Source organism: Vigna umbellata, chromosome 11, assembly GCF_029865625.1.
Source record: "Vigna umbellata cultivar VRB3 chromosome 11, Vumbellata_1.0, whole genome shotgun sequence".
Classification (NCBI taxonomy): Eukaryota; Viridiplantae; Streptophyta; class Magnoliopsida; order Fabales; family Fabaceae; genus Vigna; species Vigna umbellata.
In genome coordinates this window covers 10365296-10437384 of record NC_142175.1, presented here as the reverse complement: position 1 = coordinate 10437384, position 72089 = coordinate 10365296, and the positions used below count along the sequence as shown (strand labels likewise).

The following is a 72089-nucleotide window of genomic DNA, read 5'->3' as shown; positions in this document are numbered from 1 at the left end:
ATTTCGTTGAAAAGATGTTTTTAAATGTTTATCTAAACACAAACTACTTGGATCGAAATCTGATTGAGATATTCCAGTATGGTGGAAATGAGCCTAATTTTCACTGATTGGTAATGAAGATTTATTACAAACTTTATTAGATGACTCAATTTTCCATCATTTATAGTTTTGCTACGTTTGCTAAAGTAGACACAATCTTCACCATTTGTTTATACATATTTAGAAAAAGAAAATAACCTAGCAATTGGAATTACGTAAGAATTAACCAGACACAAACAGAAAAGTACAATGAATTCATTATTTGGTACACACAAGTTTTAATAATAGGTTGGTCTGCTAACACCCCTCCAAAAAATTAGGTTTCTTTGCACTTTAAACAAGTTACAAATACCATTTTACTACTTAACTTGTTCATTTAGCTTTATCTCTGTTTGAAATTTTCTTTCTTTATTTCTAAAATAAGTTATTCAATTATTCTTTTCATGTTAAGTGCAACTTTAAGGTCAAGATTAAGACCATATACAGGAAAGTTGACGGGGAGTATGAGATTTTAAGTAGGATAAATACTCGATAATTACTTTAAAATAATCAAACTTTAATTAGCTATGAAAAACAGTTAGTACTATTAAGAAAATATATTAAAATAAATTTCTAAATCACGAGTTAGTTCTCTCCAAAATCTATTAAAATATATTCTTCACTCTTGTTTGAAATTGTAGCTTCAAAGTTTAACAGATTTCAGATTTATCTAACTCATTTTTAAAATAAAAAACTATTAAAAAAAATGTCGTGTATGGTATTGGATTAAGATTTTAAAACATTTCAACTTGAAAAAATCTTAAAATATTCTAAAATATTTTAAATGGTACCAGTAGAAACGCATGTGCTTAATATGTGTTTTTTTATTGCAAGTAATTAATTTAATTCAAAAAATAAGTAAATTTAAATAAACTATCAAATGAAATAATTAATTTAGTTTTAAAAATAGTTAAATTTGAATAAAAGGACAGTTAAAATATAAAATATTAAAATAATTATTTTAGTTTATAAAATGTTAGACAATGAAATTAGAAAAAACAAAGTTTGAAAAAACTCCTTCGTTAATAATATAAATATAAAAAATAAAAAGATGGATGACGTCGCTCTGACGTTTTTCATAGTTACATTCTAACGTTTGAATGATTGTCAAGTCTGCAGTCCATAGGAACTAAAGTTTTACCCTAAGTGTGACACGTAAGTTCATTGCCACCTAACATATATATTTTATTTCTACTTAAATATATCTAGAGGTAAAAAAGCTTCAAAATAATACATTTTATTAAAACTTTTTTCACTACGGTGGTTTTATATCTGCCTTTATAATTATACCTTTTGCTTTTCTTTCACTACAACTTCTTCTTTCCCCTCCCTTATTACATTGCACCTTTTGTTTTTTTTATTCTCTCATTGTTCCACAGCAAATTTATTTGAATTTAATTAAAATAATTATCCAATGAAAACAAAAACTTGATAATAGTCCTTGTGATGGTCAACATTTGTCAAAACATCAAAAACACGTACTAGTAAAAAAACAGTTTTTTAAGGGGACTAATATGCTTCGGTTTTCATAAAACCGAAGGATATTGAAACGCAGTGACAATTTTGTAATTAAGACGAACTAATATGCCTCGGTTCAGTAGGAACCGAAGTCTATACACTCTATTGTCTCGGTTATTTTACGAACCGATGTTATTGGGCATTTATATTTTCAATCTGCTTTCTAACCGAGGCATATAGGTTTTGAAATTTTTTTTTAGCTCTTTAGACATCGGTTAGTAGATGAACCGAGTTAGTAACTCTTTCAAATTACTCAAACCTGAGAAAAAGTTTACACATTTTTCTTCTTCCCCTAGAGCGATCTTCTTCTTCCCCTATGACCTCCACCACCCCTAAGCGAAACCCTAGCCACCTTACCGTAAGCCACCTAGCATCGGCACTATCCTCCATCAACGCGTCACCAGAATCGCATTTCACCATCTTCATCGCTATAGAGAATCTTCCATGAGCATCTTCACGAAGTTCCAGCGTTAGCCTTGCAACCTCCATCTACATCGCAACTCGATCAAAGAAATCTGCACAGCGGCGCAAGCAGAACATGCCACCATTCATCTTCATCACCTACAAACCTAGAAATAAGAAAATCCCAAATTCCATGAACCCTAAATTGAGTCGTTGTTAAACCTCGTGAGATTCTGATCTCCAGTGCGACCGCAGGATTCCGATCTCCGACGACGCCAAGTCCAACTCCATCATCTACACCAACGCCAGATCTGTGGTAATCGTGAGCCTCGAAAATCCCTTTCACGTCTCTGTCTACGCGGAACATGCCTATCCGGCCACCGTCGCGCGTTTCTCCCCCAACGGCAAGTGGGTCGCCTCCGCCGTCGCCTCCGATACCGAGTTGAAGAGTTAATAAAAGGTTGTTATGATTCAACCGAGTTTCCGCAAGTTCCTATGGCACAGTCAGACACTACTGCTATATTTTACTCTTTAAGGACCACGGGAATAAGCAAAGGTGTGGTTTTAACTCATGCAAATCTCCTTTCCATAATGAGATTGATTTTCTGGTCTGCTGAAGTTAGTGGATCCCAAGATGATATTTTCTTGGCCTTCATTCCAATGTTTCACATCTATGGATTTGAATTCTTTGGATTAGGATTGTTGTGTGCTGGTATAACAACAGTTTTGATGCAGAAGTTTGACTTCCAAGATATGCTTGATGCAATCCAGAAGCACAAGGTTAACAACGTGCCAGCATTACCACCAGTGATCCTTGCGCTAGTGAAGTATTCAAGTAAAGTTAGGTGTGACTTGTCCAGCATAAGAAGAATGGGGACAGGTGTTGCACCTTTGAGCAAGGAAGTGGCACTAGATTTCAGGAAAATGTTTTCAATGGGTTGAACTAAGGCAAGGTTATAGACTAATAGAAAGTAGTGGTGGAGCAACATTTTTTGTCACAGATAAAGATGCTAAAGCTCATCCAGATTCATGTGGGAAGTTGATTCCAACATTTTCTGCAAAAGTTATAGACATTGAAACGAGGAACCCTTTTCCCCTAACAAAGAAGGAGAGTTGTGGTTAAAAAGTCCTATTATTAGGCTTTGAGTCATTTAGCTAGCTTAATTCTTGATTGTTGGAAGATCTACAAGCAAAAATTGTTTTTAATGTGTATTGGGAGATATGCCTCGGTTCAATAGGAACCAAGGCGCAAAGTTCTTCGAAAAAAAATATAAAAAAAAATTGTACTGCTTCGGTTACCGGTGAACCGAGGCAAAATCCTATCTCTTTTTGACTCGGTTCAGAACCAAGGCAAAAAGCTTACCCCTTTTTACCTCGCCTGTATATGCCTCGGTTGTAGAACCGGTGTCTATAAGCGAAAATAACTGGTGTCATTTCCCTTGACTGCACTAGTGACGTGTTCAAGTGTTACGATTTCAAAACTTCATAATATTTCAACTCTCGTTTTTATTAACTAGTTGTCTTTAGGGTTGGGCAAAAATAATTGATCTGTACTGCACTATATATACTATATTATACTAAAAAAACTAATCCATTTTTACTAAAAGTTAAACATACTATTTTATTGTTTAGTTTTTGAAAACTCAACTTATGACATTTTCGGTTCAGTTAAATGCGACAACTATACTATGTTTTTCCATCCCTCTTTCATTTTCAATTTTTCAATTATTTCTAAAACTTGCCCTAGCTCGCGTTGTCCACCATGAGAGAGCTTCAGTGAAATCTCGCGTTGTCCATCATGACCTTGTTAGCAAAGGAGAGCTTCAACGAAATCTCACAATGATCCTGCCATGACTCTGCCCTAGCTCACGTTGCCCACCGTTTTCGTCGAAAGAGAGCTCCAATGATAACACACGGTCGCTGCCACCGTGACCCTGTTGACAAAGGAGAGTTCCACTGTGGCCTCTACCTCTCTGTGTTGTGTCCCTCCCTCTCTGTGCTGTTGTACTTTCCTTAAACCTATGTTTTATGAAATTTTAACGTTGTGTGTTTCTTTTTTTCGCCATTTTTATTGTCCCTTTTCATCCTTTGTTCTTATTTTTATGCTTGATTGATGAATTTAAGGTGCTTATTTTTCATGCAGAAAGGCCAAACCCTTTCTGCATTTGTTGAAAAGCTTTACCTTTCTTCCTATATGTTTTTCTAGGTTGGTTTGTGGGCCAATGTTCCCAAGGTTTGGTGTCTCTTTCTTTCTAGCAGATAATTCTCGTGTAGACATCAGGAAGCTAATGATAGTTTGACTTAAGCTCCTCATCAATTGTAGCAAAGGATTGTCCATGGTCTTTCATTTAACCTGTTGTGCATTGTTAATGCACATTCGATACTATTCAGTTCCATGTTGTGATTTTGTTTCTTATATGATTCTCTTAAACTAGTGTTGATTGGTGTGTGAACCATTTTAATCTTTCAGATCTGTTCCAAGTGTTTTTTGAGTTGCCAAGAAGGGATATCAATTTCATATAACATAGCAGTCAACAAGGTTGGAAATTGTGAGTGACATTGCTCCTTTATTTGATTTTTCTACTTTAAGCCTTATAATTTGTTCAAAGTTATGATCTTAATGTTCTAAAAACCCCATTTTAGGAATAAGAGAAGGAAGCCAATAATAATAGATTTGGGGCTTTATAGCCTGAATAAATCAGAAATTTGGTGGGTTATTAAGCAGAGGAGTCCACCAACATCTTTTAAGCTCTACATAGGTATTCTTTTCTCCCTAATCTCTTTGTTCTAGTGTTGTTATGTTAGTTGCGTGTGCACAAGTTTAAGTTTATCCTCTGTGATTCCCTTCATCACACGCATGTGTATGTATTATTAGACATTTTCTTGTAAAAGCTAGCAACATAGGTCCACTGAGGTTTTAGAGAACGAAAATGGTTCTTTGAGTATGCTAAGAGTAAATGAATGGACTTCCTATGAATATTAAATTTATTTTAAAATGTGATACATGTACTGTGAGTTCAAATAGATTAGGTGTGAATAAATTTTATTTTAATTATGAATGTACACATTTTAATTATTTATACTGTCGTACTGGTATCTTTTTTTAAAGAAAGGCTACCTTTGTCTTTGTACTCCATCAGATACTCATATTTGTTTCTATGCAAGCTAAGACCCAAGGTTCTGAACCAATTAGTTGTAGAGTCCACTAGACTACTGTGATAGATAGAATTGAAGAGCGAAAATGTTAAAGACACCAAAAGGTGCAAAGGCATTGTATGGAAAGGGTCTAATACCTTCTTCTATGAGGTTCAGCTACTTGAATTTAAGGGTGATTATGCCTCATAGTAAAGGTGCTCTTAGCAAGTACTTGATTTAAGACATTGTATTTGGCAAAACTCAGCCATTTAAAAAACTTTCAAGTATTAATTTCAAAATGTTGGCCACCACTTGAACTAACAGGCACATTCACTCATTTTTTATATGTTTTTCTATTCTTCTATATGCATGCTTATATTTTATGTGATAGTTTAACACTTATTTATCTTTTTGGTTTAAATTTTTGTTTTACACGTGGCAAATTAATGTTATTATTATTTATTTTGTATCTCACTGTCTCACAGATGTGCATTTTTTGGTGTCTGCAAGTTCTTACTATTACCTTTTGATCCTGAACCTTATATAAAGTCAATTGAGTTTGATATTTTACATTAGTGGAAAGTCAAATCAACTAAATTTCTTATCCTTGCGAACATGGCTCAAGAGGTATTAGTCATTCTTATCTCTACCGTAGCATCAGAGTGTGCATTCAGTACAGGAGGAAGAGTGGTTAGCCCTTATCATAGTTGCCTCATGCCTAAAATAGTGGAAGTGCTTGTTTGCACACAAGATTGGTTAAAAGGAACACCTTTCTCTATACTTTTTGATGAGGATCATAAAGAACTTGATAAATTTGAGCAAGGTGAGATTATATGACAAATTTATATATCTTTTAATTTATATTTTAAGTGTTACAAAAATTATGAAATATTTTATTTTATTTTTGTAGAGATAACCTCTCAAGATGAAATGAGACCTCCAAGTGTTGCTATTAATTTCGATGATTGAAGCTTTGCCACAATTTGTTAGTTATATAAAGTACATGTGCGTAAGATTATAACCTTAATGCTTTGTTTTTCATGTTGTTTTGTCTTGGAGACGGTACACAAATTCTCAATACAGTGTATTTAAAATTACTACTTTTAATGTTAATTTCAATGTTGTGTTACAAGATGATTCATACATTGAGAGCTACATAAGCACCATCGAAGTTGATTTTGTGAGTACAATATAACACCTTTTTAACTTAAACTGATTTTAGACTCTTGCTCAATTGATCATTACATTTTATTTGATCTAAATACATTTTATTTGTTTAACAACTACACTTATATCTACACGTACCATTTTTTTAACATTTTTTAGGTTCTGATCTCAATGAGTTACTTTACTCATGGCATTTGTAAATTTACCATGCACAGATCTACTAAAAATTAATAAATAATTGGAATTCAATATAATACTAAAGTTACTTTTACTTGTGTTCTTGTATTTAGTTTTGCCCTGCCTCTCTGCTTGTGCAGTTTATGATTTACATCCAATAGGAAATGTCCATAAAAAGTTAGTGTAATCATCCAAGAAAAAATGTAATACTTATGACCTATAGAACTTAAAGTTGGTGATGTCCACAACTATGTAATATATCAAAAGGTTTGGTAGTGGAAGAATTTGAAACATAATGCGACAACTTAACATGTTTCCCAACAACATAAGACTGACATATAGAAAAGTAAGTAAAGTGTTTGCATTCTATAAATTTATTTTGCCTAAGAGAACGTAAAACAAGTGTGCTCGAATGTCCCAAACGGTTATGCTATAAAATAGAAGAAAAGGCTGTAAAAGGTGATGGAGTCATGGTTGGTGAAGTTATGGTGATAGGATATAGGTCCCTAGTGCTATCACATCTCATTAGTGGCATCCCTGTCAGAAAATCCTTCACAGAAAACCCAAAAGGATCCAATTCAATAGACATAAAATTGTCAGTTGTCAAACAACATACAAAGATCAAGTTTTTAACGAGTTTAGGGGCATGCAAAACATTGTTAAAAGTCAAAGGTGAGTGAGGATATGATAAAGTTGTTTGTCCATATTCACGAATTGGAATTTCATGTGCATTGCCAACAATAATATTTTTGTTAGTACTCAAATTAAAATGAAATGAGAGAGTACCTCGAGAAGTTGACATGTGAGATGTTTTAACGATGCCCATATACCAATTTTCATCAGGAACATTCAAAGATAAAGTGTGCATTATGACATTATTGTTGATAGGTATAGGTTTTAAAGGACGTCCATTAGTTGTGAATTCCTATTGGGGACGATTGCAGAGGATTACGAGATGACGTGTAGAAGGAGGTGGAGTCCATGAAAATGTGGGGTAAGGGCAAGAAGGAGGAGCCCATGGTTGTGGTCCCCAAGGTCTCCACGGTGGGTATGACGTCCACTAGCACTACAAAAAAACTGTTATTTAGTGGAGGTTTATTTTCCATTTTGTGGAGGTTTTTACCCTCCGCAAATTAATTTCCAGGGGTTTTTCAAACCCCCGCAATTAGAGTCGTCGTTATTAATTTGCGGGGTTTTCAATGACCCCTGGTATCCAGTTTATATTGTAGAGGTCTTTTTGTTGAGGGTTTTAACCTCTTCTATTAGTGACTATTATTTTGTAGAGGTTTGAAACCTCTTTTATTTTCAACTATTTTAGTGTAAAGATCAACCCCGTTTTTCTCAAAATTTTTTGGATTAATACCATATTCAATTTGACAATTATAATTTAAATGTTTTAAGTCGCCTCATTTGTACTATTTAGGTTGTGAGTTTACAACTTTATTTTGCTTATCTTACATATATCACCATTAAGATGCTTATATTTTTGTCAATAATATTTATTTGTAACAAAATTCAAATACTATAATGAAGACAAAAAAGCATGACAAACTTCTTTTACCAAAGTCTTGAATTATATATCATTAAAACATTCAATTCTCAAAAACACCATACTATATAAAAGTAAGTTAAATTGAATCGTAATTACAACTAAATTCATAATTACTCAAAATCCATAGGCTAAATATAGTTTCATCCTAAAGGACATCATAAACTCCCTAAATGTTGCTAGCACCAGATGATCCTATTGTATCCAAAGGAGACTCGGGCTCATTTGCATCACCACCTTCCTGAAATGATAAAACAAAAATATTCATAGTAAAGAATGCTTATAATTAAAGTATATCAGGCACAATGCTTCAACTATATTTAGTAACTTACTTGAGGTTGACGATCAAAGAATGAGATCAATTCATCAGGAATCTTTCCTTCCTTCATTATCATGTATGCTTTAAATGCTGATTCTAAATTGTTGTACTTTTGTTGCCACTGATTAGAAGATGATGATGATGGGATAGTGGTAGATGAAGCAAGACTTAAATCTGAAAGTCGAAGTCTTGTATTCCTAAATGCATTAGTAGGAGTTGCTCCCAAACCCATACATCGCACTCTCCCAGAATGCTTTAGGCCTAACATTTTACCAACAACATCATTAGGAGAAACCTCTGATTCATTGGTAGTACTTTGAGTCAAACCCACTTCAATTTGTTCCTATAGGCATATAACAATTTATAATTAAAAGTCTAAATATTAAAAAAAACATATTTGAAAATATAATATTATAATAGAACTAACCGCTATATCTTTTGACGCGTCATTTACAAATGATTCATCCTTTCTTTTATGAGTTTCAATGTATAATTTTCCATGACTAGGCAGTTGTCCAGTTTCCATAAACTAAAGAAAAAAGAAGTTAAAATAAATAGTAAACTTTAAAAAATAGTAAAAACTGTCATGTTTACTAATATCCCTACCATCTCATGCCTTTTTCTTGAGAAAGGTTTAGAACCACCTGTATGAGGAGTTAGTTGCTTGTTGCGATTTTCTCTATTTTTTTTTACACATCTCCTATGAGAGAAACAATTGTAAGTTAATATACCAATAAAATAAATTAAGTACACAAACAATTCACACCATTCAAAATAATGAAAATTATACCAGTGTTTCTGGTTTTAGACGATAAGTAACAAAATGAGCCCATTGAGTTCTTTCTATACCAGTTGGCACACTACTTATGATTTGATCTTTGGTTTTCGCTGGATCATAAAACTCATTCCATAAATTCTGCCTATGTGCAGCCCATTTTCTACCAAGAGTTAATTTACAATATCGTTGTGCATTAGCTTCAGCAATCCTAAAACAAAATCGAGGCTTTTGAAAAAAAGAAAACATAGTTAGTGTGTTAACATTTATAAAAAAATGAAAAATTTCAAAAGATAAAAGTCATACATGCATAATGATATATATACCTGCAACATTTCCTTAAAGCATTCCAAAAAATAAGTGTTAGGCATGCCTGTTTTTCCAGACCACCTTTCAAAATTAATTGGAAACAAATTGCCATCAGTTGCCAATATACCACAGTATCCTGCAAGCACGCCTTGTCCTTCACCAATAGGCATGCCTATCTCATCAAACTCCACAATGATGCGTTCCCCAGAAGGTAAATTATTTACTTCTTTGACCTTGACCTTAATTTTCTAGAAAACTCCTTCTAAGTCTTTAACAATAAAACAACTTAGTAAATCATCACTACAATTTAAAAAAATATGCATTCAGAAAATATAAATATGACATATACCTATTGCATCAATAGTCCAATACGATAAAGATTGACGTCCAACTTGTTGTGTGGATGTTTCAGTTTGTTCTGTGTTTTCAGTGGGTAATGAGGATTCACATCCAACATGCGTGGATGTTTCAGTTTGTTGTGTATTTTCAGTGGGTAATGAGGATTCAAGTTCGGCATGTTGTGATGATGGTGGTTGGTCAATCATTGGAGAAGACACTATAGGATTTGTTGGTGAAGAATTACCTGAAGGTTGAGTTGTAGTATTTTCCACACATTGAGGTTGAGGTGTTGATTTTTGTAGATTTCGAAAACGCTTGACCTTTGGCATGACTACATATTTATGAAAAATAACTAACTTAAAAGGTGAAACAATTAGAGAATTCTTTGATGGATAAGTGAGGATCATTATATCAAATTCTGGTGCAACCAAACATTGACATATTGGTGAAATTAAAAAAGTGAGGAAAATTGACTAAAATATACCAAAATGCTGCAAGCGAGAAGTAAACAATCGAGAAGTAAACAATTAGAATATGGAATGATCTTATGTAGTGGCAAGTGGCAATTTTCTCAACGGACAATGACAATTGCTTTTATAATGTCTTACTTCACCAATTGTTGCGATCACTGCCTACAATTACAATTCTAATCTCTATAGACACTTTTAAAGTTCAACAGTATATAATAATTAGCTATACAAAATACTATCACTACATTTTGCATACATTGAAGCAGCCTTAATAAAGTAAACAAACTTGCTAAAGTGGGGAACATGTATCAATCTGAATTCCCACAATAAATACACCAAATAAAAACAGAAACACACACATCATCATCCCAATGTGACCTTTTTCTGCTGCATGCATATCCATCTTTACAGAACAGTAAACTTAAAGAACATGGTTAGCATATTCAGAATAAGAACCTTAAAGACAACTAGTTAAGCCACAATTCCAATGAATCCTTAGCTCACAACAAATACAGAAAAATAAAATTCAGAACATGGTTAGCATATTCAAAATGCAGATTCATTACCTTCCCAAATGATGAAGAGTTGTAATTCAAAATACCCAACTTCTCCTTCCTAACCTGAAACTGAGAAGATGTAGTCATATAAATATGTGGTACATATATTGAAAATAGCTTTGAATATAAATAATCATTAACTTTGCAAGTCATACATTTCACTCATGGATATCATCATCTAAATGGTTTGTAGCCAATTGAACATATTCATTGTCATTACTATAAATTTCTCAAGTTGTTGATCTTCATATGGCTCATTTTCATATACCTCTTCTTCTACCTCTTCTCCCATTTCATACAAATCTCTTGGCTTTAAATGCACTACAACACTCCACCCTTTATTATCAACATCATCAACATAATATACCATTTGTGCTTGAGATGCCTCAATATAAGGTCCATGTTCTTCACGGTCTCCAATATGAATAAGTCTATCAAAGTTAACACAATTAAAATTCCATTGATCCTTTCTATATCCTCTCTCTCGTGTTGTATCTATCCATTTACACTTGAAAAGAACAACTTTGAATCGACCATAATAATTAAGCTCAATGATATCTTCTAACTTTCCATAATAGGGTAAGTCTGCTTGCCTTAAGTTCCTATCAACACTACTTGAAACACAAGATGTATTAGATGTTAAAAAAACACCACTATTTTGTGTTCTCAATCCCTCATTTCGAGTCAATGTTCGAAATTTAAATCCATTGATGTTGTATGCAGTAAATCTTCTAGCATTATCCAATGGACCTCGTGCTAGAAACTTTAAGTCCATAGACATTGTATTTACTGTTTCTGGATTCATAATCTAAATAAAGAAATTATGTTAGTCAGAATTGAAAGACAACATAATAAACAACAAAAAGTGTACTATTTGATCACCTACCCGTTGTTTAAGCCAATCAACAAACTCTTTAAACACTCTAGTTTCTATCTCAGTGGTTGAAGGTCGCCTTCCTCTTGATCTTCTTTTTATTAGTTCTTTAAATTCACTACATGAATTAATTACAATATAATAAAAAAGGATGACTAATATAGTTGAATTTGTTTAAATTCAAATCACACACTTAATGTAGATTACTCACTCAACAAACGGTGTGACTATGGCACAATTTAAAAGCACATATTGATGGGCTTGTAGTTTTTGCATCTGAGTTAAAGTAAACATAGAGGAACCTCCTACTGCCCTCCCAGCTTGTGGGAATATAGATGACTCAATAGGCTCATTATCATCTGGGTTATCACAAACACGTCCAGGTCTATTGAACCTTGTCTCTATATCTTCAATGTATCTAGAACAAAAAGGTAAGAGACTCTTCAGCTAAGTATCCCTCGGCTATAGAACCTTCTGGTCGTGCCTTGTTTCGTACAAACATCTTTAAATGACCTAATTCCCTATAATAATGACAAATAGTTACATTAAACAACTTGGATATATATATATATATATATATATATATATATATATATATATAATATGATACCTTAAACAAAAAGTACTAAGCATTACCTCTCTATAGGATACATATATCGATAATGAACAGGACCTCCAAGCTTTGCTTCTTCTACTAGATGGACAGTTAAATGAACCATAACTGTGAAGAATGATGGTGGGAATAACATCTCTAAGTGGCAAAGTGTAACCACAATGCGATCTTGAAGCATTTCAAGTTCTTGTAGATTTAAGCTTTTACTACAAAGGACTTTAAAGAATGAGCAAAACTCCACCAAGGTTGCAGTGACATGATTTGGTAACAAGTTACAAATTGCCAATGGTAGTAATTGCTCCATAATAATATGGCAATCGTGACTTTTTAGTCCTAATATTTTATGTTGCACCTCATCAACACATCTAGAAATGTTACTTGAGTAACCATCCGGTACTAATACATTTTTCAAATTTTGAGAAACAACTTTTTGGTATCACGAGTTAGTGAAAACAAAGCAAGGTGATATCTTCCATTATCATGTGGCCAAAGATCTTGTCTTATGCCCATTTCCTTTAAATTTTTCCTAGCATTAAGATTGTCTTTGGATTTAGGCTTTTCATTCAACAAAGTACATAATATTGTCAAATACATTTTTTTCAATATGCATAAAATCTAAATTGTGGCGTAACAAATTAGACTCCCAATATGGAAGTTCAAAGAAAATGCTTCTTTTTCTCCATTGTTTAACTTCTTCTCTATATCTTTTTCCTCTACCATCCAAATGAATTCCTCTCCCAAATGTGACATTAATATTTTCTACTTGCCTAAAAATGTTAGAGCCTGATAATTTCAGTGGTGGATTCCGTTCTTCAGTGCTTCCATCAAAACGAACACGATTCAATCAAAATCTATGGTTTCTACTTAAAAAGCGACGATGCCCCATAAAACACCACTTCCTACTATGAGGAAGACGACAAGGTTCGACATCAAAGTTACAAGTAGGACAAGCTAAACCTGTGTGTGTGTTCCAACCAGATAAAATAACCTAAGCCAGGAAAGTCACTAATTGTCCACATAAGAGCAGCTCGCATTCTAAAAGTTTCATTCAGTGAAGAATCAAAGGTGTCCACTCCATCACTCCATAGCTCACGTAACTCATCCACAAGGGGTTGTAAGTAGACATCGATATTATTTCCAGGCATTTGCTTGCCTGGAATGATCATGGATAGGATCAATGAAGTGTGCTTCATACATATCCAGGGTGGAAGGTTGTATGGAATTAAAAACACTGGCCAAATACTATATGTAGAACTCATAGTGCCAAAAGGATTAAAACCATCACTAGTAAGGCCTAAACGAACATTTCGAGGATCAAAAGAAAATTCTGGATGCATTAAATCAAATGTCTTCCATGCCTCACCATCCCTTGGATGCCTTATAAACCCATCCTTGTTATCTAAAGAATGCCATCTCATATGCTTTGTAGTCTTAGAACACATAAACAATCTTTGCAATCTTGGTTTCAATGGAAAGTAACGCAAAACTTTAGCAGGTTGCTTTTTCTTCTTCTTTGGGTTCCATCTAGATGTACCACAATGTTTGCATGTTTCCAAATCTTTTTCATCATCTCTTAAATATAACATACAATCATTCGGACATGCATCTATTTTGGTATAGTTAAGACCCAGTTTGTTGATGATTTTCTTAGCCTCATAAAAAGAAAGAGGCAACTTTGCTTCACTAAATGCATCTCTTAGCAAATCTAAGATCATAGTCATTGCCTTGTCACTTAATCTACATAAAACCTTGATATGATATAATTTGATTACAAATTCTAATTTTGTGTACTTTCTCCCATCACATAAGATCTGATTTCCATCATTGAGAAATTCATTAAATTCATTATGATTCTCCCTTGGCCTTTCATACAGAACATTGTTTAATCCCACAAGTTGTGAACCTATATTAGTACCTTCTTGCCTATAATGCCCAAATGCTTCATTTATCATTGTTTCCATTGGATTTTCAGAATGAAATGTCTCTTGTATATCATCTTCATTTCTTGAAATATCTTTTGTTTGTTTCTCACCGTGAAGATTCCATATAACATAATTTTTAGGAAATTGTTTTAAGATCAAGTGCTCTTCAACTTCGACTCTATTATGCCATTTCATAAATCAACATTTGGGACATGGGCATCGAATTGTATCTCCAATAGCCCCATTCTCAAAAGCAAAATTTAAGAATTTTTCTAAACCAATAGAGTATTCAATTGTATTTCGAGGTTTAGCAATCCAAGATTTATCCATTCAAAAATATTCCTAAACAAAATGAAATACACTACCAAATCAAAAGGATAACAATATTCATGGAATATACAAACAAAGATTGAATTAATAAATAAAATGTTTTCAAATGAAATTAAATGTACTAACCTTGATAACTGTGAGATTCCAAAGTTTGATGGCAGTCAAATAGTAGAACAACTCAGTAACACAGTAATAACACAATACCTCCCAAGCTTAGTTGTAACACCAGCTTATTAATAAGCACGTTTGTATCTGTGAACTACCTACAAAGTGGTTTAGGAGAAAAGCTGAAACTATAAGCTTATATTGCATTACTTGTAATTGGTGGTAAGCTTTGGAGTAATAGGTTTAGAGGGTAAAAACTCATATCCCAAAATAATCAAAATATTAAAGAGATACAGATTTTCAAGTTATAAAAAGTTAGTTTATTACTTAAAAAAAGAGATTTAAGTGTCAATTTTTCTTTTATATCATGCATAGTTTTCCAGAATTATACCTTGACTTAAAAAACTAAATAACCAATTACATATTAAAAAACAATCCATAAACATTGCACCAACTATTGTATCATGCGTTAGTTTCAATAACTTATGTATTCAATCATTTTGACCAACATAAATATGCCACTGCTCCAACACTTATTCATGCCTAGCGATAATTTTTTTTTAAAACCATATAAGAGAACTAATTTTATATGCACTAAAACACCAAATTTTCCTCACTATTCCATTATATTTTTTTCAGTAACCCAGTTTCAATACCCCCAGGTAATAACCAATACAATCATCACCATACTTAAAGCACCTAACAGGAATATAAAATTATATGGCTCCAATTAAATGAACAACATACCACATTATATCACAGTACAACAACACAAGAATTCAAGCATTACAATTTATATTAGCGAATCATAAGCCAAGTGAAAGCACAAAATTTTCAAATAGCAAATAAATATACAATAAAAAACAATGGTTCTCTGGAACAATTATAAAAGAAAGAGAGATTCCAATTTTTAAAGCACAAAATTTTCAAATAGCAAATAAATATAAATAAAAAACAATGGTTCTCTAGAACAATTATAAAAGAAAGAGAGATTCCAATTTTTTGAACTGTAGGTAAAGGGAGTTTGATCAAAGTTGTAATTAGATAAGGGAACAGGACAATTGTCCTCACAGGCTGCCATGTTGTCCATGATGGTGAAAGACGTGTTGGACCACAAAAGGAAGAAAACATCTACATTTACAAATGCAGTCAACAACTCTGTTCAAAACTAAAATCACAATTATACCTTTAATGGCTGACAAGATTGAACAACTGAATGCTGATGATGTTTCTGCACAGGTACATTCATACTTATTAATTTGATAGCACTAAACATACTTATTTATTTTCCCATTGCATATAACATCAAAACAAAGTCACTGGCCAACCAAACAAATGATCAATAGTTAATTTCCAATTCAGTCGTATATTAACCCTAAACAATATATAAATTTTGTTAGAGAATAATCCCTAAAATGATTCATTCATCTACTAAAAAAAACTCTTTAAAATTTCCCTTTCATTAACCGAATAAAGCACACACCAGACAATTATCAACAACAATTTCAAATCAAAAGGAATGTCTATAAATTGAAAGCAAGAACCTTCTAGTATATCATCGATGTCGGGGAAAAAAGAGGGTTCAGAAAAATACTAGGTTGAAGAATTAAACATGTCCGCGAGCTGGCTTCCGCACCTGGCCTGACGACCACACTTTCTGAACCTGGCCGGCGACCACACTTTGCTCAACCTAGACGACGACTACACAGAACAAAATATGAGTTGCTATGAGTGGAACGAAAGTTGCTAAACTTTAGAAGAAATTGAAGTGAAAATTAGGGGTTGAGATTTGGGGGGAAATAGGAAGAGATATTTTGGAGCAAGAGTCTGATGAAAGTTGGGAGCAAGGGTTTGGTGAATAAGTTAAACTCCCGCTTAGGTTTTAGGAAAAAGGAAAGAAAAAGGGGGAATTTTTTTGGAAAATATGATGTTAAGTGGGAAGGTTTAAATTTTTAATTAAGGAGGTTATAAACCTCTTAAAAGAAAAACTAAAACCCCTACAATTACTAGCAATCAGACAACTCATTGTAATAATTTTAAATAATGTTTATTTGTGGAGGGTTTTTATAACCTCCACAAAATAACCTCCATTAAATAATATTTTTTTTGTAATGTAGGACTGTTGATGCTGCCATGGTCGTTGTTGTGATGGTCCACCATGTTGTCCATTGTGGTGGTGAGTGTTGTTACAACCTCTGCCAAGGCCACCACCATTGCATCCTCGTCCATGATTTGGGCCACGTTTCGGGCCATTATTGCCCTGACTAGAGGAAGAATGAGTGTTGGAATTGTGAATGTGGTTAAGATTGGAGACAACATCAATGGAATGGTTGGTTGTGAGGAGAGTGGTGTCGTCATTGGTTCTAGTGGAGGTAGTCTGCTTTGCTTTGCGAGTTTCTTCAAAGATTAACCCTGATTGTGCCTCATAAAAGGTGGTAAAGGATTAGTCTGCTGAACGAAAGTAGCAACACCATCTTAGTTCTCATTTAAACCTGCAATTAATTAAAGAACTAGCCTTTGATTTGACATTGGTGCACCAAAGTTAGATAGTTAATCAGCAAGCATTTTGAGCTCTTAGTAGTATGCCAAGATGTTGGGTTTGTCATCTCTAAGACCTGAGAAATTAGTTATTAGAATATCTTTGAGATAAGGTTAAATTTTAGTATCATATGGTTAATTAATTAGAATTTATGATGGTGAGGTAAAAAGGTTTTTGTCCAAGTAATATATGATGAGTACATATGGTTAGCATTAAAATTTTATAAAATATGATATATGCGAAATAAGAATAAGTTAAAAAGATATTTAGGTACTTTTTACTATATTTTTTAAGGTTTTAAGTAGTGTGATTTTGAGTTTTAGGTACTTGAACCTTTTAGAGTTGTTTGTTAGCTTCATTTAACAAGTTTCAACTTGTTAGGATATGAAGACTACATATTCTTAGCCTACTTTAGGTCAATTTCAATTTTCTAACCTTTTTAGTACAGTTTTTAAGATTTTAAGTAATGTCATTTTGAGTTTTAGGTAATTGAACCATTGAGACTTGTTTCCTAGCTTCATTTAAGTACATTAAACTGGTTAGGATATGAAGAAAACATATTCTTAGCCTACTTTAGGTCAATTTCGAATTTAGGTACTTTTTACTATACTTTTTAAGGTTTTAAGTAGTGTGATTTTGAGTTTTAGGTACTTGAACCTTTTAGAGTTGTTTTTTTAACTCCATTTAACAAGTTTAAACATGTTAGGATATGAAAACTACATATTCTTAGCCTAAATTAGGTCAATTTCGAATTTAGGTTAGTTTTTACCTTTCTTTTACTAGTTTAGTTCCTAGTTTTAGGTCTTAGGTTTGTTCTGTTTGGAGAGTTCCTACAAGTCTTCACTTGTATTTCATGGTTGTTTCTTCAGTTTCAAAATAAAATAAAGCATCTAAAAACAAGTTGTCCCATGATTTCAAAAAAAGCTTAGTCCAAACAGTCTAGTACAGAATAAATAAAGCTAATATTAACATAATTTAGGTAATCAAATAGCTATTTAAGTATCCACTCACAAACCAAATTTGGTGAAGAACCACCTACACAATCACAATCAACAAACCAATCACTGGTCGGCTACAAGAAAATAAAATTGCAAGATGTTCAACCATGGTCTAAATGCAAAACAGATTCAGAAATGCAAAAATTTAACTCAAACAAAGACCTAAAAATTGGTGGTTTGACATTCAAAATTACACAACAGTAGATCTAGATCAAAACTAACCACTTCAGCAACTTTGTTTCATGAATTGAAACATGTTCAAACTCAAATTTAACTCAAAACCAAACTGCTACTCAAAATCACCTTTCTACTTCCCAAAATTGACTCAAAATTGGTGGTTTTGGAAGTGATTTTGTACCTAAGCCATTCTAACACTTTGATAATCATTTCAATAGTTTTAATTCATCAAAATACACTTGTTTGAACTCTAATTAGGCACAAAATAGAACTGCAACTCAGATTTACTTTGCAAGTTCCAAAAATGGCTCAAATATGATGGTTTGAAATACTAAATTGCATATAGGTCATTCTAACTTCATATCAATGGTTCTAACAGCTTTAATACATCAATTTGGACTTGTTTAAACTTCCAAATATCATAGAATCACAGGAGAACGAAAAATGATCTGTAATGACTTAAGTATGCAAAATGTTGATCAACCACACCACCAAATTTGAGTTTAAATGAATCAAAGAATGTAACAACACTAAAATGGACTCAAAGAATTTTAATTATCAAAACTAACCACTTCAACAACTTTGCTTGATCAATTGAAACATGTTCAAACTCAAATTTAACTCAAAATCAAACTGCTACTCAAAATCACCTTTCTACATGCCAAAATTGAATCAAAATTGGTGGTTTTGGAAGTGATTTTGTGCCTAAGCGTGATATGCCTAAGCTAGAATTAAAATTGGTTTGTACTCTCATTTCCATTGTTTACGTGATATGCAGGAAATCTCTATCATCCAACACTTCGTTAAACAAGTTTATAGGATAAGTTTATGGGATGGGGAGAAGTGTTGGAAAATCCCATATAGTTTGTCAAGAGTATTAGGGTGCAGTGAACACATAGGACAACTTTACTTAATATAAATTGATTTTAAGATGGAATCTAATATAGGAGAATGTTAGAAATATAAACATTAAACCATTTTGCATATTCACTTACAAGCTTAAGATTTTGGGATAGATGGTTCATGACAAGTTACTCTCACCATTGAATGGAACCAAACAAGCAACACGACTAACCATTATTGAATACACTGTAACCTCATACCAACTTAACATGTTGACATTTGGTATCTATAACAAACCATTATTGGACCGTCTATATACATTAACACCAAAGGATTCTTGTATAAGGGAATTACAAATATTAATATAAAATCCTTAATGTATTCATTCATCTTCACCTAACAGATTAGACATCTGGTATAGATTGTTCATGACAAATTCATTATTCAAAAAGTATGTACGACATAGGTAAATCAAGATATCTATACATGCACACCTATGCATACATATATACAAGTTATAAATACATGTCATTGATATACAAGTACTGTCACAACAAAACAACTTCATATAAAAACAGATGACAACAAAAGACAATGATTAAAGCCTATGAGGTCTGACCATCTCACAAAAACAAACAAACATGAGGAAATTAAAATCTCAGCACATCCACAATAACCAGTTCGTCAAATAATTTCAAAAGAGTAGGTAAACCATATTCATACACTTACCTTCACCTCGAGAACACCCTCCACAATGGCAGCCTTAGCCTTAGTAGACCAGTACCCTCGACCACTCAACGCATTATCCATAACATGTCACCACCATAATGACCTCGTCACGCTATCCACGAAGCACAACCCCTGGTGACACAACCACAACTCAATCACAAACCCGAACCCTAGTCATAGAACCCCGAAACCTACGTCAACGAACCCAGCCGCAGAACCCCCAAATCGACGTCAACCAACCCAGCCACATAACCACCAAACCGGCCTCAACGAACCTAGCCGCAGAACCTCCAAATCATCGTCTTCAATCCCAGCCAAAGAATCCCCAAACCTGTTGGAACAATAGGTACCGTTATAGAATTTTGCACAGCGGAATAACTTATAAAGCGGAAAGCGTGTTCAGTCAAACTCTTAATAAGATGGTCAGTTTTATAAATTTAATTTACTTAGAGACAAATTTCCAAACAGTTGATGTGTATAAAACAGTAAAGAGTATAGAGAGCAAGAAAATTCAACACAGAATTTTTATCCTGGTTCGATTCAAAAGAATCTACGTCCAGTTGTTAATCACTATAAAAAGTGATTAACGTTTTCACTAAAAATAGTTTCACAAGTTTACAATAGAGTGAATGAAACAGAAAACAGATAAAACCTTCCTTCGAACGAACGAACCGGAAGAACAGAAACTTTGCCAACTTGAAGAGAACCGCTCCGACCTTTGACCCACAAAGCGCGAGCTTCTCCTTTTCACAAGACCAGGCAATGTAATGAACAAGCTTTTGGAACTTCCTCAGATCACACTGTATTCTCAAAAGCTTTTTGTTCAACTGTTATTTTTCTAATTTCACCAAAACAAAATATATAGCCAAGTACACTGAATGCCAAAGGTCAACTCCCAACTGCCATGAATAATCGATTATTGTAAGTGATAATCGATTATTCAAGTCCGTTACAGGGTTTTCAAAAAGTGATAATCGATTATATGAAGTGATAATCGATTATTCCTGTATGACTCTGTGATAATCGATTATTCCTATTCTATAATCGATTATTGAAGATAAAAATGCAAGCTTACAAGGTTTACAAGAATTTCCTACTACATTTAATTTCTACAAATTGCTTTTAACTAATTTTAATATTTTCTTCAACTAAACATCTTGTAGCATCATCAAAACAAATTTCTTCAAGATTTACCAATACTCCTTATTGGTAACAATCTCCCCCTTTTTGATGATGATCAAAAATTCAATTTTAAAAGCAAGTTTGGCTTACCTGCAAAACATATAAGCTAACAAACAGCAACAGGGTTAGCAATACCTGTAATAATTTATACTTTTCCCTTTGTATTATTCTTCTCCCCCTTTTTGATCAGAAGCAAAAAGATCGAATGGTAAAGGCTCCCCCTAAATATGATCTCCCCCTCAATTAATCAAAGGATGCATATAATCAAGAGATCATTTTATTTATGAAAAGAAAAGTACATTATAAGAAGACACATAACAGACTGAATTTTAACATAGATGAAATGGCAAGTAAACAACAAAACAGTCTAACAGAGAACCTATATCTAAAACTCAGGACTAGGAGATCTCGCGGGAGGTTGAATGTTGAGATGATTCTCGATGTTAGATAGGCGAACATCAAGATCAAGAAATTGATCAACCATGTGCTCATCAACAGATCGTTGCCAATCATAAATCGCCTCAAAGTGAGTCTTTTGTGCAAGACTCATATCCTCCAATTGTTTAGATAACCTTGCAAAATGTTCTTCCATAGAAATTGAGGAAGAGGAGGGTATGTTGGATGGTCCAGCATCAGACGGAGCAGCGGCACTTACGGGGTCAGCCATATGAGTGTCCATGTCATCATCTTCATCTACATCAGGATGATAATCATCTTTGTGAATAAGGACCCTGCCTCTAGTAATGAATCCCATCTGACGAAAGGTAGTATCGCCAATTTCCGAGCCAACAACTTGAGTGGCTTGGACAAGTTCTCCTTCAATATTGACCCCTTTGTACTCCAAGATTCTAGAAATAAGAAGAGCATAAGGAAGGTGATAAGAATGGGATTTCTTAGCTTTTACCATAGTGTCAGCAATGAGAGCAGGCCAATCGATGTGGATGTGATTCAGGATCCCATACAGAAGAAGTAGATCCTGTTCAGAACATTGAGCATGATTGGTTGCTCTAGGACATAGGATCCAGACAAGTAAGTAGTGAATCATCCTTTCTTCAACCTTGAAACCTCCAACAAGCAATTGCCTTCGATTAGTCTGTTGTTCAGGGTGACGTAGGAAGGATTGGAAGGTCGATAATCGATCGAAATCTTGGAGTCCGAGATGAACTTTAACAGCATCATCCCAGATGGGCAGTTGGGCAACGTTGGTCCACACATCATCATCTAAAATTATAGGGACACCCTTGACTTTGGTGGAAATAATCCCATCTCGATATCGCAAGTTGAAGTAGAACACTCTGATGAGATCGGGATAAATGCAACCGTTTTGCTCCACCAGATTTGAGAGTCCTTGATCATTAAACAGCGCTGGAAATTGAAATCCATAGAAACGGAAAAAATCAAGGCGAATATACTTTACTGCCATGATTCGTCTCTCTTGCCAGGAAGAAACATAGTCCGCATGTCTTTCTTGATCTGAAATCCATCCATCAATCGTTGCCGGACGTGGTTGAGAGGAAGAGGATGCTCCAACAGCTCTGCGGCGATGTCTCCTTGAATCTGGCTACTGGAGCGTAAGTTTCATCATAGTCGATACCTTCCTCTTGACAGTAGCCCTTTGCAACTAACCTGGCTTTGTTCTTTGTGATGTTTCCATCTTCATCAAGCTTGTTTCTAAACACCCACTTTGTTTCAATGACTTGAAAATCATCTTGTCTAGGAATGAGTTGCCAAACATCATTCCTTTCAAATTGATTAAGTTCTTCTTGCATAGCAACACACCATTTATCATCTTGAAGAGCTTCCTTTATGTTCTTAGGTTCTACCTGAGACACAAAAGCTACTGTTAAGCAGAAATTATTAAGATTGTGTCTAGGAGTTACCCCTTTTAATATATCTCCGATGATGTTGTCCAGAGAAAGTCCTCTTGGTTGTTGATAGCTTTTAGGATCAACTACTTGATGTTCATTTTGAGTTTCTGGTGGATAGTTTTCATTTAGATACATCTCTTCAAGAGCTTCCCTCAAATAATCCTCATCACCTGCAATTGATTTATTTGACTCAAGAGGGTTCACCTCAAGGTCCACAATTTCATCAAAGACAACATGCATTGATTCTTCAATTGTCAAGGTTCTTCTATTAAACACCCTATATGCTTTGCTAGTTAAAGAATATCCTAAGAAGATTGCCTCATCAGATTTAGCATCAAATTTGCCAAAATTATCTTTACCATTATTCAAAACAAAACATTTACATCCAAAGATTTTCAAGTGAGATACATTTGGTTTTCTACCGTTAAACAGTTCATAGGGAGTTAGCTTAAGAATAGGCCTAATTAGCATTCTGTTCAACACGTAACAAGCAGTACTAACTGCATCAGCCCAAAAGTATTTTGGCACATTTGATTCATTTAAAAGAGTCCTAGCTAGTTCTTCTAATGACCTATTTTTCCTTTCAACAACACCATTTTGTTGGGGAGTTCTTGGAGCAGAGAAATTATGAGCAATTCCATGTTTTTCACAAAACTTTTCAAAAGATTCATTTTCAAACTCACCACCGTGATCACTTCTCAAGGTTTTGATTTTCAATTCCTTTTCATTTTGAACACGTTTTGCAAACGATTTGAATGCTTTAAAAGCTTCATTTTTAAGGGTTAAGAAGAATGTCCAAGTAAATCTAGTGTAATCATCAACAATCACAAGAGCATAGTAGTTTCCACCAAAACTTTTAATTCTAGATGGACCAAACAAGTCCATATGCAGAAGTTCTAAAGGTTTTGATGTTGAAATCATAGTTTTAGATGAGAATGAGGATTTGGTTTGCTTTCCCTTTTGACATGCAGAGCAAAGTTTATTTTTCTCAAATTTTAAATTTGGCAAACCAATCACAAGATTTTTTGAAATCAATTTATTCAAATGTTGCATATGTATATGTGCAGCTCTTTTATGCCATAGCCAAGGGTTTTCCTCTTTAGCAACTAAACATGTTATATTATGACTAGATGCATTTTCAATATCAATCAAGTAAATGTTATTATGCCTAACACCTTGCAAAGCAATTTCAGTAGAATCTTTAAAATATACGGTGCATCTATCACGTTCAAAAGTTACCTTGAGACCCTTGTCACATAATTGACTTATGCTTAGGAGATTATGTTTGAGACCTTCAACACATAATACATCCTTTATAGTCAATGTGTTTCCTCCTCCAATGTCTCCATTTCCAATGATTCTACCTTTGTTGTTATCTCCATAAGTCACAAAGCCTTGCTTTTTCTTCTCAAAAGAAATAAACTTTTTCTTGTCACCGGTCATGTGTCTTGAACAACCACTGTCAAGATACCACAGTGACTTCTTTGACTTAATAAGTTCCTACAAAACAAATTTGAGCAAGACTTTAGGTCCCCAATCTTATTATGGGTCCTTGGGGTTAGTTTATGCCAACATACATCATTTTACAGTTTTAACCCATGCATATTTACCATTTGGAACACCAAAATGTTTGATGCTGCATTTGTTTGAGGTGTGACCAAGTTTCATGCAGTAAAAACAACAAGCCTTATACACGTTATTTTTCACAAAAGTCCCTTTTTCTACCCAAACTCTACGGGTTCTTATCACTTTAGATTTTTTGTGTAGATGCGTGTTTCCACTTCTTGCACTGCTTTTCTCAAGGTTTGTTTTGGCATATGACTTAGACTTAGTTGCCTTTGCAAGTAAATTCTCAAGAATATCTATATCAAACAGATGACTTTTACATGATAGACATTCAATAGGTTGTACAATAGTATCAGATTCAGATAATTTAGTTTCCAAATTACTAACTTTGTTTCTTAAAACAACTTCGTCATCTAGTACTTTTTCATACCTCAATTTCAATTCATTATGCTCTTTCTTTAGCTTTTTATGAGCAACATCAAGTTTTTCAGATTCATTTAACAAATCAAGAAATGTCTTTTGTAAGTCAAACTCATTACTTGACTCTAAGCTAGAATCACTTACTTGGCTTCCTGCATCTTCTAGGTCTGCCATTAAGCACAAATTTGCTTCTTCATCTGATTCGCTTGAGCTTGAAGAACTAGAAGCATTCTCTTCCCAAGCTATGTAAGCTTTCTTCTTCTTTGGAAACTTTCTTTCTTTCTTTTCTTCACTTTTCTTATTTTTAGGACAGTCAGTCTTCACATGACCTCTTTCTCCACATCCATAACATTTAATGCTTGAAGAAGATCCATGATTTTCTTTCCTTTCTTCACGGTATTTGTCTTTTCCCTTTGCTTTCATAAATTTTGCAAACTTCTTAATCATAAGACTCATGTTTTCTTCATCATCATCGGAGTCATCATCTTCAATCCTTTTAGAGTTCTTTCCTTTGGAGATCTCGGACTTGAAGGCTAGTGTCTTTCTTTTGCCTTGATCTTCTTCAGCCGTCAATCTTCTCAAGTCAAGTTCATGCTCACGGAGTTTCCCAAACAAGATTGGCATAGACATTTGAGTAAGATTTTGAGACTCAGAGATGGCAGTCACTTTTGGTTGCCAAGACCTGTCCAATGATTTCAAGATTTTTACATTTAATTCATCAGTATCAAAAGTCTTACCCAACCCTGTCAAGTGGTTCACTATGTGAATGAATCGCTTTTGGACATCAGAAATTGTTTCTCCAGGTTGCATTCTGAACATCTCATACTCCTGAATGAGAGTGTTCTTCCTTGCACGTTTCACGTCCTCTGTTCCTTCATGTGTGACTCTGAGAACCTCCCACATTTCTTGTGTTGTCTTACAAACTGAAATTCTATAAAACTCATCAAGTACAACAGCAGATGAAATAATGTTGCGAGCCTTAATATCAAATTGAGCTCTTCTATTTTCCTCTGGAGTCCAGTTAAAGTATGGTTTTTCTACTTCTACACCATCAATAGTTCTTTTTGGAATATAGGGACCATTTAGTACAGCTTCCCAGATGCCTCTGTCAACAGACCCCATAAAAATTTCCATTCTGACTTTCCAGAATGCATAGTTATCACCAGTAAAGAGTGGTGGTCTGTTGATGGAAGCACCCTCGGCATATACTTGAGTTTGATGACCGGCCATTTTCGAAAAGATTTGAAAAAATATCAAAGCAAGCTCTGATACCAATTGTTGGAACAATAGGTACCGTTATAGAATTTTGCACAGCGGAATAACTTATAAAGCGGAAAGCGTGTTCAGTCAAACTCTTAATAAGATGGTCAGTTTTATAAATTTAATTTACTTAGAGACAAATTTCCAAACAGTTGATGTGTATAAAACAGTAAAGAGTATAGAGAGCAAGAAAATTCAACACAGAATTTTTATCCTGGTTCGATTCAAAAGAATCTACGTCCAGTTGTTAATCACTATAAAAAGTGATTAACGTTTTCACTAAAAATAGTTTCACAAGTTTACAATAGAGTGAATGAAACAGAAAACAGATAAAACCTTCCTTCGAACGAACGAACCGGAAGAACAGAAACTTTGCCAACTTGAAGAGAACCGCTCCGACCTTTGACCCACAAAGCGCGAGCTTCTCCTTTTCACAAGACCAGGCAATGTAATGAACAAGCTTTTGGAACTTCCTCAGATCACACTGTATTCTCAAAAGCTTTTTGTTCAACTGTTATTTTTCTAATTTCACCAAAACAAAATATATAGCCAAGTACACTGAATGCCAAAGGTCAACTCCCAACTGCCATGAATAATCGATTATTGTAAGTGATAATCGATTATTCAAGTCCGTTACAGGGTTTTCAAAAAGTGATAATCGATTATATGAAGTGATAATCGATTATTCCTGTATGACTCTGTGATAATCGATTATTCCTATTCTATAATCGATTATTGAAGATAAAAATGCAAGCTTACAAGGTTTACAAGAATTTCCTACTACATTTAATTTCTACAAATTGCTTTTAACTAATTTTAATATTTTCTTCAACTAAACATCTTGTAGCATCATCAAAACAAATTTCTTCAAGATTTACCAATACTCCTTATTGGTAACAAAACCAACATCAACCAACCCACCCTCGCTTGTCCCAAAATCGCTCTTCAAATCGATATTGGAGGACACAATGGAGGGCACCAGCAGAATAGGGAAGGGAAGGGGGAAGCTTCAAACGAGAACAAAGGGGAGGGATATTGGGAAATTTGGGGAAAGGTATGAACGAATACCCAATTCTCGTGATTTAAACCATCGTGGACATTACCAAAGGCCTCAAGGTCGTCGGTAATTTATGTCATCCACGCATTATCGAAGGCATTGAGGCTGTCGGTTACAGGTCATCGGTAATCAACACATTTTCTGTAGTGAAATGCAAAGAATAAAACATGTGCAAAAATAAAGTACATTCTCTAAAAGTATAAAGGATATGCATAAATAAGAAGTGTTGACTTGCTAAAAATACAATTTAGTGTATGAACATAATGATGTAATGTATATCGTTATACTTGTCTAATCAATGCATTGGCAAACTCATTCAATATTTGTTGTTGGATTCTTCTAATCGGTATATTGGACACATTCGTCTAATGTATATTATGATACTCGTTTAATTAGGATATAGACAAACTTGTGTAATGTATTTGTAAGACTCATCAAATCATAGAATGGATAGAGTTGTCTAATGTGTATTAATATATTCATATAATATGTGTATGAACAAACTCGTCTAACGTATATTGTTATTGGTTTAATCAGTGTATTGACAAACTCATCTAATGTGTGTTGCAAGACTTGTTTCATCAATGTGTGGACATACTCGTCTAATGTTTATTCTTAAACTCATCTAATTAATATATGGATTAACTTATCTGATTTTTTTTCTTCTAAACTCATTAAATCAGTATATAGACAAACTCCTATAATGTATATTGTTATATGTAATGTTTTTTGTTATATTAATTTAATCAATGCATGAACATACGGATCTAATGTGTATTTCAATATTTATATAATTTGTGAATGAACAAACTTCTCTAATGTGTATTAATAGACTTCTTTAATTTATGTGTGGAAAGACTTGTCTAATGTATATTGCTAGTCGTCTAATCAATACATGAATGACTCGTTTAATGTGTATTGTTGGACTCATTTAATCAATACATCGACAAATTCGTCTAATACTTTTTGCTTTTCTCATTTAATCAATGTATTCTTAGACTTGTCTAATAATTTTTTTATATTCATGTAATTAACGTGTGAAGTGACTTATCTAATATTTTGTGTTATTTGTCTAATTATTGCATAGATAGTCTCGTGTAAATGTTTTGCTATATTCTTTTAATCAATGCATGGAAAGACCTTCTGATATGTATTGCTAGACTCATATAATCAATACATTGACAAAATTGCCTAATATGTATTGCTAGAATTGTTTAATCAGTATAAGGACACATTCGTATAATGTGTATTGTTAACTCGTCTAATCAGTGTATATTCAGACTTGTGTAATGTGTATTGCAAGACTTGTCTTGTCAATGAGTGGACAAACGCATATAATGTGTATTAATAAACTCGTCTAGTTTGTGTATATACAAACTTGCCTAATGTATACTACTAGACTTATTTAATCAATGTATAAACATACTCGTCTAGTGTTTATTACAAGAGTCATTAATTAGTGTATAGACATAGTCGTCCAATCAATGTATGTGCATACTCATTTAATGTGTATTGTAGGACTTGTTTAACTAGTGAATGTACAAACTCGTCTAATGTGTATTAACATACTCGTATGATTTGCAAATTGACTAAAAGCACTTGTGCAATATATATTGCTAGACTTGTCTTATTAATGTATGGACAGACTCACCTAGTGTTTGTTACTAAACTTGTTTAATTAGTGTATGGACTAACTCATCTAATGGGTATTCATATACCCGTTTAATCAATGTGTGAAATGATTTATCTAATGTTTTTTTTATATTTGTCTAGTGATTGTATGAACAAACTCATCTAATATATAATGTTAAACTTGTCTAATCAGTGTATCAAAAAATCCGTTTAATATTTTTTGTTATAATCTTCTAATCAGTGTATGCTTAGACTCGTCTATTAAATGTATCGTCTAATATTTTTTTGTTATACTCATCTAATTACTGTATGAACAAACTTCTTTATTGATATATTTCTAAACTCGTCTAATGATTTTTATTATATTCGTCCAATCAATGCATGCACAAACTCGTACATTATTAGACTCATATAATGATTTTTGTTATATTTGTCTAGTGTGTATTGCTAGACTCGTCTAATTAATGTATGTTTTATATATATACATATATATATATATATATATATATATATATATATTTATAGACTCAAGTAATGCCAATATAAATACATTAGTAGTAATTTTCAAATAATTATTGTTAGGTTTTACTTTTTCTTTTGATCTTACTAAAGTCTTAAATTCTACATTTTCAAGTTGAAAATAGTAAAAATTGTATCCAAAGAATATAAAACAAAATTTATATTATTAAAAAGTATGATTTTTCTTATTACAAATATATAATTTAAACCTTTAAAATTAACTATTAAGTATAATATTTTAATTTATTCTATTACAAATATAATTATTTTAAAACCTTATGTTAATTTCTATGTATATATGATTAATGCTATCTTTTTTTTATAAAATAAATATCAATTCAATTTTTACATACTAAATATATGAAAAATATTGGTTAAAACTCTCTAATAGTCTTCATATTTGTAAAAAAATCTCAATTCAGTACTCTCGTTTTAAGTTATCTCAATTGGATCTTTAATTTCAAAAATGTGATGTAATTTGACTCTTTAAAAATAATATTTTAAACGTCTAACATTTTTATAGAAATTATTAATATATAAATATTTGAAACAAAATTTAAATAAAGTTCAATGTAAATATAAATTTAATATTGTTAAAAACATTTAATAAAAATATCATTTTTAAAGAAAATATCATTATACATCTATATAAAAGTTAAATTGGGTATTAATTTGGAGTGGGATGTAATTGCTCCAATTTTTTAAAAAACAAAATAGGACTAAAGTAAGACAAAATACAAATAAATAACTAAATTGAGATGTTTCACATGATATTTTCTCCAATAGTAACACATAACATTGTCATTATCACATCACAATATCTCTCTCCCGTGACAAGATTTTCATTTGACACGTGAAAATTTAAAAAAAAAACTAAAAAATTAAGAAAAAAACATGAGCTAACGGGACATTGAGTTAACGTCATCATTTTATACTAATGGAAATGGCCAAATTGTATCACATTTTTCAAAATTGAGGATCCAATGAAGAAAACTTAAAATAAGAAGACCGAATTGAGATTCTTTAACAAATATGATAATCATCCTAGAGTTTTAATCAAAAATATCCAAAATAAAATATTTATATTATAAAATAATATAAAAAAGATAAATGTAATTTTTTTAATGAAAAATTATTACAATATAATTTATATCTAATTACACTATAAATAAATAATTTCTATTATTAGTAAATGTATATTTTATTTTAAAGTAATATTATTTTAAGAAATAAAACTAAAGTATATTTTTTAAAATTTTATTTTATTAAATGACTAAGTAATTAGAAATCACAAAAAGGATAGAATTAAAAATTAAAAAGTTAACATAGAAAAAAAATTAATACTTTAAATATACGTTTCATTTATTTTTTTTTTATACATCTTTAATGTTTTTTTGTTAAACTTGTTTAATTAATATAAATAATATAAATAATATGTATTTGTAGACTCTTCCGTATATTTTAAGACTAATAGTTTGATACTTTTACTTTTTGTTTTATTAAAGTTAGAATAACGAATTAAAGTTTGAGTAAACAATAAATTCTGTTAATGTATAACAAAATTTATAATGTTAAAAAAATTGATTTTTTTTTGTTTTAAACCTTTGAAATTAATTTTTTTTAAAATATAATTATTTAAAACCTTATGAAATTATATGCATATATAGTTGATGTTACTTTTTTATTAAATAATATTAGTTTAATTCATATGCAGAATATTCAACAAATATTTATATAATAATTTAATAAAATAATTATAACTTTATACATAATTCACATTTTAGAGATTGATATAAAAATTTTAAATTTGATAAAGTAATAGTTTTATTTAAGAACTAAAATAATAAATTATTAGATATTAAAGGAGAGAGTTGAAATGTATTGTTATTTTTACTTTAAAAACAAATTAAACAGATAAAAAAATAAAATAATTCGTTAGAGAATCAATATTTTATGTAACCGTATAAACAATTTGTATTGTTAATATATAAAAAAGTAATTAAATCATAAAAAGATAACTTTAAATAAAAAATAGTATAAAAAATTAATAGTTATATATAACTTATTTCAAATAATTTATTAAATGACTAATTAATTAAAAGTTATAAAAAAATAAAATTAAAAATAAAAATAATATAAAAAAAATAGTTTAAAAATAAAATAAATTGATATAAGAAGTAAAATCAATTTTATACACAGCAAAATAAATATAAATAAAAATTAATCAAAATATAAAATAAATAAATAAATAGATAATAAAATAACTTTCATACACATATACCAGTAAAATTAACATAAATAAAAATATTAAAAATATCAAATATAGAAAATCGTCTTTTAAGACACATGAAAAGTCACATAGTTAATTACACAGTCGATGGTTTGCACTTTTTAATAATTAAACTAGGTGTACATTTTTTGGGCAAAATAATTCTTTTGTTCTTTTCAAAACAAAATTTTACACATTTATATATCGGTGGCTAGGGCTGGGCAAAGTATACTGCACTGCACTATACTATAAAAATTTACAGTTAACTATAAAACAGTTTTCCTAAACTAAACTGAACTAAAAATAGTTAGGGTGAACTGAACTGCACTAGTTTTTAGTCTACTCATAGTGCAGTGCAGTTCAGTGAACTAATCCTGTTGCACAGCACTACTTTTCATTCCAAATGCATGCAGTATACTTATTTATAAGTCAAATCTTGATTAAATCAGATACTTCCGAGCTATTTTAAAATTCAAAATTTTCTACATGAAAAATAAATAGGTTTCAAAAACCTGCATTATATAAAAATGCAGGGATGAAGTCGATTATGATCTCGTATCCAATAATAATACTGCGATTAAATAATTGCAAAATCAGCACTTGAAAAATCAGCAACAACAGCAGTGCAATTACAGGACTTGAACAATTGTTGTTACAGCACTTGAACAATTGCAAAATCTGAAACAGCAAAAACATTTGGATCAAAAACAGCAACAAGTATATCAATATGATCAATAGAATAAACTAAATCAAGAGCATTGGAAGTGAAATCAATAATAGCAGTGTCAACACTAGGCTTAATAAAATCAATATCTATATGATAAATTGCTGACAACATATTTTAACGTGATCTAACATATTTTAAAGACATTTTTTTTCCTGTATATTGAAACACTTTTATTACCCCCTCATAATCAATTTAAAAATCCAGCAAAATCAAGGATTACAACAGAGCTAGTTTTCTGCTACAAATTGAAATTACTAGTCAAACATTAAAATTGAAGAAAGAGAAAAGGGACACCCACATGATGAGGTACCATATGCCTCCCTTCCCAGATAATGAGAATGTGGGAAGATAATCTAAACTGGGAATATCAATGATTTCATACAACTAAAGTTTACTGTAATACAGAAAATAATCTCAGCACAAAATTCAATTTTTTTCCCGAAGTTATTGAATAACAAGTGAATACAGACATGGATATTCAAGTTGTAGTATGTTTGGTTAAAAATCACGTATTCTTCAAAAGCTCTCTCCATAACTGAATGAAATAAGCTATTATTGTGAACCAAAAAAGCCATCAATCATCTAAAAACCAAAACAGTCCTCACAAAAGTTTAATTGCCTTCAAACTCAATATACAGTAAAACAAAACGTTGCTGTAATCACTTTTACATGAAAATGAATATATCAGTATGCTGTCAAAAGTTTGAGTTGAGATGAAAAGGGTTCAACATATATTAAAATTCAACCATATTGTATGTCTCAGTCAACTGCGTTTTAAATAGGATCTAGCTTGTTCCAACAGAAGAAAAAAAACATGGGAATTACGTGGAGTGTTCTTCTATAGTATCACCATTATTTGAGCAGAGAGAATGTTTAAAATATGAACAAAGCATGAAGTTGAAGAAAGACTATAAAGGCAAGTGTTGGAACAAAAGATATAGAGAAAAAGAATATAACAACATCATTGAAACCATATTGAACTACAGGCCTAAAGTCAGAATCAACATTTTCAAAATTGGAAGCAAAAATAACATTCAAATAATCAAAAACAACATCATTAAAAGAAGAAGCATCAGCTAAAATATTAGAATCATGAACAATAATAGCTGGCATGCTATCCTGTTTTTCACTCCAATCTGCAGGTTCGAGAGGATTCTTCTGCTTGCCTCAACCAAACTTCTTAGGAACATGATTATAATGAAAGAATCGTTATGTGATGACTGAGATGATTTGGTAGCAAACAGCCACATGTAATATCTAAAAGGGTCTCACATAACTAACTAGTTGAAAATTCAAAGAACTCTTACTATTTTCCTTAGGGTTAAGAGACACAATCCATAAAGTAAGAAGTACCAACATTATATTGCACCATAAACACCTTAAATTCATCAATCAAGCAGAAAAATAAGCACAAAGAATGAAAAGGGACAATAAAAATGGCGAAAAGAAGAAACCCCACAACATTAAAATTTCATAAATCATAGGTTTAAGGAAAATACAGAGTAAGGCGACAACACATAGAGGCAGAGACAACACAGACAGGTAGAGACAACACGGAGAGGCAGAGGCAAAGAGTGACAAGCTCGAACACAATAATCGAATCACTACTTACCTCGACGGTCGGTATGGCAGTGAACAAGATAGGCCCCTCGACAGCCGATACAACACCAACGACAAGGGTCAGAGTAGGGTCACGTTGGAACTCTCCTTTGTGGACAGAGTCACGGTGGCAGCGGCCGCGCGTCACGGTAGGGCTAGGGCAGAGTTACCGTGGGTTTTCGTTGAAGCTCTCTTTCGACAACAACAGTGGGCAGCGATTGGGTCACGGTAGGATTACTGTGAGTTTTCGTTTGGAGATCTCCTTTGCCAACAAGATCATGGTGGGCAACGCCGCATCCAGCCAGGGCAGGGTCACGTTTCAGAGATAATTGGAAAGGAGAGAGGGATAGAAAAGCAAGGCAAGGTTACGTTTCAGAAATAATTAGAATGGAGAGAGGGATACAGTTCTCTTACAGTTAACTGAACTAAAAATGTGATGAGTTCAGTTTTAAAAACTAAACTATAAAACGGTATATTTAAGTTTTTAGTAAAAATGGATTAGTATTTTTTAGTATTATACAGTACAGTTAACTATAGTTAAGTATGGATTAGTTTATTTTGCCCAACCCTATCGGTGGCTTTATTAATCCTAGCCAAGTCCTTTTAAATTGGATATTTTATTCATAGTATGCAAGAAATTGAATCAATCTAACACCATGCAAATTGTGTTTGGATTTCATTTTTCCTAATATGCCTGTCAAGATATTAAGTAAATTAGGCTATTTAAATATTAATTAATCTTTAGCGTCCTAATCATTACTACTACCTTGTATAGTGATGATAAATTTATAAACACCGAAAAACGGTGCCACAAACTTGTTTAATAATCGGCAAGTGTGACCGAATCGTATCAAGTAATAAACTCGGTAAGACCAAGTATCGTTCTCCCAAAGGACTCACGGCCTAGTTTAGCTATATGATTTGTTGATTATTTAAGACTTAAGAACAAATTGATTGTAGGTTTTAATGCAAGAGACAGTAATTAAATATGTATGCATGAATTTGATCAATGGAGAAAAACGGAATACAAACACTTCAATGAATTAGATGGATGAGTATGTTGTTGGGGTTATCAATTTCATCTTATCCACTCTCATATTTTTAGGAATTCATCATTCTTATCATCAATGCTAATGCCACTCTCTAAATCACCTTGCAAGAAGGCCTATCCTTAATTACGAGTTCATACAATTCCTAGCATTCCTAGTAATTAGTTCTTAAAGTGCAGGAGCTTAAAGGCAACCAATATGCTATTGGGAGAAATTCCCCGGATCTAGACTTCCCCGTACGTTCCCGTATCGACAAAATCAATAATCATGGCAATGAATGAGTTAAACAAAGCAAACAATAAGCAAAGAGGAAAAACCCTAGCTAAAGATGAAAGAAAGCATATATCTTAATCTAAGACATTAAATCAAATTCCATATATGAGAGTTTCACAAGACTACATTGATTCCCCAACAACAATACAAGGTTTAGTTCACCATATTCATGGTGAAACTAGATGAACAATAATGAAAGAATGAAAGATAGAACCCTAGAAAGAGGAGAAGGTAGCTTGAGCATCCAAGATCTTCCTTCAAGGGGTGGAAAAGAGAGTGTTTGCTTCGTCTCTGCCAAAGATACAAACCCTAGGACGTCCTAAAGCTTATATATTATTCTAAAATTACAGAAAATTAGGCCCAAGCCCAAAAATAGTGCCGCTCAGCGGTAAGTGCGTGAGTTGTTTTCTTCCCCTCAGCGGCCTTTTCACCCCTCAACGGAGCCAACGTGACTGCCTGAGTGCCGCTCAGCGGTAAACTGCCGTTGAGCGGCAGTTGCGACTTCTCCTTTTGCACTTTTTGATGTCTTTTCTGATTCCATCTCTATCCTTCTTCACTTCTTTCACCAAATTCACCTTAAAACCTGCATAAAAACACTGAAATCAAGCATAAACCTGTCCAGCTCTCTTATTTCTAAAAATATAACCAAAAGCATGATTTCAAGCTAGTTTCTAAGTGTTAAAGGTTACTTTTAGTATCAATTTCAAGCATGAAAATAATTGTTTTTCAACTGTTATCATATAGTAGTAATGATTTTTTAAGAAAATAACACAGATATATTATTTTTTAAGAAATTCATTTTCTCTTGGTTGTTATGCCTTCAAAATGAATGATGAGTTGGACTAAATATTTGAGACTATTGCTTCCTACATTCCCATAATTACTTAGTGTACTCCAAAATAACCAAAATAATTCATCTTTTAAAATGTAGTTTACGTGTTTTGAAAAGTTTTTTCCATTTTGGCCGAACGGTGGGGCCTTCGGGAACTCGAGAAGTAGAGGCCTTTGGAAGCCGACTGGCAGTGGTTCTTCGGAAAGAACTCCCCGTTCACCGCCCGGGCCAAGCTGACAGTGGTTCTTCGGAAAGAACTCTCCGTTCATCAGCTTGGGCTTGTGGTCACGCCAGACGGCAGTGGTTCTTCGGAAAGAACTCCCCGTTCACCGCCCGGGCCAAGCTTACAGTGGTTCTTCGGAAGGAACTCTCCGTTCATCAGCTTGGGCTTGGTCTATGTTTGATGCCGGATGATGGAGGAGAGCTCGTTTTTGCTTCATGCAGTCGTGCAATCATTCCGGGTTACCTGTATTAGGAAGAAAACGTAATCGAATTTGAAGTTTAAAGAAAGTAGATGATTATACCCTGTAAGGTAGATCGGTCAGTTGAAGATGCTCGGATGAGAAGGATTGTTCCTAGAGAGCACTTCCGAGAATAACCGTCTGTGGCCCAGGAGAACTTCCTAGCAGACGTTTAATGACCGTGCGTGGCCCAGGAGTTCTTGAAGAACATCCTAGTAGACGAAATATGTTCGGCCATGAAGGACGGACGATAGAGGCCTGAAGGCCGAGTACCTGTGTGGCCGAACGGTCGAGTTCTTGTGAGGCCGAATGGCCGAATACCTGAATGTTGAGGCCACAGAAGGCCAAACAGTAGAGGTCGAGCGACCGGACACCTGCAAGGCCAAACGGCCGAACAAAATGCATGGGAGGCCAAACTGCCGAATGCATGTGAGGCCGAATGGCCGAAATGAATGCGTGAAAGGTTGAATGGCCAAATTAATGGGAGATCAAATGGACGAACGCACGTGGGGCCCGGGAGACCGAACGGTTGAAACCGTGAGGCCGAACCACCAAACATCTGATTAATATGGCCGAACGGTAGATGCCTCTTGAGGCCGAGTCCCTGAGACTAGAATTGGCCGACAAGTTGTAGCCTTTGGAGGCCAAATTGTTGGCTGACTCTCTGCGAAGCCCGAAAATTTGGTGCCAAATTTGGCTAAGTGCCTGCAAGGCCAGATTATGGAATTACCTAAGACCAAGGTATGGTTGAGGTGAAGCCGGACGGTTGAGAGTTGAAGCTTGATATCCGACTGTTGAGCCGAATGGCCGAGAGCTTGTTGAGGTCGGACGGCCGAGAGTTGAGCCGGATTGCCAGATGTTGGATGCCAAATTTGGGTAAGTACCTAAGGCCGAATGTTCGATTGGTAGAGGTCGAACACGTACCTTGGAGGCCAAATGGCCGGATGGCGGATGCCAAATTTGGTTGAGGCCGGACGGCCGAGAGTTGAGGCCTGATGGCCGAGAGTTTGAGGCTGGATGGCCGAGTACTTGAGGCTGAACGACCGGGAGTTGAGGTCGAACGACCTGGAGTTCAGGCCGGATGACTCGATGCTGGATGCCAAATTTGGCTAAGTACTTAAGGCCGAATGGCCGATTGGTAGAGGTCGAACACGTACCTTGGAGGCCAAATGGCAGGCTAGCGGATGCCATATTTGGTTGAGGCCGGACAGCCGAGAGCATGTTGAGGCCGGACGGCCGAGAGTTGAGGCTTGATAGCCGATAATTGAGGCCGAAATGCCGAGAGCATGTTGAGGCCGAACGACCGAGAGTTGAGGCCTGATGACCGAGAGTTGAGGCTTGATAGCCGATAGTTGAGGCCGAATGGCCGAGAGCATGTTGAGGTCGGACGGTCGAGAGTTGAGGCCTGATGGCCGAGAGTTGAGGCCGGATGGCCGAGTACTTGAGGCTGAATGACCGGGAGTTGAGGTCGAACGGCCTGGAGTTCAGGCCGGATGACCAGATGCTGGATGCCAAATTTGGCTAAGTACTTAAGGCCGAATGGCCGATTGGTAGAGGTCGAACACGTACCTTGGAGGCCAAATGGCCGGAAGGCGGATGCCATATTTGGTTGAGGCCGGACGGTCGAGAGCATGTTAAGGCCGGACGGCCGAGAGCATGTTGAGGCCGGACGGCCGAGAGTTGAGGCTTGATAGCCGATAGTTGAGGCCGAATGGCCGAGAGCATGTTGAGGTCGGACGGCCGAGAGTTGAGGCCTGATGGCCGAGAGTTGAGGCTTGATAGCCGATAGTTGAGGTCGCATGGCTGAGAGCATGTTGAGGCCGGACGACCGAGAGCATGTTGAGGCCAGACGGCCGAGAGTTGAGGCCTGATGGCCAGATGCTGGATGCCAAATTTGGCTAAGTACCTAAGGCCGAATGGCCGAATGGTAGAGGTCGAATACGTACCTTGGAGGTCGAATGGCCGGATGGTTGATGTCGGACGACCGAGTAACTTTTCACGAACAACCAAGAGGTTGAGGCCGGACGGTCGAATGTTGAATGCCAAATTTGGTTAAGTACCTAAGGCCGAATGGCCGAATGGTAGAGGTCCAACACATACCTTGGAGGCCGAATGGCCGGATGGTTGATGTCGGACGACCGAGTAACTTTGGACGAACTACCAAGAAGTTGAGGCCGGATGGTCGAATGTTGAATGCCAAATTTGGCTAAGTACCTAAGGCCGAATGGCCGAATGGTAGAGGTCCAACACGTACCTTGGAGGCTGAATGGCCGGATGGTTGATGTCGGACGACCGAGTAACTTTGGACGAACGACCAAGAGATTGAGGCCGGATGGTCGCGGATGCGCGGCCGAACGATGGAGACTGAGTTGTTGGGTTGATGAAGCCGAGTGCAAAGGGCTGAACGGTGGAAGTTGACGTTCTTTTGAGGTGCCCCTCATTGCTCATTAGTTCCCTGTGTCTACAATGGGGAATACCCACTCGGCCCCACGGTGGGCGCCAAATGTTTCGATCGGATCTGGTGGGACCCTGTTAAAACACTCACAAACGGTAAAGACTGGCGGACGGATAATATCGCAATGTTTTGGATCGGACGGACGCTTGGTGACAGAAGTACGCCTTCTCACGAGCTCTTGGCTGAGGGCTGGACGCGTTGGGAAGGGCCGAACGGGCTCTCGTCTTCAAGTCCTAGTTGTAGTATTCGTCCTCTCCCTCCTCGCTCTCCAAGCCGGGCGATCGTGTGCCTGTCAAAGGCACTCCGACGCTTAAGTCAGTGACATGACCAAGTGGTCTGTAATGCATGTGTATATTGCATTGTAAGCAATCCGTCCAGAAATCATACCTGAGACCTTTATTTATACTGATTGTAATGGGCTTTTACCTTTCGTGGGCCTGAAAACAGCCCAATCATACCTTAATCTTCATTAAGGGCTTTACTGAGTCATTAGTATTTAACCGCGTAGTCGACACAGTGAGGGACGGTCGTGACGGCCGGTCTGCAGGGTGACCGACCAAGGATGTCAACCTGGGTGGGAAGCCACTCGGTTCTGCCGATCAGTCACGATGGACACTCGGTCTTGTCGGTCGACCTAGATGGACGACCTTAGAAGACCGCTCGTTCTATGTACGGTTGGCCAATAGGTCAGTCCTAGCTCGGACATGCGGTCTTGATTGTGACCTGGGTGGGCGGCATTGAGTTAACCGCTCGCTCGGTCTATGTGTTGGAAGAACCGGATAGTACAGTTCCTAAAATTCTATATCGAAAATCTTGTCTCAGGAATATTGTTCTCAAAATTCCAAAAAATTTGTATTAGGAAGTTTCGAGAGCATAGAATTGGAAGTCATTTTACACAGTGTAAAATAGTCATTTGGAAAATTTGAGACAGTGCATGAAGAAATTGTGGAGTTGCGAGATGTAAAATCTAATATACGAAATGGGTTAAGAAAGATAGCCCGGCCATGTATGATTGACACATGCTATTTGTTCTTGGGCTTATGCTATTCACACACCACCTTTTTATGTTTGTAAACAATTCGTTATTTTTTGTGTTTAAAAGCTTTAATTCTTTTATTTAAATCTTAATCAACACAATATTTTAAAATAAAATAAAAAAACCATTATCATTTTATTAAAAATATAAGAAAAATAGTTTCATTTATTTAAAATCATCATTGAAGTGAATGCTTTTTTTAAGGAATTGTAAGTGATATGGGTATGTGTTATTTGTAAACTTTAAATGTAATCGTTCCTTAAGAATTTTGTCCTATCTATAATTGCACCCTTTTCGAATAATTTTTTTAATATAGTAATTTGATTAATAAAGTTTTTAAAAATAAAAAATAATAATAATTTCATAAAATTTTAAAAGGAAAAAAAGTTATAATTTTTTAATTTTTATTTATCAATAAAAAAGGTTAAAAATAGATATTAAAGTAAAAAAAAACTTTACAGCAATTTAAAAGATTTAAAATTTAATAACCAAATTATTCAAAAAATATTAATTTGAAATAAACAAAATAAAGAAAATTGAGTTATTTAGATAAACATCTCAAAATTGAAAAAAAATTATTACATCAAAATTGAAAATCATTAAAAAATAAATATTTATTTGCAAAATTAATATAAAAAATTTTAAAAAGAAATTTAAAGAACCAGTAGAAGCCAGGTTTGAAAAAAAAATTAAAGAAGTTACATAATAACTTTATGACTTCTAAGAAGTAAACTAAAAGGATAAAAAAAATAAAAATATGAAAACGTGATGAAAATTAAAGTGAATGGTTATAATTGTATACTTAAAATACGACTTCAATAAGAATTAATTATTTAGTTAATGTAAAGTGAAGTTGTCGTATCTAAATACGCAATTATGTTGACAAAAGTTTGTCATATTCAATAAAGACTTCAATATATGTCTATTACAAGAATTTTTTTTGTGAAGAAATTGTCAAAGAACAACTTTATCTTAATTAAAAATTAAATTATATTAATTAAAGTTAATTTTTATACAAGTTGAATTTGACTTTGATGACTTTATTATTAATAAAGAAGTCATTCTATCCTTATATAATTTCATCTTACAAATCATAAGTTGTAACTGACGTAGAATATAATATTTTATGTAATTATTTTAAAAGACGACCTAGATAGGTATTTTTGAAAGCAAATTAATCTAAATTCGTAAAAAACACAATTAGATAGGTTTTAAAAAAAATAAAAAATAAAAAATAAAAAATCTGAAGAATCATTGAAAATCTGGCATGCATGTAGAAGAAGGAACAGACATAAAATTTCTTAAATGTTTTTTTTATTATTTGTTGTATGATTGTATCCACCCACTTTTGTTTTGTGTTATTTTATTTTAGCCATTGACATGGATTTGGGTGGTTACGTGGAAAAATATTAGGATATGGTTGGAATAAATATTAAGGTCCACGAACTGTTTTGTCTGTTGTTTCATTGTCGCATCAAAATATAATAAGTAAGTTAGGTTAGTGCATCTCTCTTTTGGGTTTCTCCCTTTCAAGGCCTTATGTGGCCTAAACCATCACAATTTCATTTCTTTTTTCTTTTTTCTTTTTTCTTTAACTAAATTTTTATTACTTTCAAAAATTTAATATTTTTAATTAAACCTTTATTAAAATATTTTGCTATATTATTTAAATTTTTTTGAATTAAAGACACCGTCAATTCTTATGTCTCATTAATGTTTTCTTTCCATCTTTTTCGACAAACTTATAAATAATATCGTATATATGGATACTATTATTTTCTTTTTATGTAGATATGATATTTTCGATAAAAAATTTGAATGACGTATTAATAATGGATTAAAATTATTCATTTTGAAAATTATAAAATTAAATTTTCAATTAAAATTTTATAAATACCAAAATTACTTATTTATAAAATCATTAAGATAATATTAATGAATTTAAGCCTAACAGTTTTATCTAGTTATAAGCTAATCACGACCACTTAAAAAATTATTAGGTACTGGATTTTATAGTTGATTTAAATAAGTAATTTAATTTATATTTTATTAAATAAGTTATTTTATGAGAAATGTAAAAAACAAATAAAAGTAGTTATTATGAGAGCATTGTGTATGTAATTTGTTTTATAAATGAAAATAAAACAAGATTACACTACTTTCATAACCTACACGTTACTTTAAAAGCAGTTAAAAACTCACTTTACGTATATATCATTACTTATTTTCGTGAGATTTTTCAAACCAATTTGTAAAAAATACTTAAGTAATAGTAGTGTTGTCAAAATGTGTTACGAGCCAATCCGGCTCACTACGGGTTTGAACCGGGTTGGATTTAAAAAAATGTAATTTTTTTATGCAGGTTAGCTTTTAATCCGGCTAACTTAGAATTCGGCTCACCGGGTTGAACCCGTGGTGAGCTGGATTAGCTCATCAACTCACCTAATTTAATTTAATTATTTATTATTTTGTGTTTTAATATTATTAGTTAGTATTTTTTTATTATATTGTAGATAGTGATAAAGAATAAGATGTTTCAAGAGACAAATATTATAGATTTATCTATTTGAGACTCTAATATTATAAATGGACGAGCGATAAAAAATTATCAATATTAAAAACTTATTTGTTCGTCTTTTGCACATGTTTTTGGATTACGCTTGGATTGTATGATATTTTTTTTTGAATTGTCTTTGAAGTTATCATCATTTTAGTGTGACCTTAATTTAGATTTGAATTAAAAAATTGTAATTTTTTTTATTTAAAAAAGAATTATTATTAAATGAGTCAATGAACAAATCCGTTTAACCCACCAATCCTGGTAGGTCGGGTTGGGTTCAAATTTTTTCAACTCGCTAATAAGTAAGCCGGGTTGGGTTCAAATGGAAGATAATCCATTAAAGACTAATTTAATTGGAGTAAAAGTAAGTTTAAACGGTTCAAAATAGACAAAACGCACCTGGAAATGCAATGACACGAAGAGAAAAGGCGAGAAGGAAGACAATGAAGTGCGCGTAACCGCGGGTTCGATTTCTAATTTAACAAGAACCAAGACATCGAGCACAGAGGGCACCGACGTCTATTCTCGACTAGACGTCGGGACACTCACTAATATGATGTCCATTCGATTTAAAAATTAATGTTCGTGGTGTATATAGACGTCGGGCGTAAGGGGAGCCGACGTCAAAAACAACTTTTCACCTACCCTATCAGGCCATTTAGACGTCGGATGGTGGGATCAAACGTCTATATGGCGGAAAAAACAACTTTTCACTACCTATCAAGCATATAGACGTCGGTGATAGGGGGCCGACGTCTATAATCGTATATAGTTGTCGAGATGGCGGGACCAGACCAGACGTCTATATGGCGGAAAAAAAGAACTTTTCATCTACTTGTCAGACATACAAACGTCTGTTAGGAGGGGCACCGACGTCTATAATATTATAGACGTCGGGGACCCCCCTAACCAACATTTATATGCCCAACTTATTTACGAAAATGCCACCGGTCAATAATTTACGTTGGTTATTTTGTGGTCCGACGTCTTCTGGGTGACGTTAAAGGCCAATTCTGCACTAGTGATATAAGATAAGTAATTGAAAATAAAAAATAAATATAAGATATCTAATAATCTAATATATTTAACAATCTAAAATATCTACTACTTCTCTTCAATCTAGTACATATAAATTGTACATACCAAACTTATTACAAATATAATCAATTCTCGGTCCATAAAAATTTAATAAAAATATCTATTAATTGGTCCCTTATGTTAACAAACTTAATCTCAATATCTCTATATATAATATTTTGTCGAATGAAATGATAATCAATCTCAATGTGTTTGGTTCTCTAATGAAATATATGATTTTATCACATATGTAATTTAAGTGACATCTCCAAATTTTAATTCTTTAAGAAATTGTTTAAGCCAAACAAGTTCACAAGTGGCTGAGACCATAACTCTATATTATGCTCTTGCACTAGATCTTGCCACAACAATTTGTTTCTTACTTTTCCAAGAAATCAAGTTAGGAGACACAATATCCTGAAGTAGATATTCTATCAGAAGGAAATCCTACCCAATCAACATTTGAATAATAAATAGTTCTCATATGGTTGAAACTATATAACAACCCTTTTCCAGGAGATCCTATAATGTACTTTAATATATGGATGACTACATTCCAATGATCTTCACATGGAGAATTAAGAAATTGACTTATCACACTAACGATAAAGACAATATCAAGACAAGTAATTGTAAGATCATTCAATTTTCCAACTAATCTTGTATATTGCTCAAGATCTGACATATGATCCCCCTAATTTGGTAGGAGTTTGGTATTATGATTCATGCGTGTGTCAACAAATTTTGAATTCATCAAGTCAATTTCTTCCAAAATATCTAATGCATATTTCTTTTGACATATAACACTAACATTGTTAGACTATGCCACCTCAATACTCAAGAGATATCTAAATTTGGCAAGATATTTGGCCTAAAATTGGTGATTAAATTCATGAAAATAACATTAATCTTACACATATAATCAGCCATAAAGTTCTGATGTCGAGGAGCAACAACATTGAAAAGATCATGACAAACACCATAAGGACATTGAGTAACATCGGTGTATAATAATTTGGTAATGTTCCCATACTTCAGAACATGTGTCATAGAAACAAATACTTTGTTTTAAAGAAGAGTGAAGGGTACCCAATAGAATGATGCATACTTGAGCATTAATTTTCATCAATGGGGAACCTTAACTAAAGCATTATCCATCCCTTTTTGAGTAATATGATCAAAGCATCCCTGACTCTTGAGCCAAAGTTTGATGTTTGATGCCTAAGTGACATAACTAGTGTCATTTAACTTATCAATAGGAAGGTGCACATTAACATAGTATATATGAACAGGTCATATGCATTGGTAGTAGAAGAGAGATCAGAAGAGATAACTACATAAGAAGCTATAGATGAACATGAGAAAGAAACCCTAAAAATCTAAGTTTCTCCAATCAAGGTAACAAGTATAGATCTGGAGAGAAAAGGCTATGACAAGTCCAACGAGTGATCAGAGCTAGAGAAGACAACACATAAATCACCATGTGCGGTTGGAAAAGACGACATCTAATAACTTCAACCGCCATGTGGAGCATGTTTGGACTCCGATGCCGACAATCTTGATTGTAGGGATCTCGATGGCGTTGGGATCGCCTTGCCTAAACGAGAAAAACTGTGTGGTGGTCAAAATTAAAGCTCTGATGATGTGACGGTGGCAGACGACTACGAGTGGCTGCTTTGACAACAATAACGGTTGTAGTGGACAAGAGTGACGAAATGTTTTCAAAAGAACCAAGTTCTAACACCATATTAACTATATTGAAAAATTATGTATAAAATTAGTCTCCCTTATGTAGAAAATATATATAGGATACTTTATTTATAATGAAGGAAATATGAACTAAACCCAAAATACAAACTAAAAATTAATAATAAAAATAACAAAAAATAAATAACTGAAGATAAAAAATAAATATAAAATATCTAAGATATCTAATAATCTGAAATTTGAAATATTTTATGATAATATATATCATTTAAACAAAAAAATTTAAATGAAATTAAAATTTCAAAAATTTATGAATTACATTATCTTAACCCAACTAAATAAACCTATAAAAGAAAAATAATTAATATTTACTTTAATTAACATATCATTTAATATCATTTAAACACGCGCAAAAAATCTAAATCACATCATTCAAATGCATTGTATAAATCGAATTTTATAATTTGAATTAACATTAAGAGATTGAGAGCTTATTGTAAGGTTGAAGCAATGAAAAATGTAGTAATGGATCCAAGTGGGAACTATTAAAAGACACCTATAGGAGGCAGTTATCTATCTAAACCCTAATAATTTGCCTTATGTCAATTGCTTTTCTTCTTTCCTTCTCAAAGTAGGCAGAAAGAAAGGAAGACGAGAGATTCAATGTCCTTTAATCACTCTAAAATGAAGATGCTTTGTCCATTTTCTTGAACCGATATTGAAGTTGTCTTCGGTTGGTAATGCATCATCATCCACACACACACAAAAAAAGGCCATGTTGTTAATTATATTGATTTGTACATAAAGACACATGGCAGCTTTGGATGGTCAACTTCATCAAAAGCATGAAGCTTTTCCCGTATAATATCATATGCTTTACACTTTTCTTCTTTTTCAACTTTCTTTTTTAATTCTCTTTTCTCTCTCTCTCTCTTCTTGCTTTCTTCTAATGTAATGAACTTACTTAAATAAATCAACACCAGTCTTTTCGTGATGTTTTCCATCATTTGTTTAGTTACTTGTTTGTTTTAAAATTTTAAAAATAGTCGCAATTTTATTATTGAAAATTTAAATATGAATTTAAGTTTTATAAAAAACTAAACAACGTATAAATTTAATGTTTTAAAGTTTTAAATTGGATGTAATATTAATCTTTTTTATGTAAATTGAATTTACGTCTTAATGATACTGTATCTCTATGTTGAATTCTCAAAAAAAAAAACTCGATAAAAATTAATTATTATGAAAGTCAAGAGAAAAAAATATAATTAAAATTTTATCTCTTAAATTTTCGAATGCACAGTGTTGAAAAAAGAAATGGCGATAAGTAAGTTGAAATTATGGTAAAAATGTTTGTCATTTTGATTTTGCTTAAAGTTATGTAAACATTGATTCTATTCTAATTTTAAGAATTAGAAATGATTAAAGCATTTCCGTTTAATCCAAAATTGTGAGGTTTAACTAAATATTCTTTTCCACTAGCAGTTTCTTCCTGTGGTTAAAGTTTATTAAATTAATATTCAAATAATACAAGTATATAAATTTATGGAAAAGCATTAATAAAACATTTTAAGGCAAAAAATTTCCAAACTTTAATTTTCTTCTCTAATAATATTCTCAACGCATATACTTGTGATTATGACATGGATATCGATAGCATCATTTAACTAAAGAACGGGTATATGAAAAATACATGTAATGTCTCACTAACATAGACTATAAATTAAATTAAAAATTAATTTCTGCAATAAAATTAATATCCCATCAGTCACATAATTAGTTAGTTAATTAATTGATCTCCCTTAATCCAGTTTGGAACAAAAGTTTGGGGGTTAACTTGGATTAAAGTGTGAAATCACAATCTTTTGCGTCATGTGAGTATTATTTATTACCTTTCACATAATCAAATTATTTTGAAATATTATAAAGTCATTAATTTTAGTGTCACAGGTTTCCTTTTTAAGAATAATATAATGCAGTGAAGAATCCACCAATTTATTAAGTAGAAGTCGCAAAAAAACATTAAAAACAAATATTAAACTATAATAAGAAAATGAATAAGCTAAAAATTCATTAATAAAACCTTTTAAAATATTTGAAAAATTGACTTTTGATATATAATATATTTTTTATTTAATATTTTTATTTACTAAATGTTGATTGGTTTTCCTTGCTCCCTTTATTCATTCGTGAACTAGTATAAAAATGACTCAATTTTTAACCGTGCCATCTATAAAATATTAGTTAGATTAATATGTTTTGTTTTACATTAATTTTTAGAAATTATGAGTATATGAAAAATTGAATTTTATGACATTTTGGTGAGAATATCACTTATGACAACATTTAAGTGGACTATTAACTCACAATTATGAGAATAAACAATTTTGTGAAGAGAGGCCAAAACAAATGATAGTGGAAAGAAAGGGAGAGGAAGATGAACAATGATAACACCAAATTGAATCATTTTTCATAAATTCTTATTTTATGTTAAGAAGAAGACTTTAAGCTTAACTCAACCTTACAAAACTTGGCTTGTAAGGTGAGATTTGCATCTCCTTATATATACTATGAAATTGTTTTATCTCTAGTCAGTGTGTGATCTCCAACACACCCCCTCACACCAAAATATATACATTCCGAGTTCGATAGCGAGTGACACGATAGATCTAACAAACAACAAATCTCTTGATAATGGGTGACAAGCCTCATCTTACAAGTCAATTTTGTGGGATTGTGTTAGGCTCAAAATCAAATTTTGAACATGGTATCATAGTCATGAGTTAAAACTTATCCTAACAAGATTTGTTATTTGTTGGGCCTATTGTGCCACCCTGCTTTCACTATAAGAAAATGCCTTAAGTAGTATTAAATTTTAGACACAAAAGATAATTAGTCATTGTAAAGACCAATTTAGATACTAATTTATAAACTAAAGATTATTGGTATCTAATATAGTCTCTATTATGAATAAAAAAAATTGGGTTGTAAATTGGTCACTAAATTGGTCTCTAACATTAGTTACCAAGATTTTGACTACCAAAGAAATTAGTATCTAAAGTGAACAATTTACACAATAATTCATTTAGTAACCAAAACTTAGATAGTTATAATGTTATAGATCAATTTAATGACCAACTCATAATCCAATTATTATTTTTTATTCATAATAGAACTATTTTAGATACCAATATATTTTAATTTATAAATTAGTATCTAAATTGGTCACTATAGTGATTAATTATTTTTTATCTCTAAAATTGGTTGTTATTTAAGTATTTTCTTGTTGTGTATCGAGATATTGTTGTTTGTTGGATCTATCATGTCATCCACTTTTAAGTCGTTATCCGACTACTTATTATAATGTTTACGCTTGAGATGTATATACATTGACTTGATGAGAGTGTCTTGGAATCCTACATTGACTAGAAATAAAGCAAATTCATAGTATATAATTGAGTAAAAACCTCACTTTACAAGTAATTAGTTGTATGAGATTGAGTTAAGTTTAAAGTTTATTTTTTATTATTTTACATAAAATAAGAGATATAAGGTTATCGGGTAAACTCTATGACAATAATTTTACATAAATATGTCATTGTAGAAAATAAAAATGACAATTTAAATCATAAAGTTGAAAAAATTGTAAAAATTTTATCGATCAAAATTTTTATTAAAATTATCGTCATATAAAGTTGTATGTTTTTTTTTTTTCATTTTACACTAGAAACATTCATAATAACTAGTCTCACTTCTGAAAACCGAAATGCTAACATCGTGTACAATACCTCTACAATTTTGCATGATTATATTTTATATACTATCTCTATCTTCGATCTCTTAGTCTAACCACTTTCTATCTCCAGGTATTATATTAATGTGTGAAAAAAAAAACTCATTTCCATCATTTCCATTTGCTGAACTATTAACTGTTGCTATGATGCTCCACATAGCTCAGTGTTACCATCCACTTAATTTACTTATACATTAAGGAAGTTTGTTAGAACATTCTATAATATGCTATCAAATTTTCGCTCGTCTTTCACCATCAAAATCTAATAAAGGATGAAAAGTGAAAAAAAGAAGAAGAACAAATTAAAGCGATGAACATATTTTGACTTCATCAAAATTTTCCTTCCATCATGCTGTGATTTACGAAATTTGAAAGCACTCATTCCCTCACCTTTTACCTTTTGTCAATTGCTTTTATCCTTAAATCTATAATAATATTTGAGTTCAATTAAACCAGATCTAAACACATTATTTTTATCAAAGTCACATATCATATACCCTTTTTGTTTCTCTTGATAATTTGAATTATGTTGTTGAATATCATTTGAGTGTGAACAAGTTCATGATATCGACACCTATATTTTCAAATTTGTATCTAGAAAAGCATAGACAAGTAGCAAATTAAGAACAGAGGGTTGAAAATTTGCACACTTAAAAATCCTCAGATCAACATATAAAATCCGAAAACTCTTGATGATTAAAACTCACTGTTTCCTTGTGATAAAACAAGGCAAATTTGTACATCACTCTTTTCTGCCTTACCTATGTTCTAAATTCTCAATCCCCAAACAAAATATATAAATTTACACTCATCTATACACATAAACTGCCCTCTTGACTTGCAGGAAAAACACAAAGAATAAAATTATAACAGCAAAACTCTCTAAGCATTCTACAACATCACACGTGTGATTTGTGTGTAACCCCTTTCCTCTGTATGCCTTGCTTTGATCTCTTCAGCACACCTTAGAGTCCTCTCAATGTGATAACCTCCTCCAATGCTGACTTCCCTCTCCAAATGGCAGCAATAGCTCTCAAAAACACTCACATTCACATGCAATTTGAAACCCATCATGAAAAGAAATTCAACCTCCAATTCATTCAATTCATTTGTTGTCAACCCTCCAACTCTTGCAAAGTATGAATTTCTGAAATTCCTGTCCAATAAGAAGAAGCCACATTAGTATCTATCACATGAAGCACTGTTTTCAAATCCAAGAAATGAAAGAAAAAAACAAATACAAAGACAAATCATGATTCATTAACAACAACATCCACCTAAACTAGGTGACCTAACAAAATGTCCACTTCCTTGGCTGTTAGCCAGTAGTACTCTCACTCATTGAGATTGAAAAGAAACAAACTTTGTCTCAATTTAACAAACCCCTTACCAAATTATTATCTAGAATTTTAATAGAATTGATGCTGCTATAGCACACACATAAATCTTAAGTTTCTGGTACAATTGTTTCAGGAATTAATAGTTGAGTGAGTTTGTACAGACACATCAAAGGTTGGAGGCAGAGTTTTTCAATATCAGTAAGTTTCTGGGGTGCCATAGAATTTTTCTGCAGAAAAAGTAACAACTGATAACACTTTCATGTCTTTTATGATTTCTTCTTCAGATAATCTGTTATTAAGTATACTTAGAAAAAGAAAAAGGTTAACATTTCTTCAAGATCAGTTCAACCCAGGGATGAACAAAAGAATCAAATAGAGAAACAAAAGAGGGAGAAGAGAACTTACATATCTTCCACATACTTAGAAGCCACCATGATAGTTGTTATCAGAAGTCTGTGCACATTTCTGGCATTGATCCTAAACCCTGGATTGTTTTGGCAGAAGCGGTCAATGTAGACATAGGCAACAACATACACTGATGGTCCTGCTCTAGTGTACCTGAAAATTCTCTCTAGATAGGATTGAATGGTCATATCAGGAATCTCTCTACAATCGAAGATGTTTGTGCTGATGGCTTTGGACAAAGCACTTGAACAGTTCTTCACAATCCTCTGTGTCCTAGCCATGCTCCTCTCAATGAGTGAAGCCAGCACATTTATCACTAATGGGGTGTTGGAATCTTCTTTGTATGAATAAGAATAAAGATCATAGCGCAGCTTCCTTGGGGATATTGCAAGAGAAGAAGAAGAAGAAGAGGCCATGAGAAAAAAATTGCTTCTTTTCACTTCAGAAGAGGAAGATTTTGAAGGGGATTGATCTGATAAGCTCCAAATCCAAAAGGGTATTTGGTGTTGAGCATTAAACAGCAAATGACGATGGGTTTTTGTGTTGGTGTTGATGATGAAGAAGGTTTTTGGAAGAAGGCTTTATATATATAAAGGGGAATTGGGATCGGAAGAAGGGGAATAATAAAGATAGAGATTTGTTTCTTTATTTTATTTTCACGATGAAAATATTATTCAGTGGCATTTTATTTATGTAGAAAGAAAACTCCAAAAGAAGGGTTTTGAGTTTGGAACGAGGGATAGTGGGTGGAAGCTTGATAATAAAAAAACATGAAAATGAAAACTATTAAGATACGAGTGCCTCCTCTTTTTTATGTCAAAGTACAAACACTCCAGCTAAGCTTTCTCTCTCTTAGTTGCATAAAAAACAAGACAGTCTCTTCCACCATGTTCTTCACAAGTTTCGGATGCATGAATGGCCCTTCAATTTTACCCATTGATCTTCTTTTTTAAATAATCAATAGCAGGAAGCAATAACCTGGAACTTGCTGAGCATATTATTTCTATCCATTCAATTATTTATTTTTATTTTTTTCACTTTCAGAATGTTTTCCTTAGCTGAAAATCCTTTCCTATTTATATTATCATAGAATATCTCAAGTCAACATTTATTATCATCACCTTCAATTTTCTGTATTTTCTAGAGTCACAAAAATGAAACTCTAGCCATGTGAGTTACTCACTGTTCGTACCGACTCAAACTAGTCCTTCAACTCCTTTCTAACTTAATGCTATAAAGCTTACCCTGCACCAGATTACAACCCTTTACGTGGTTACAAGGTTAAGATTTCAGATTCAATTTGTTAACAATCCAAGTCAACCTAAGTAATAAAATAGAAAAACCTTGTAATATGTAATAGACAAGAATACATGAATATCAATGGCAGAAAATGAGATTGAGCAAGGACATGTGGCATATAACAATGCAGATACACAGAATTAGACAGATTGAGAAATGCAAAACTTGAAAATCATATAAAGAAGGATAGTATATTATGGGATGGAGAGATATATAAAGGGAAGAATATATTTTTGTGATGTAATTTTCTTATCTCTTAGTGGCCAAACTTTGCATGGGAGTTGTGGAAATTTCTTCTTATTTCTACTTTTTAAAAATTTTAATAAGAAAAAAAAATTGTTTTAACCATTCAAATTGCCAGTGTCATTCTATATTTGAGAATCATAAGATAAAACTCACAAACCTAGGATCTTGAAGTTTTTATTGAACACATTAAAAATAACACTAATTTATAATATATAAAAGAAAATATTCCTCTTAATTATAAGTCAATTTGATCCAAATCACTCTCAAATATTTAATCTCATAAATTTACATATTTAAGAATAAGGAATAAGTTAAGGATAAACTCCACAAAAATTAAGACCAATTTATAATTAGGTGCGCCTACAAATATAATCTTAAAATAATCTAGTGATTTGCTTTACAATAGAAAAATATTTATTTTACTTTATTTATACACAATACTTTACATAAAAAGAAGGAAAAGATATGATAAAGAGCAGATAAGAAGACAAATATTATATAAAGAAGATAATTTAACTAAATTTTAGAACTATTTATTGATAAGTAATGAATGATTGTACTATAAACTTTTTGCCGAGATTGATAATGTTGTGAATGGATTTCTCTTCTTGTCGAAACTTTAATGAAGCAAATGCAATACGGCAGAATCCTCCAAAAGAAAAGTGATATAGCTGGCAGCTTATTGAGTGGGTGTTAGGGCCCTACAAAATTAAAACACACCTAAATGTAACAATAGTCTAACAAATGATTAATTAATATGATTAACAAATAAACACATACTAATTCACATGAAGAAAGGAGACTGTCATTTTCGTTTCTAATTAAATTAAGTATTCACCATTGACCTTTGCCTTTGAGATCTGTGCTGTTTGCGAGTCCCAGTGGTAGTTCCCGCGTACAACTTTAGCTATACGACAAAATTTAGGTATTTTATTCCATCATCTATGCTAATTTTTATCTAACACGTATTAATTTCACTCTTTTAATTTGGAGTAAACCTTTCATAAAAGGATTATAATTACACTTAAACATCTTTTAATCATGAATATTTAACAACTTCCATTTTGGTCTCAATAAAATAATATCTTTAATTCTATAAAATTTAATACACACGTGCAATGGGCTTGTCTTCAATACTACAATCTTGGCTTTTATTTGTAACTTGAGCTTAGCATGTGCATTATCATGTTTGTGCATTCTACTAATAGATTATTATTTTTTTCTCTATAATATATATTATTTTTAGCACCAAAGAAAACGTTAATACAAAATTCACGAGAATATGAGAAGTACTTAACCTTTACATAAGTTGTTCTACAAATAATATTCGTAAAAAATAATAGCATGAAACTATAATCCAATGCTAGGATCTAGTATGGTTGTTGTAGAAAGATAGATTATTGTTGAACACAACTTTAATTTAGTAGGTGAAAAATATTAAATGTTAAAGATTGATCCTTTAAGAGTTGAATAAATTTCCAACTTATTACCTTGTGAAGATATTGGCCCATCATACCCACTAATTTAAACCCTATAATATAGTAATTTTTCCATGTGAAATACTGGTATATATTAATGAATGCATAGAAAAAGAAATATAATTTTAAACATACTTAATAAGATTCATTTAAATAAAAAAAAAAACTGAATAACAAACTTATTTAAAATTTTCTACGTTAAATGCAAAATTCATATCGGTACAAATAAGATAAAAAAGATTAAAATTTTCTAGCTAGGAAAAATAATTGATATCTTATCTCTTATCACTCATTATTTTTCTAGGTAATCTTATATTTATTATATTCAAATTTTCAACAAAAGAGATCAAGCAAACATTAATTGTAATTTTTTAGTTGTCTTATATCCAACATCATCAAAGATAAGTCGTAATTAATAATAACCATATAGGTAAGTTGTAAATCAATAATAACACTTGCCATGTTCATTACTAAAGTTATTGATGATACATATATACGTATTGCACTTTTCACATGTTTTTGTGTTTTTTTTTCATCATTTTTTTTTTCAAATAGTAGTAAATTGGATTGATTCGTAATTAATAATAACCATATAGGTAAGTTGTAAATCAATAATAACACTTGCCATGTTCATTACTAAAGTTATTGATGATACATATATACGTAGACAATTATTGCACTTTTCACATGTTTTTGTGTTTTTTTTTTCATCATTTTTTTTTCAAATAGTAGTAAATTGGATTGATGGTTCATATTTGCTTTAATTTTTGTATTCCCAACTCATCTAACATTTTTTCATTATTTTATCACATTTTCTTTAGATATTATTTTTTAATTTATTTCAGTTGTATTGGACTCAACATTTCTAGAGCTTCAAAATGGATGGTTAATTAGATTTAAAGGCCTTTACTGTTTCTTTAATTTGCTTAAACTTTTATAATCGGTTTTATAAGCCTTATTATAGTGCAGGATTAGGTCTATGTTACTTTAGTTTCCAAAACCTATATAAAACCTAAATACACTAGTCAAAAAATAATTTTTAAAGGCGCCAAATACGCTTCGGTTTTTCTAAAACCGAAGCATATTCAAACGCGGTGGCGTTTTTGTAATTAATGAAAACTTATATGTTTCGGTTAATGGGGAACTAGTGCCTGAGAGTGCTACTACCTCGGTTGTCTAAGCTACCCGAGACATAAAACTGTCTTGTAGACTGGCTAGCGTTTCATGAAGGGGATACCGCCTCGGCTCGACGCAGAACCGGTGCCTAAACACGCTACTACTGCACCGTAAAATAGAATGGTTTTCAGTTCCTCTTCTTCTCTCTCACTCAGATCTCCTTCTCAGTTCCTCTTCTTCTCTCTTCTCTCTCGCTCAAATCTCAAAGCCACCACTCCGCTACTCCATTGCTCTGTCGTCGCCGCTTCGTTGCTTTGCTTTCACGGTACCCTTCTCACTCTTCCTCTTTTTCTCAAACGCTCAGATCTCCTTCTCACAGTTCCTCTTCTTTTCTCTTCTCTCTCGCTCAAATCTCAAAGCCACCACTCTGCCACTCCGCCTCTTCGTCGCCACCACTCCGTTGCTTCGCCGTCGCCACCTCTCCTTCAACGATGCCGCTTCATTTTCGCTGCCCAAAGCCATGGTTGCATCCCACCCCGCAACCCCAACCCGTGACGCGATCTTAGATCTCACTCCACCACCGGACGCGATCTCAGATCTCACTCCACCGCCTAGTGCGGCCCGTGCCAGTGGTGGAGCCGCTGGCCCAGCACCCGGTCCAGCCCCCTTTTGGTGCCAGTGGTGGTCACGACAAAGCGTCTCTACGACACAAGGGAGTTCCACTCTTCAGTGACTTCGCCACTGTTGGTGCAGGTTTGGGGACTTCGCGACTGCTGGCGGAGGTTTGGGGACTTTGCGACTGTTGGCGGAGGTTTGGGGTTGTTGGTCATCCGATTTGGGGGATAGGGATTTGAATGAGGTTTTGACTGGATTTGGGGGTTAGGGATTTGAACGGGGTTTTGACTGGATTGGGGGTTAGGGATTTGAACGGGGCTCATCTATTGCTGATTCAAAAACATTCATCACAGATGAAGATGACAAGAACAATCAATCTGCTTGTTCCCTATTCCCTGATTCAATTTTTATTTCAATTTTTGGGTTTCTGAATCTGCTTATTCACTGTTCAATTTTTGGGTTTCTGCTTGAGAGCTCCAGGAACAGAGGCTCAGAGGCTGTGGAAAACTAAGATACATCAAGAAAATCCTAAGGTTGAAAAAATTAAAAAACAAACACGTTACAACCTCGGTTACCTAAAAACCGAGGCATAAATCCTATCTTTTTTAACTCAGTTCACAACCGAGGCATAAAACATACCCCTTTTTATCTCGCTGGTATATACTTCGGTTGTAGAACCGGTGCCTATAAGCAAAAGTAACCGGTGTCGTATCCTCTTAGTGCACTAGTGATATGCTCAAAACAAGGATATAAAAATCAATTTCTAACTTATAGAGTTTAGTTTTTGTTTTTCTCTCATTTTTGTTTTGCTCTTTTCCACTTCTTTGTTTTGTGTTTCTATTCTTCATGACTGAAGAACTAACTCTTGAAGGGTTGATTCATGGAATCAAGATCAAACAACTATAATTTAGTTTTACATATCAATGATTTTCACTAAGTTTGTTATTTTCTTCTCTAATTTTTTTATAATATGCAATATGTGGGCGTGGTTAAGATTGATAGATTTATGGTGATTTGATGTAGTAAGGATTCTGTAACCAAAATCCTGAATTGGAATACATTGATCATTACCAACAATTAGTGTTTGATTTAAATGACACAAATTAGAATAAGACATGAGATTACCTTGTGACACCGCTAAGTGAGGCGAGACTTTAGTGTCCATGTACCATGTGTTGTCAAGAGGTGTTAGGGACATGGTGCGCACAACAATGACAATGTCAGTGGGTGTTGGGGAAGTTGTTGTTAAGAAAAGATCGTCTAGAGAGACTAGACTGTCTAGTAACTCAGGTTTTGAAGTTTAACATACAATACTTTACAAAATATCGTTTATTGAGTGAAGCGTCTAAAGGATGTGTTTACTACACATAACATTGAATGAAATAAGAGTTTATTAATATAAATCATTTATCAAACAATGTTGAATGAAAGAAGCATTTTATGAAAATAGGGTTTTCCAGTATATATTGTCTAATAGACAATGTCTAACAAATGGAAATGTCTATATATGTATGTTTTATAAAATATTGAAGCTTAAAATTTTATATCCAAACAGTATTGAACAAATAAGCATATAAAGAAAATAATAATCTAGGAAAAACACGCTAAATGATGTAAGGAAACTTAAACAGTTTTACAAAATAAGTGTTTAACATTTTATATTGTCTTACATCAAACGTTTTTCTTCCTAAACAATGTTTCTATCAAACGATCTAAAATGTGCCAATATGTTTTAAACATGCAATATGACTAAACAATTATCAACCTTTAAAACATTTGTTACATCTACGAAAAAGTACTTATTTGCTAGTATGGTTTATTCTACTTATCTGTATAGATCATGAAAGTACAAGACATTTACTCAAATCCCTACACAAGATGGATATACATATTAAGATATAGAAAGACGTTTCAGGAATGTTTCCTTAAAGCTTTAAGTTTTGAAGAACCGTACAAGCTACTTTTGTAAAAGCTCTGATAAAGCATAATAGTTCTGCAACGTAGACCTAAGTCTAACTGCCTACCTATAAAGACTATAAAGTCTACATGAAAGTCAACTCTTGGTCTAACGAATCTCTGTCAAAGAAAACTTTATATATAGATGATTGCATGAAGCGAAGATAAGGACAACATATAGAATACGTGCATAAGCTTGTTATTACATTGTCTCTCTACATCATCCAACGCTTTCATTTAAGGAGAAAGTCTTTGCAAGTCTTCATGTTTCATTCTATTAAATCTATCCTCTCTTTAAGAGTTATTTGAATTTGTACTTGTATTCAAAAACACCTTGATTGTGCTTGTAAATTCAAGAGTGAATCAAAATACTTGTTCATTTAGTTCAGGTGAACTAAACAGTCTAGTCAGGTAGACTAGTGTTGAAACCAGGAGTGATTGATAATACTTGTTAAAACCAGAAGTGTTGATAATACTTGCTGAAACCAGAAGTGGTTGATAATACTTGTTGAGACTAAGAGTGGTTAATAATACTCATTGTAAACCAGGAGTGTTTGATACTTGTTGTAATCTTTGTTAAAGATTAGTGGAACCCCTTAAGAGATCTTAAGGGAGAACTGAACGTAGCTTAGGTTGACACAAACCAGTATAAAAATCGTTTGTTATTTGCTTTGCCTTATAAACATTTTTCTAAACTCTCTTTTTATCACACAAATGTCTAACAACTATAGCAGACCGTCTAACCCCTACAAAAGTTATTAAACACTATTTCGTGAAAAGATTTTAAAACTATTCAAACCCCTTATTTAGTGTTTTTCTATGTTTCAACTATGGTAGTCTGGGTCTAAGGACACTGACCTGGAATGTCAGCTTGCTTTGAAGGTCTTGTAGGAGGAGTTCAGTGAGATGTAGGATAAGAACAATGAGGCATGTCCCAAGGAGGGGGAGTGCAACCCTAGGGATTCCAAAGAACAAATTGAGATGGCTACCATGATGGAGAAGGAGCTACAGTAAGAGAAACAGATGAACCATTTGAGCATAATTCACTATGCTAATTATGTTCACTAGAGCGACCCTGATTGTTACTATTACAACTGGACATAAAACTATTATTTGGGTGACGGTTGGAGAAAGGAAAACAAAATGTTGCTTTGACGGATCAAGGTGGGTACATCACGAAAGGGCTTAGACAAACCAAATACTTGTTATAATACTAAACGATGACGGTTGACAAGAGCTCCAACATTCGTCAACTGATTAGAGATTTTCTTGAGTAGTTGATAGTATGCATAAACATTATGAAATTTATCCATGTGAGTGGAAGAGAAATCCTACTTGAGAGTAATAACACGAGAATGTTGATTGTCCTAAAAAAGGGTAGCTAAACGATTCTAGGTAGCCATAGTTGTAAGCCTTTCTCCATGATAGCAGCAAGGAGATCAAAAGAGATGGAAGAGTATATCGACTGAAGTATAGTAAAATCAAGAATGGTCCACTATTTGTGATTAGCTTCAATTGAAGCCGGATGTTTCTTTCAACCATGAAAAGATGATATGGTGACTAACTCTGGTTGCCCAAACATGAGTTTTTAAAAGTTCAATCCATATAACATAATGGTCATTCTCCTTATCCAACATAAAACAGATTCTTTTTGTTATATTAATGACTGTGAGTGTTGGGTGAAATTCAGGGTTACCTAAGCAGGAGCTAAGATCAGAGTTGGTTGTAGACATGACGTCAACCGTGGGACAAGATATATGACAAAAAGAAGAGAGGCAACAATTAGGCTGGTAGGTGACGATGCGCAGTTGTTGGGACTAGAAGACAACACGCAAGCGAGAAGAAAGGGTGGCTTACGGTTGTTGAAAGAGGATGGGCAATGCACAAATTAGAGAAGGAAGGGAAGAAGGGTGTAGAAACAAGTTGTTGGTGGAGGAAAGGCACAATGGAGTTTGGGAGCGGTAACAGTGCAAAAGAGAGCTTTGGAGTGTGAGACGGTGTGGAAAAAAGAGAAGGAGTGCACAACATCAAACAGAAAGAGGCGAGGTCTGGATCAGAGAGAGACTCGTGATACCATTTAAGAGAGAGAAATGATTTCAATGTGTTTCTTATTATGCATTGAAGATAGACATATATACATAACAATATGATCTAAATCAGGTATGTAATTAAGCTTAACATAATTACAAAAGATTTAATCATTTAATTACAAGAATTTGATTAGCTTAATTACAAGATATTAATTGGTAATTGGCTTAATTTCAGAAGAATAATTTGGATTCTATTAACATGTTACTCAATTAAATAATATTTGAAACATTGTTTAGTCCACCCATTTCCTATATTCACATTGAACAATTTTAATATGACTGACAATTGAGTGAACTTAATGCTTCATGGATACATAGGTTTTTTCACATCCCTAGCAAAAATTTCTTACACATGTCCTTGTTGGAAGACATCATGTCTAAGATCAAGAATAATTTTCTCTAGTCAATTATCCACCTTAAATCAACCTCTTTTATTTGAGACATATGTACACTTAGTATATCTATTAATTCATCATGTAATGTCCAATTTGTTTAACACATAGATAACTTCAATTCATATTCAAAAAATGAACATACAAAGAGTATAACATTCCATTATTATCTTAAACATTATTCTTTTAAAACATTTAAGATATTATTAAACTTTGTATTATTTATGCATTCATATTTGAACCACTATTGAGTTTTTGTGACATACCATAACATATATGTATAATTATACATTTATACATATACAAATATACAAATATTTATGCATCCTATCAAATTAATCATTGAGTATAAATATAAGAGTTAATATTAATTGAGTGTTGCTAGACTAATTTGGTACTCTTATCTCTACTTTTGCTTCTTATGTCACAAATTAACAAGTGCATAAGATTCTTAATATGACTAATCTTTTCTTCTAAGAAACATAATCCATATAGGATTTTTTTTCTCTTAATTTGAAAGCACTCTTTCCCTTTTAGTTAACCTATATGGTAATAGCAAAAACATATTTTCTCTAAAGTCATGTTATTCATATTTTGGATGAATTTTTTTGAAAATTTGCAGTGTTAAAGTTTGATGTAATTACTCGAACTAGTAAAGCTTCTTTCAATATCCAAGTTATTTGGAAGTCTCTTATGACTTATTGCATCAAAACTAATACAAATGGAATTACTAGGGGTATCTAGATTATGCAACTTGTTATTGTATTGTTAGAGGTAGCAAATAAGAGTATATTGATAGGTATTTTAACATTCATATACTTCCATTTATGTGGAGTTTATGATTTAGGCAATGAAACATGTTTGGAGTGCTAACTTGGATTCAATGTGATTCTTCTTTTAGTGTTTTGGGCTTTCTCATTTTTTTTGTCGTTCCTCATGTGCTTTGTCATTCCTCATGTTCTTGGAGAATGACAAAAACAATGTTTGAAGTTTTGTAAAAAAACATATATTTTCAAAGTTTTTCATCTTTTAAAAGGATAATCATTATGTAGGTAAATTAACAAATTTAAGTTTACCATATAAATAAAATTTTGAATAATATCTTCATTTATTTTGGATCATTATTTAGATTTTTTTCATAATAGATTTTAACTTTTTATTCATACTTGTACACGCTAGTATGAAATAGACTTATTAAGTTTGTGAATTTAAGTTTGTTAAAAAAAACAGACTTAAAAAATGTTCAGTGTCAATTTTGTAAATAAAACTGATATTTTTACATCGATTACTTTTCTAACATTTACATATGCTACTTTTCTAACAGACTTAAAAATGTGTTATTTTTACACCTCTTACTTTTTTAACAGACTTAATTTAATATTTTTACATATGTATCTTTTGTAATAGACATAAAAATGTCTTTTAACCTACCCCAAATGGATTCACATTTTCACTTTCACTTGCTAATCCCGCAAAAAAAATCACTTTTCAACCTTTTCAATGCTCCATCTAGCCTTAACAACAACAACAACATTTTTCCGGGTGACAACAGGATTCTTCCGGCAACGACAGCAATAAGTACAATGAATCAATTTCTTTATGGGTGAAAGATGAGCATATTTTGTTTTAAATGATAGGTTTTCTTAGGAAAGTGAAATGGTGGGTGTAGAAGATGAGTAGATATAAAATGGAATTAGAATGATAAGAAGAAAGAAGTTCTCGAAGAAATATAAATTGCACCATAAAATGCTTAGAGGTATTTCGTGTCTGTTTGCTTCCTTACTCACGCGAATGGTGTAGTTCTCCTCACAAAGTGTTTCTGCAGTTTTAGAAAATATAGATAAAAAAGAAGTGTGAGAATGTGATGGAAAGAAGATGTTTCGATGAGTGATGGGTAGTCTAGGTCAACTACTTAAATAGTTCATAAATCAAATTGTAGACAAAGGAAGCAAATCATGTGTAATAGAATATGACATTGAGTATATAAAAGTATTTATGGCAACAATGGAAGATCAATGGATACACTTCATCCTAAAACCAAAAATCTGGATAAAGAAAAAGAAAAACAATTAGTTTATTATTAATTGTTGTATTTCGAGTAAAGCAAAGGGTGGTTGTATTTGATGTCTATCAATTTCTTTTAGATTTCTTTATACTTTTGATAAGACAATTGGTAAGATGACAATATATCCTCAATTATTCATGTACTTGTACAAGAAAATCAAATCTTTCGTTCTTTTTATCCAATATACTCTCGGTTATCTTTTGCTTTTCATTTCAAAGATTAATTTATAATTATTTAAGTTTTTTAATATTATAATTAGTTTACAATATTTGAATATATATATTTTTACTCAGTATACTCTCGGTCATTTTTTGTTTTTTATTTAAAGCTCAATTTATAATTATTTAATTATTTTAATATTATAATTAGTTATATATATAGGTTTGTTAACTTAGGTAACCTCTTAAAGTACCAAATTTTAATTAACAAAAAAAATTTTATTCATAAAAAAGACATACTTTAAACACAAGGATATTTTAATAGTTTTTATTTTTAATTTAAAATAAAAAATAAAAAAATATAAGAAATTATTCAAATACCCTTAACCTTAGAATTTAAAATCCATAATATATGAGGATATTTTTGTTAACTAAAATTTGATACAGTTTAAGAGGTTACATAAGTTAACAAACCCTATATATATATATATATATATATATATATATATATATATATATATATATATATATATATATATATATGGGGTTTGCTAACGTGCGTACGCCTGTTTTTCAGTTGGTACATTTTAGCAATGTGTACCGGGTTTTAGTAGACAAAAATATCCTTATATATCATGGATTCTAAGTTTTAAGGTTAAGGGTATTTTAATAATTTTCATTCTCAAAAATAAAAAAAAAAAAAAGAAACCCCCCAAACCCTTACTCACCTCTCTCATTCCTCTCAACCTTTTCTCTTTCCTCTTTCTCACTCCAATCTTTTCTCTGTCATCCCTACTGTAGCCTCAATTGAAAAAATCAGAAACACTTGCTGTTAAACAATCTTACAAAAAAATGATTTTATTTATAATTTTTGTCTTATCTAATTTTATCCAATTTTCACAAGCATAAAGGAATTGGTAATTGACCTGGAAAAAATTCAGAAATACTCGCTGTTAAACAATTTCTTACAAAAAATGATTTTATAATGAGTTTTTATTTTATAATTTGTCTTATCTGATTTTATCTAATTTTCACAAGCATAATGACATCAAAGGAATTGGTAATTGGCCTGGAAAAAAATCAGAAACACTCAGTTGTTAAACAATTTCTTACAAAAAAAATGACTTTATAATGAGTTTTCATTTTATAATTTTTGTCGTATATAATTTTATCTAATTTTCACAAGCATAATGACATCAGAAAGAATTGGTAATTGGCCTGGAGGGTTTTTTTTAGAGATGATGAAATTAGAGAGGTTAGTGAAGATGGTGAAATTGAAGAGATCTTGAATGAACCTTTGCCTTGAAGGTGAATATGTCAATGACTCAACTCTTTACAAAGGAAAATTTTTTAAAGGCATGTGTTTCTGATTTTTTTCAATTGGGACTACAGTAGGAATGACAGAGAAAAGATTGGAGTGAGAGAGATGAAAGAGAAAGGACTGAGAGGAATGAGAGAGGTGAGTAAGGGTTTGGGGGGTTTCTTTTTTTTTTTTTTTTAAGTTTTGAAAATAAAAATTATTAAAATACCCTTAACCTTAAAACTTGGAATCCATAATATATAAGGATGTTTTTGTCTACTAAAATCCGGTACACATTGCTAAAATGTACCAACTGAAAAACAGGCGTACGCGCGTTAGCAAACCCCTATATATATATATATATATATTTACTTGGATAAATTTATATTAACAATTGAAATTTGTTGTTAAAATATATAGTTTTACACTTTTAATCCCAAACAGGTGTTTACTTGCCTCCATAAGTTGAATGGTTTGTCTTACCAAATATAGCTTTCTTTTTTAAAATGGTAATTATTAACCTGATCATTTGTCTTTCATTGTAGGTCCCATTGGCAACTAACAATAATCATTCCTAAAGATTGCGTTATTATACAACTTTCATATCATCTAATAAGCACATAACAATGATGACTAATGTGTCATCAATTTAACCAGAGGGTGGCAAAAACATTTTATGTTAAAGGAACATACAAAAACAAGTTCAAATAATATATCCTATGGTGAGATATCATTTAATTCTTAAATTAATTATTTTGTGTACAAGTTACAATATGAATTTTCCTTTCTTTTATTGTAGTGCACACATTAGTTCATGGGAATGTGGGTCCTATGTGATGTATTGGATCAAAGCTATCATCCAGACAATAATTTATGATAGTTGGACAACGGTAAGCACTTATAATTAATGCACGAGTTCTACAATTTTAGGTACGCCACTACATAATAGCATTGTTTGTTTTAGGTGTTAAATGATCCATCACTAATATTGAAAGAGATCATTGCCAAAATAACACATGAATGGACAAGTTGTCTTCTACAACTGGAGATTAGATTTTGATTAGGTGTTGTTTAAGTTTTGATTTAAGTTATGTTTATACTTAAAAGTTTAAGTTAGACTTTCTTTAAACTACAAATTTTAAGTTAGACATCTTATTGTTTATTTTGATTTTGGAACTCTTTATTATGTATTAGACATGAACAATTAAAAATATATATTCTGTTTTGGAAAATTTGTTATATTTCAGATTTTTGTTTAATTATTAAACAAATAAAATAAAAAAAATAGCAAACTTAAGTCTGTTATGTCACACGAAACTTAAATTCGTTGTCATTTTTATTTACAATTATACAAAGATCTAAGTCTGTTGGGACTCAAAATTTAAGTTTGTTGAATCTAAGTTTGTTGTAAAACAGACTTAAAAAATCCAAAATAACATATTTAAAAAACTTATTTTGTAACAGTGGTAGTCTTTTTTGGAAATCTTTTTATTACATTAATTTACTTCGGTTATTTTTTTATTACATTAATTTACTTCAGTTATTTTTTTATTTGATAAATTTTCATTTAATAATAAATAATATATATATTTTTAATATGTCAATACAGTTAAAATTTTAAGATATATAATTATATATTTAACACAATATATTAAATTATCAGAAAATTGAACTCATATTTTTCTTTAAAAAGGTTATAAAAGAAACTCATCCTTGATCTTTTCCTAGCGCATGAATTGTAGTTTCTTCTCGTTTTGTTGAAAGAATTGGTACAGTAGAGTTGTGAGTGTGACTCATAGAAGTTGCAGCCTTATACGAAATTATACATAAAAGGGTTTAGAATGAGTGATAATGTAACAGAGTATAGACAATGTAGTATGGTAGCATAAAGTAGATGAACGAATCAGATTTTGGCACGCCTCTGACCAACTTCCATAATCTTCTCATCACTCATCATCACAGATCAAACTCTCCAACAAATTTTTGGATTCACCTTAATAAAAAAATTTATTTAATAAATATATAGCAACTTTAATAATATTAATCATAATCCAAAAATACTGTGGATATAGACAGATAAAATGTTTCACAAATAATTAATCTTTATAAGTATTTATTATTTACAGATAACAAATATTTTAATCTTTATTTATAAATAAATGAACATATAATAGATATATTATTTGTACTTACAAATATTTATTATTGAATTTTTTTTAAAATTTATAGGTAAGAAAAATTAATAGAATTAATTTTTGTATATTATGACCATAACTATTTTATTTCTCAATACAACTAAAATTTATCAATACTTAATTACCAAAAATATATTAATACTTAATTGTTTTACAGAATCATGAAGAAGAGTCATTGAGGAAAAAAAAAAGAGTAAAAGATAAGCACTTTGGGGAAACTATTGGGGAAGATATGAAAACAATTAATAACTAAGTATAGTTTAATTTCATTGATTAAGGTGGGTTAACCTATTTTACTTTCTCTTATAGGTAGGGTAATGTTAGTAGTTATTCCAGCTGTGCCGTGATGTTGGGTAGTTTTGGTTGTTATAAGAACATAATTATCACTTTGCCATAAGAACATAAGTATATAATGATGTTCCCCTCCCCTCTTCCCTCTTCCCTCACATGCATGGATGGGTATCCCAAACCTATCTCTTTTAAAAAGTTTATTTTTTAACTTGCGAAATAAAGTTTTCCCTTATTTATATGTATAATAATTTAGTTATATTTTTAATTTGTATGATATTTTCAACTAATATACAATTTAAATTATTTATATAAATAGAGTTTAAATTATTTTAAGGATTAAATATAATTTTTGTATTTAAATTACTTTTTAACTTTAAATTAAATTATAATGTATTTTATTTCTATTTTTTTAAGAGTAAGTAATACAAATCACATTTAAAATGATTGAAACTATAAGTTCAATTTAGAGTATATATATGGATGAAAACCTCACCTTACAAACGGGTTGAATTAAGCTTAAAGTTCACTTCTTAACATAGTATCATAGTCAATGTTTAGAACCTATCATTTTATTTATTATCATATCACTCATTAATGTTTAATTTCACGCCCGAGATGTATATACCTTGGCGTAAGTGTTATTTTAATAAACATTATATCTCAACCCAAGAGGAAGGTGAATTGGTTTGAAAACAAATTTTGATGTTCTTTTGAAAATTTTAGGTGTTTAGTGCTATTTTCAAAAGATCTTTAATCTTCAAAACAATAGACAAGAATAAAGCAAAGGAACACCACAAAATTTATACTGGTTCGAGGCAATCCACTTAATGTTTGATAGTCAAGAATACAATATTTACTCAATGTATTATCACTACACTCAAATACAACAAAAACACCAACCTAAAGAGGCTATACACATACTCTTTATAAGTCTTGTCTACTTACCTAAGACTAATACAAAGAATACACACAAAAAAAACCTAGTGCAACACTATTTTACAAAGAAAGGCAATGTAGATCTTTTGGTTGATCTTTCTTACACCCTTGAACTCTTACAGATCTTGAATTTCTTCAAACAATGGTTAATGCCTCTAAGATTGCTCCAAGACAACTCAACGATGTTCTTGTTTCAGTTAGATCAAAATTTAAAATGTTTTTCGTACATGTAAAAGAATAAGAACATATATATATATATATATATATATATATATATATATATATATATATATATATATATATATATAGGCTAGGCACAAACTGGTATATTTAATCAATTATGTTGTTTTCATAATCGATTAAGGTTTACACGCTATTTTAATCGATTAAGTTCTTATCTTAGTCGATTAAATCAGAGAGCAAATGTTTAGTGTGCTTCAGACCATTTTAATCGATTATGTTATTATCTTAATCGATTAAAATTTATACACAATTTTAATCGATTAACTAATTTTCTTAATCAATTAAAATAGTGAAGAACACTCAAATTTATGCAACCTAACTCTCTATTCAATCAAGAAAGAACATTAACAATCATTGTTAAGAAGTAACATATATTTTCATCATAAAAAACACACACTTTATTTGCTGAAAGAACTTGAAAGACTCCTCCTCTCAACATTAAGGGGTGTTGGAAGTCCTACATCGACTATAAATAAGGTCAATTTAGAATATATACATAAAGTCAAACCTCACCTTACAATTTTGTGAGGTTAAATTAGGTTTAAATCCCACTTCTTAATATATTTTATAATTTAATTTAGCAAAAACATATAATTAATGTTTTATACTAATTTTAGAAATAAAAAGTATACTTCACTCTTATTTTAACTAATTTTAAATTTTAATAACTTATATTTTAATAATGTAATCAAAATTGTAATATGATTTAATTTATATAAATCAATGGAATTTTTCTTTCATTTTTTTATCTGCTCTTTTCAATATGGTTAAACTTACTTTTACTAGTTTGCTCTCTTCAAATTAAATCAATCTAACAGATATACATTGTTACCAATGAAAAGCATTGATACTTTGAAGAGATTTTGATGATGATTCACTTGAAGACTTGAGAAGACATCTACATACATTGTTAAAATCATTCTTTGTAGAAACAATTGTATTAGGCTTTAACTTTCAATTGTAAGCATTTAGATGTCATGTAACTTCTCTTAAGTATAATTTATCTCGGCAATAATTGATTATCACGGAGAATAATCGATTATCATTAGTAAAATTAAAAAAGGCTTCGTCTCGGCAATAATCGATTATCACTAAGGATAATCGATTATCTCTGAAAGTTATAATTGTCCAGGGTTCGGTATTAATTGATTATGACTAAGGATAATCGATTATCACCTTTTTCCAAACCCATAACGGCCTAAAATAATTGATTATCACTTTTGATAATCAATTATATCTGACAATTGGGAGTTGTCTTTTCATTTTCTGAACTCTGACCTATAAATAGAAGTCTCCTAAACCTTTTGAAGGTTACCTAAACTATTGAAAATACAATACTGGTTTTGAGTAAACTCTTCTGTTTAAGTGATTGCTTGATCAAAGTCTTGAAGAAGGAGAAGTTTGTTTTAGTGTTTCCTTCGTGTGTTGAAGGAAGGTGTTTTCTTACTATTTAATTGTTTATTCATCTTGTAACTTCAAACCGAATTTAGTGAAAAGTTAATCACTCATTTTATAGTAATTAACAACTCGACGTAGAATCTTTTGATTCGAACTAGCATAAAAATCCCCTGTGTGGTTTTCCTTATTTGTGCATATCTTTAATTCAATCTGTTTGAAGAAATTTTTAAAAGAGAAAACATAATTTTTAATAGAACCAATTCACCCCTTCCCTCTTGGTTTTGTGTCTGTTTACACACTTTTAAACATTCCGCTGCGCGATACCAATTCCTACAAACATTGTTATCATGTTAATATTCACTCATGCCATTGAAGAAGTCGCAGTCCATTTTTGTTCATTTTGTTTAAATAATCCTAGCCTAAATCTTCTTTTGCATCCTTGCACATTTTGTAGAAAAATAGTTTTATTGAGATTATGTTTTGTAACATCCCATTTAAATAGTATAAATATTATAGAGAAACTATCATATGATCAATAAAATAGAATAGTTAACTAAAGAGAATATAAAATATTCATACATTTATCCAACATAACTATAAGTCTATTATATATTTACATCACCAGAAGAAAAGGAACCTAAACATTTACATAACGTTTCTCAAAATACATCTATACAAAACCATCTACCTTAGTCAAGCTATCCATCTACTGCATCACTCTCCAAGGCTTGCTCCACTAAGACATCATCTCCTCCGCTCACACCAACCAAGTGATCATTGTAAAAGAAACCAATCATACATAAACGAGCAAACAAACACAAAATATCATAATTCATCATATATCACATTTCATACCATACTAAACAAACATTTCATGCATACCATGAACCTAGACCTGACCATCCAGCTATAGTATGAAGGTCGAGTTGTGGTGTGTCATGCACTTGTGGTGACCTCTACTGCTCTGTAGAGCCATTTCCAATGGGTTTCACCCTACCACATACACAAGGTTAATTTGTTTCGCGTCTTAGGCCATAATGGAGCACCTAGACTAGGACATCCTTATACTCTCACCACATGCATCACTTCTGTCTTGTTAAAATAGAATGACTTAATTTTCAACACCAAGAGGGGGGGGGGTGAATTGGTGAAATACAAAAACAATGTTTTCTTTAAATATTTTTTTGCAAAGTAGATGACTTTAAAAACATTCTTGAAACACAAAGAAAAAGATTTTTAAGTGCAGCGAAAATAAAGTTGATTAAACGAAGTACAAAGTTGATTAAGTAAAAGTGTAGGGATAGAAAAATCAAACACTGTTTTCTATACTAGTTCGGCCAAGCCTACATCCAGTGTCCTTCCTCACCAGGAAGCAAATGCACTATAATGATCAAGGTTTTTACAACAAGGCTTTTATAGAGACCTCCACGTCAAAAATATAAAACACCTCTCTAACCCTCTAATCAAAATATAGGCATACAACACACAAAGGCTAGCAGCAAGATGTCCTCTCTCCTGTCGTCTTCAACCCTTTAAGAAACCCCTCAAAGTCCAGAACGCAACACGTCCTCTTCATGTAGTCACAACAGGGCAACAACACCATTCTTCACAAGATTGAATTCCTAATCACCAAAACAGACACCTTCAATGCAGATTTGATCAGACAGTAAAAGCACATAATCTTTGCTCTTCAAGCTATCTCCAAAGATGAACACCACAACCTTCTTTAAGAGTTCTTGGAGCTTTTCCCAAATCTGTAAGATAACACTAATCTGAAAATTATCACACAATTCGTTAGATTCTCAAAACTTCTTACAGAATTCAAATTTGCGTCAATATATAGTTTTTCACAATTCTGACGCTCTTCAATCGACTTTGCCACTAATGAAGTCGAATACAGTCATGAAAGTTATAACAGTTAGTAGCAGTCATAGCAATTAATTGATTACGCAATTAATGCAATTGTTTCACAAGTAATGTTTTCTCAAACATATTTAAAAATATAGTCGTTAGACACTTTAAGACAAGCATTAACAGAATTTCAAAACATAACAAACTTAGTCGAATGGCTTGCGCACATAGTCAACTTTGTAACAGTTAAAAACATAGTTTTGAAAAACTTTCTCTTCAAAAATTCTCACAGCACACTTTGAAAAAGTTTGTGCAAAGCCACGAGTTTTAATCGACTTACTTCACAATGAAGTCGACTTAAAACTGTTGTTTTGCTACACAATTTAAGTTCAACTAAAGTGCATGTGGTTTTTCTTTTCCAAAACAATTTTCATGCAATCACAGATTAAATCTCACATATATAACATATTGAATTGCAATGGTCAACACAACACAAACATGTTCTCATATAATCATAATAATGAAAGTAATGAACAAGTAACACATAAACACATGTGTTATTAATTATGTGTTGTCATCATAAAAATCCAGAAGCTATGAGATTGTAGGTTCAGCTAAATCAGTACTCCCCCTATCAACAATCTTAACATGTCTAATTAAGAATGAATGACCATTAGAGTGTCAGAAAAATCCCCAAGACTAAGCTTCCTATATTCATACAAATAACACTTGATACAACCACTTAGAATTTCTCCTTAGAAACTATTATTTAATCACACTTTGATACATACATTAACCTCATTAAAAAACCCTTAATATCATTTAATAAAACATATTAAAACATGTCATAAGATACCCGCCAATGCTTAAAAGAAACCACAAGCCAAATAAGAAGAAAACAAAGAGTGCAGACTATGTACACTGGCGTTGAGCGGCACATCCTCGCTGTTGAATGTCATTCCTCTCGCAAAGTGGCGCCTGAGCGCCACCCCCTACAATTGAGTGTCAAACCTCTCACAAATCTGGCGCTTAGGCTACGTTGACTACCGATGAGCGCCACACCAAAAATAGTAAAATCCCCTATTTTCTAGTCTTGTTTGTTCGTAATACATATCCAATTGGTTAATCCTACACATTAAGAATGCTTTAGAAAAAGGTTTTTAGCTTAAAATGGATACCCTACACCCACTTGCCTATTCTAACTTTCCTAAACTTACTTCCACCTTTTCTCATGCAGAGATTAACATCCTAAGGGTCCCAAACCAGTCAGGAATGATCTAATAATAGACCCTAAACTCTTTAATTTAGCCTAAACCTACTACATTAGAATCTTACTAGCCAAAACCTCTTAAATTTAACTCAAAACCTTCCAAAACCACTCTATTGATTCATACCTATTTCTATATCATATTTTTTTTATTAACTTAAGGTTCCAACAAGTTTCAAAT

The 72089-nt window shown here is 32.3% G+C and overlaps 1 protein-coding gene, 1 long non-coding RNA gene and 2 pseudogenes across 2 annotated transcripts; all 4 read right to left on the bottom strand.

Moving 5' to 3' along the window:
- Positions 1 to 8195: 8195 nt before the first annotated feature.
- LOC148190958 (uncharacterized) lies at positions 8196 to 10097 on the bottom strand (annotated as a pseudogene).
- A 1779-nt stretch (positions 10098 to 11876) lies between these two features.
- On the bottom strand, positions 11877 to 13448 carry LOC148190957 (uncharacterized; annotated as a pseudogene).
- Positions 13449 to 32134: 18686 nt separating this feature from the next.
- LOC148190956 (uncharacterized) lies at positions 32135 to 34454 on the bottom strand. Its single transcript, XR_015783075.1, has 2 exons — positions 34038 to 34454; positions 32135 to 32376 (listed from the first exon to the last, which is right to left on the bottom strand). It is a non-coding gene; the product is annotated as an uncharacterized LOC148190956 (long non-coding RNA).
- A 15480-nt stretch (positions 34455 to 49934) lies between these two features.
- LOC124826024 (cyclin-U2-1-like) lies at positions 49935 to 51699 on the bottom strand. The gene is made up of 2 exons (XM_047298784.2): positions 51013 to 51699; positions 49935 to 50423 (listed from the first exon to the last, which is right to left on the bottom strand). The coding sequence occupies exons 1-2, from the start codon at positions 51426 to 51428 to the stop codon at positions 50159 to 50161; spliced, it is 681 nt and encodes a 226-aa protein (XP_047154740.2). The 5' UTR covers positions 51429 to 51699; the 3' UTR covers positions 49935 to 50158.
- Positions 51700 to 72089: the final 20390 nt, after the last annotated feature.

Excerpts from the sequence above, each read along its gene's own strand:
- LOC124826024 (XM_047298784.2), bottom strand. The coding sequence starts at position 51,428 with ATGGCCTCTTCTTCTTCTTCTTCTCTTGCAATATCCCCAAGGAAGCTG. Across the intron at positions 50,424-51,012 it reads TCTAAGTATGTGGAAGATAT|GAATTTCAGAAATTCATACT; the intron begins GTAAGTTCTCTT and ends CTTATTGGACAG.